The sequence below is a fragment of the Sinohyriopsis cumingii genome, chromosome 10 (assembly GCF_028554795.1).
Source record: "Sinohyriopsis cumingii isolate HCF-2022 chromosome 10, ASM2855479v2, whole genome shotgun sequence".
NCBI lineage: Eukaryota > Metazoa > Mollusca > Bivalvia > Unionida > Unionidae > Sinohyriopsis > Sinohyriopsis cumingii.
The window spans coordinates 116,887,260-116,959,348 of record NC_142970.1 but is presented as its reverse complement, the minus strand read 5'-3'; positions in this window follow the sequence as shown (position 1 = coordinate 116,959,348).

Below are 72,089 nucleotides of genomic sequence, written 5' to 3'. Positions count from 1 at the left end.
ATTGAACAAAAAGTAATATTCGTTATTGTTTTATAACTGTTATGCCCCTTAACAATGGACAGCATGTTGTAGGTCACGATCACTTTTGCATTAACTTATTGTAATTGTCATTTAATTGAATAATATGGCATTGGACACGAGTTGTCAAACTCATCTAGATTTGTTCCCAAAAGATACAAAAATGGTCCAAAGATACCATTCGTTTAACAAAGATTCGAGTGTATATGAAAAAGCAAGGTTAAATATTTCATCTACTAAAAGGCATGTAACATTTCAAAGGACAAACAGAAGATACATATACATATGTACATAGAGAGAGAGAGAGAGAGAGAGAGTACATTGCACTGATTATAGTCCCTTATTTTATATATTCGTTACTTAGAACATAATTGTAAGCACTAGAAATGTTAAATTCCGAGAATATATTTATGAACATTTGGAAATATTACATAGTTTGTTTCTTTACTTATATCGACGTCACATTCCAATAATAAATCCAGACTTAGACTAGGAGTGTACTAAAAGATAGAGCGAAATAGCTGGGATCTTTGGGTATTAAATAAGGGGCAATAGACAAACAAAGTGTTCGACAGCTTTGTTATAATAGTCATGTGCATGCGTGTAAGAGTTAACTAAATTCACCGCGTAAAGGTCGGATTGCAGGGGACTACATACATCTCTAAGTTTAGAATGCAGGATATTAAGATGACGTTTGCCAGTAGCATTATAGTGTGATGACCCGTTAGTTGAATTAGAGCAACGTTTCGTAACAATAGAAAGATTTGGAGGATTTAGGATATCGTCAGGAAGAGAGTTCCAATGACAAATTGTATATGGTTAAAAGATCGTCTGAAAATATAAAATCTGGTAGAGATTGGTGTCATACTTTGAATAAAGTAGACAATAATTAGATGCCTCATATCTCCTTTGTGGCAGAAGGTCGCTTAAATAGTTACGTACATGAGTATTTATAATCGAATAGACTATGCATGATATCTTCTTTTCCCATCGTTGTGAAAACCAATCAGTTTCCGCATAAAGAGACGAGAAGAATTAATGGGTATAGATCTGTAACGATCCATGCAGATTCCGTCATATTTTTTTTCCTTCTCTTTATTCTCATCTTTGCGGATCTTGAATAGAGCAAGTATCCAAGACTCCATAAGGTTGGACGCATGAATAGTGTATATGATTTAGTCGAAGTCAACAATGTCTTTAATTAGACGATAGTGTTTGGTCTCCTTACTTATACATCGGCATGTCACGTGCTAGCTTCCATTGTGTTGGGAACACGCTGGTTTCGAGTGATTTATTTTAAAATATTTGCAATTGAACATACATTTCTTCAACTATATTTTTACAAGTTTATAACTTATTTGATCGGTTCCAGTGGTTTTCTTATAGGTCAAGAGAAGTTATTACATCTATGATTTATTGTTTATGTATAATGATGACAGAAATAAAAATTTGATGTCTAACTTCAAAATGCGGTAACTGTTTATAATATTTTTTAAAGGCGTAACATAGCAAAATTACGAGTTCTGCAGCTCGCACTTTTCCTGATCATTTGTTGCAGAGTTAGAGGATCGGTTCGTACGTTTCAGTGGATGTATTAGGTTCAATGTTTTTGTAGAATGTATTTGCTATCTCATTATTCTCCAATAAGGTCGAGGATTTGATCCGATGGCAGGGCTTGAACCTGTATCCGTTCGGTCACAGGTCTGAGACGCTAACCACTGAGCCATGGTGGCTCCGCTTGATAGTATTATACCCATATGATATTTTCCAATATTACACCTGTTTAATAACGCCCTATAACACAGTAAAACGACGGCATGACGACATTTAATTTGAAGGTGTAATGACGAATGCATCCGAATGTAATTTAAAGTCAATTATGTAACTGTGTTTTATTATCTAATATATTAATATTTCTGTGCTGTAAAGTACCAAAGTCAACCAAATCATTTATATTAGGACCATCTCATCTGTTATTCATAGGGATCATATATCACCGAAGCATTATTGTATTTTACTAGTCAACATTTCATCATAGCATCAGTCACAACCTTGACCTTGTTCACTACTCATATGCTAAAGCCTAGTGCCATACATCCTTCTTAAGCACTTCAGTGTTATAGCTAAAAGGTCTAATAAGTGAATAGAACTGGGGTATAACTTGAAGGCACTCGTCCTACAGATGCTGAATTTTATGCCAAAGAGCATTCTCAAGCACTTCAGTGATAGAGCTGTGGAACTTAATAACAAAATGGAATGCAGGCAAACTACATATTCAAGGAAAATGACAGCCCATAAAATATATACTCTGAGCTGAAGGTCACATGTCTGTAAAATATTTCCAAGCAACTACAGTGAAAATATAGCAATAAGCAACTATGGAAGTGTAACAAATGTTTACCTCAAGATTCACCCTTTCTTAAACTTTAGCAGCAACAGGTTTAAAAGTGAAAATATTGTCAAAACAATTTGTTTAGTCTTAACACATATACCTGCTTCATTTGTCATATAAGCTATGTCACTGATTGATCATATACGCTAGGTTTCAAAATGGGAGAAAAGTGATTCCAAACTCGTCAAGAGTCTTCACAGAGACTGACACTCTACTGACAAAAAATAATTTCCAGCAATCCAAGACAAATCATTTTTTTCCATTTAACTGTGCTGGAACCATCTATGATACTCTTGTGCGATAACAAGAGTTTCAAATTTGCTGTCACAGTGGCCATATTGGAAGTAATAGCAGCACTATTTTCATTTAGGACCAGCTAGATATCATAACAAGTTTGTTAGTGAAAATCCCATGTTGATATAGCCTTCCATCCAATAGTAGCGATAATTAGATTTCAAGATGGCCACCATGGCAGCCATATTTGAGGTCAGATCTGCACATTTTCGTTTTTGACCAGCTAGACATCATACGAATTCTTCTGGTGAAACCCCATGTCCAAATGACTTTCCGTTCAGGTGAAGCAGCAATAACAATATTCTCAAAATAAGTGATGTTATGGTCATACTGGATGTCATATTTGCACCATTTTCAGCTAAGACCAACTAGACATTATACAAAGCCTTTCCATGAAATCCCATACTGATTATGTACATTCATCTAGAAGTAACATTAATACTGTTTTCATGATAATTGATGTGGTTGCCATATTGGACATCCCATCAGTACCATTTTCATTTAGGACCAACTGAACCTAGGGGTAAATGTGTGTGTAACGTTTCATGGTAATCTTCCAAGTAGTTAGGAGAAGTATTGATGACTTGTGCCAGCAGACAGACAGATGATGAACAGGCTATCCCATGAGATCTACAATATGACCAGTACAGCTAAAAACAATAACCCCTTTTGGCACTCAAATAGCTAGAAATTTAGCACAAAAAAACTCCAGAGATTGTTCGTCTCCAAAATCCTGAGCAGAGGCTGTCGAGGCAAAATGAGTCATGTACTAAGAATGTGTTCATCAGCGAAAACCCTGGGGTCATGGCTTTGTATTTCTTATCAGAGACCATAAGGGTATTACTACACTACCAGTAATTGAGCCAAGTAACTGTTGTTTGCATCATACTGTAGCCCAAAAGAAAATTATTAATATTTTTCCTTTGATTTGTCCTCGAGATTTGCTAAACAGGGAAGAATGTTAGTTGTATTCAAACAGAAAACAGCATTAAAGCCTAAACAGAAAATAAAATGTTTATTAAGTTCAGATTGTTGGCGTGTGCATAGGATGTCAATGAAAACATGTACGATTTGGCTTATTCTTGAAAGAACACTAGCACAAAAAATTTCAGTCATTAAATTCAAATGCAACTATTTCCAAAAATACGACATAACCTATTATGATTTGTTTTACATGCAGCATCTGAATAAATGCCCACCATAAGCAACGTTGTCTTGGTGCAATCCAATTTAGAACTAATGTACTGGATTTCAACAAAAATGAAGAAAAATTAAGCAAATATATAATACCTAAAATGGCTTGAACCCATAAATTACCCAAGCGTTTAATTAATACCTGGCATGATTATTTTCATATGCACATACTCTTTCAATTTGACTAAGCTTCCACGTTGCATTGTTGCAGGTGCTGTCCAATCTATTAAACTCAACCAACATTTACCGGTTAGCGCAAAATCTCTCTTATCACTCATTCAAATGTAAATATATCTTTCATATAATTGTATGTAGATATTATTGTCATCATCTAGCTTCTGTGATCGATGCAAAACCTGACAGTAATAAGCAAACCTTACACGCTTTACAGCCAACTACATGACTGGGAAATGCCAACTTTACTCAGTTAAACTCACAGATGGTGATGCTTACTTGAACTTAAATTCTGAAACTGAAGAGTTGTAACATAGATTCCCTATTGTATGATATGCCAGTCTTTTCTAATTAATTGATCATGACTTTTTACTTCAGCATTTTTTGCCATAATGATAATACAAAATACATTAAAATAAAAATGCCTTTACTTCATAAAGTGGTCATTTACTTGGATTCCAAACTGCAAATATCACACCCTTACATTTGAAGAGCACCATACAGCAACACTCAATGATATAAAGTTATGTACCTGTGGCGAACACGCATTCTTTTCATCTTGTTTATTTTTAGGCTGACTCTAAGCCGAAGAAATATAAGGAAAAAATCATAGCTAGCAAAAACATAAAGTTAAAACTAAAATGTAGATATAATTATGTATTACACGTTTATAAAAAAATACATTATAACAATCATATATTTGCAGGAGAAGGAGCCTGTGGATTCAATCCATGCAGAACAGTATGTGAACCACACTTTGTTGTAATTCTTCCAGGATGGAACCACATATAATATTTTTAGGGTATATGATCTAATAATAAATTAGACAAATTGGGTTCGTGGATATATTATTAAAACTGTGAACTCTGCATTTATCATCATTTTTCATTGGAACAAAGACCCATTTTAACCTCCTACAACCCCCCAATCCTTGACTATTGCATGCCACTCCCCTACAAACGTAGAACTTTTGTTTACATTTTATCTTTGATTGCACCTAAAAACCATATGTCAATGAGTAGAGTTATCCAAAAAAGTTCATGCAGATAAATATGGAAATGAGGAAAAAAAAAACAGAAGGGAATCGATATTTAGTTAGAAGAGCAAACACAAATATACACATGTATAAAACAGGACAGATAAAAGGACATGTAGATAATGATTTCGGAAATGTCTAGATAACGACGTTTAGGTAGAAAAAACTTAAACTTAACATAAACAGTCAAGAACAAAACCATTTGAACTTAATTTAAATCATGCTTCAATATGTCATGACATTTTTCTGTATCTACATTTTCATTTAAAGATCAATTAATCATTCAACTTTAAGTATCCATCCAGCAAGAAACCAGTTAAAACTGGGTCTCTCATTATATAGTCCAAAATAAAGAAATCCACTCTTTTTTCTGGTTAGTGTTGTCCACTCACATGTCTGATTCTACTTCCAGGTCATCAAATTTACACCTGGAATCAGCGACATGCCAACTTCGCAAAGATTTGTTTTTATCCATTTCATTATTTGCCAAACAGCAAGTATGCATCAGTGTCATATAAAACTCACATAAACAATAGATAATACATACTAGTTGTGGACTTTAGACTTCCAAGTGGCTATTCATTATAGTAGAGTGTCTTTTATTTGCAAACACAGCTTTGAAAGAAATCTTAAGAGTTATATTATTAATTTGATAAACTGACTGGTTAAAGTCAGTAATCTCGGCACTTGGAAATCACAATCTGCCCATGGCTAGGTTAGGACATTATAGTCAGAACATCTGTATACTTAAAAAAATTAAAACTGAAATATAACTGACAAGTTAAAATATCAATGTTTATTTTCTATTGTCAAACTTGCTATAAATATTAAACATCACATTATCATGTCTGCGCCAGACCTTAACATTGATTAGAAGATGGAAATGATGCACTCTGACAGTATATCGTTTGAAATAAAGGATCGATAGATAAAAGAAACTGCGGGCACTTATAATATTGAAGAATGCAGTACATGTTGCAAAAAAGGTGTTGATATATGTAATGATACTGCGGAGAGATTGCAGTGTATAAAACTACTGTTACAAAGCATTACTAATTGAACACGACCTCTCTCTTTCTAAACTTTTTTAACTTATAATCCATCCAAGTTTCAGCTAGGTTGTGGAAAATAAATACATCTAACTCCTCCATTTAGATGATATGGCTGTCAACTTTCAAAATTACAAAACCCCTTTTGACAGCTTTTCACAATTTCACTATTAGAGTGTATCATCAGCATATTTTACTATACTTGAGACAGGGTCTGCATTCAATTTTCCAGTCGAGTTCTCATTGTTGTTTTCACATGTGCTCTAACCTGTGTATATTTAATGCCTGTTATTAACATTTGTGTCGTTTTCATTGTAAGTTCATTTTCCGAAATATGAAAAAATATTTTGTTTTTTATGAGTCAAAGTACTTTTCCGCAGTCTTTAAAAGGTGCCTACGGATACTGTAGCGCCCTAATCAAATCACTGAATTAGCAGTTATTATTATAATTATTATTGTCACATATTAATGATTGGGCACTACTGTCCAACTCAAACTCAGAGAAAGCCTTGATCACTTTCATGATTTATGTATGCGTCAATACCAATTTAAACACGATTTAAATAACAAGGGGCTTCTTGCATGTGCCAAACCGTCGCATGTGCTTATATGTAAATACACATTCAATAGAACATCAATTTCTTTGAAGTCATCACGTCAGAGAAGGATTAGCTGTTGATTAATGAAAATGATTTCACGCATGTTTACCTAAGTCAAATCATTAGCTATTCTGCAGATCGCCCATGACTAACACAAATTATAAAAAGGTAAGTATTACGGTGTAAACCGAGGCACATATTGAAGATGCATTACACAGAGAAAAGGTGCGTCCTCGGAGAATTTCATGTGCATTTGATGCAGAAGGTCGCATTCCTGAAAGCCTTTAATGTGTTCCCTGGAGAGGCACATCATTCTGACTAAGAATTGTTCTGTTGCTTACAAACTTGGAATGGTGTTTTTTAAACAATAAAATGTTACTCATGAACATCATACAGGTTATGTATATGAACATGTTATTCAAAGAAAAACTGGTCTAATGTTGTTTACATGCATTTTAATAAACCTTATATATGATGTGCAGTTCAACCAATTCTCGACAGTTTTGGCTTTTTCATAGTCCTACATTTAAGACCTTGACGCTGATATTTATGTTTTGGGCGTCAGTGCCTAACTAACAGCGCTGTGTAGTATGTTTTTATGTCAATATGTTAATATGCAACTGTTAGCACAGCATGCTTTCAGTCACTGGTTTCATACTTTATTCAAGAGTCATGCACATCAACCCTTACAGAGCCTTTAATAAAAACACCACTGAAATTTGTCTAGCAATTTATTTATTATAACTGGTGACCTAACATTTTGAATTATTTGGGATTTAATTACTCTACAGTCCATTTACGTTTTTACATTTTTCTAGGTAAAGAAAAATAACAATTTATAAGACTTGTTGGTTTTCTGACTTTTATATTAGTTTTAGACCATACAGTCATTAAAAAACAAGGAAAACACAAGTTCGTAATAGTTTCAGTTCATTTCGGAAGTCTTATTTACAAACTGCTATTAGTCGCATTACATTTCTGTAGAGGTACGTTATGTTTCTTGTTATTTTTATTAAACAATAAGACATAATTGTGTTTGGTTAGTATACACCATGACATTGTTTAGACAATAAAGCTGTGTGTTCGAAATTTGTATTCATGTTTACCTATCCTCAAGGAAAACTATTGGCTATACATCTATACTTTGATTTCTACCTGGGTGTGGTCTCCAAGTATATTACTGGTCAGAAAAGTATATACACTCCCAGTAAGGAAGTAAAACCTCTATATAAGTCTAATTCAGACCAATTGGCACAAAGCTGTCTGTTGCTTAGAAGAGATAGTCTGTTCCGTGAAACTGCAAACGTAATCGTTTTTAAGGTGAGACAAATCTACTTTTTGTCTAATCTGACTATCCCTTCAACCGATTTAATAATCTGATAAATGCCATTTTGCAGCAGTTATTCTTAAACTACAAATGTTTAGCCTTTTAATGAATATAATTTAATATATACGAAGTAATCATAAAATGATGAACTCAGACACTTGTTAAGTTGCTGATAATTTACATGCGCCATTTGAAATATGAAAATTCGAGTATCGGATAATATAGTGTTAGCGATATTTTTTCATCACGACGTTTTAACTACGCAATTCAGAGACCATTTCCTTAATAATAATAATAATAATAATATTATTATTGTTAGTATTATTAATAATAATGAGGACTTTGTATAGCGCCTAATCTTTGGAAGCTCTAAGCGCTTTATAACATTAGACAACGCCTATAAGATAAAAAACATATAATGATATGATTACAAAAACAAACACCATGAAATTAGGAAACATAAAAAAAACCATGCTGAGAATATTTAAGGTAGGAAAAATTATTATTTCCTTACTATCCAATTGTTTTAGAAATCGCCACTGCTGCTTTAGAAACTGAAAACAAATTGCTGCATTAACTATTATACTTCAAAATTTGTATTTTTCTTAATTTAAGGATGAAGCACGATTGAATCATTTCACTCCATTTGTTTATGTTTGAAAATATGGTGGGATAACAGTTCTGTTAATTTAACCTTAGCGTTTTCGTTTTTCTTGAATGAAGTGAAACATGTGAAGGCAAATAGATCAATTATTTGTAACATCGCTTAACAGATTGCAAACATAATTCAAATGATATAATGAGTTGTATATTGCCCTCTTGATATTGGGAATAAAACCGTGGTATTGTGGGGAACAGAACAAAAATTGATTCAAATAAATCAACTTAACTTCTTCAAGGTATAAGCTGATCAGTCTCTTAATTGTCTATTCATCCATATGTTGCCTGCTTATCTAAGAAATGTATGACATAATTAAATCTTTTCATCGTAGATGACACGTGACTTTCTGTCCGTCTCTATTGTCCTCTTCGTCGTCCTGCTGCCATTGGTTATGTGTGGCACAATAGATGTCCAAAAAAACATCGAAGAGAAGATCGACGAGATGAACCAACTCATGAAGGAAGTCATTGAGGTATTAAAAGCACACATGTACTTTTTATGTGTTTCAATCATAACGATCACATTAGTTTGAACGCATTGTTTCATCATCGTTCTAGAATGATTGTCGCATTAAAAGATGAAAACATGTAGATTTCCACAAATATAGAATATCAAGTAATCGTTTTACTGCGTCATCACATGGCAAAGCAATATGTAAATCACTGTTAGGATCCTAACGGTGTTATCAGCACCGACAACATAATTTGTACATTGTGTCGTTGCTAATCTTAATTTTGCGTTCAGGGGACGAACAGTAGTAGATGCAGTAGTAATAATTGTTTTTGATGTTGTTGATGAAGATATATATATATATATATATTTATATATATATATATATATATATATATATATATATATATATATATATATATATATATATATATATATATGTTCAGTTTTAGAACCTGTGTTTTCCGTTGATTTGTTATTAAGCTTCCATACTATTGTAAATAACAGGAAGTTCCCTATGCAGAAGGAAGACAAATACAAGCTGAAAAGAAGTTTGCCGACGAGTGTAAGATTATTTATACATATATTATAATATTCCGCGTACTTCTAATGATAAAATGTTTCATGCATATGATAATTCTGCAGAAAATAAAGTTATCCAATTAATTATCGTAAATGTTAATTAACTGAGATTAAAAATGACGTAAATTTAGACAACATTTACGTTTTGCATTCCTAAGTCTCTAATTCAATACAATCTCTCTCTCTCTCTCTCTCTCTCTCTCTCTCTCTCTCTCTCTCTCTCTCTATATATATATATATATATATATATATATATATATATATATATATATATATATATATATATATATATATATTTGTATATATACCTGCATATATGTAAATGCACACATATAAATATATACATAAATACATACCTACATGCATATATATATATATATATATATATATATATATATATATATATATATATATATATATATATATATATATATATATATATATATATATATATATATATATATATACATACATACAATCGTCCATCTATACAAGGAAACCTACAGTCGGGCATGTATACATATACACATACATACATACATGCATGAATACATACACACATTCATACAGAATTTTGCATGAATACATGAATTCATACATAAAAGCATACACACATACGTTCATTCATGCGTACATACATACATACATACATGCAAAATAGAAAACTGAGTAGCTAGAAGTTAATTATCAGGGAAATAAGACGGCGAATGATCTAGTGACACGTCCTTGGTGACAAAACCAAGAAATTTCAGTTTGAGTTATTTTGACAATGGGTTTTGATTTTGGGGCTAAAGTAATTATCCAGAGGAAATGTACTAAATTGTGCCTGGAAGTAGCTGGATGAAGGCGAGGAAGACCGACATTATATCCCTCAAGCTATTATTTTACCTAAGAGAACAAATGAAAAATATGTTTACAATTATGACAAATATATTTTTGAATATCTTTATATTTTCATAAAATGTACATTAATTCATTGAAATGCACGAAACCATGCATAATATTAGTCACGTGTCCATCTTTCCCCTATTAACGCCTAAAAATTCATATTGCTGGTTAGTATAGAACGACCTTAATAAATGCATTGAGTCGCTGCTTCCTTATGGGAAAGGTCGGGGTCTATATTATCTGTCGAAATTGAGTCGTGGCATTTACTGTATGTATCTTGTCTCTAAATTCAAGCTTAGCAGCGTAATTTCAAATGCACTGTTATCTATCAAATATTGTACGCCTTCACCATTTAGCTGATACATGAGGGATAAAGAGTGCTAGTGCCGTTATAATTGTAAGAGGCACATCTTTTTTAATTTTCATTCCTATGCAGCAAACTTATATCCAAGAATATCCTATGTTAATAATGTCAATGTAAATTTATACGTGGAGTTTGTTTAAATTTCAAATCAACGAATTCATATCTGACATGCATAGTGATGATACTATATTGCCATGATACCGTATCAATGTTACTTTATTTTCTGTCACAGACGCAGCTGAGAAAAAGGAACTAGAGAAAGAAGGAAAGTGGTGTTGCTGGTAGTGAAAATATGGCAGACAGAGAAGGTATATGTTACCTTCGTGCAAGTTGATGACAACATTGACTCCCTGTTTTGACAACGAATACTCCCGAGAAACATATCTATTGATATATAATATATGAGAAACACATTGCTATAAAGACCATGATAAAAAATGTTCTCTCTTACGTCTTTCATTTATTTATGGTTGTCAAATGTAAGCAGATTTTATATGCAACTGCAACTATCGATCTATCTATCTATCAGTCTGTCAATCAATATATGTATGTATCTATCAGTCTTTTTATAGATCTCTCTCTATCTTTCTATCTATATATCTATGTATCTGTTATTCTATATTTATAGCTACCTATCTTCCATCTTATGTTTGTCTAATATCTACCTCTAGACACACACATATTCAGAGATACGAAGGGACACAGCATGAAGTAACAGTAGAAGAATAATTTGCTTGTAGTTGCAACCCAAATTATCAGACTGGTGTTTAAAATTAAAGACACTAAAACAAACATATGTACCTGTCTAGATGATTTAGATAACGATCGAAGACACAGGAAAACCGAATTTACAAGTAAGATGTCATGTGAATGTAGCAATGTTGGTTATGATTGCTATGAGAAATTCCTCTAATCTTCTTCAAGATGCAAACACAAATGTTAGCTATCTACAACAATTTTTAATGGCGAAAATAACGACGTCCCATGCTACATTATAGTACAGTATGGTTGGCAAAGTACTTGAAAACAGAAAACGATAAACGATATCCTTGCAGATGAAATTCGTTCTGCTGGTGCAATCACTTTTGACCTCTCATTGCATGAAATGGTGACATTTCGGACTACGGGGAGCTCCAGGCATATTCTGCCGTTATGTTTTTTTTTTTTTTCGGCTCTCAGTGAAATATTGCAAGGTAAAAGGAGTTGACGATCAAGCATAAAGCAAGTTACCACCCTTTGGAAAAGTAATGACTTTAGTTATTTTAATTATTTCTTTCGACCCTACTATTTCTTACTATAAAGATAATTTCACGTCAAAACAGTTCCATCATTTCTTTAGACATATTTTTACTATATAAACAAAAAAATGCGTGCATCCCAAACATTTTAATAATATGCATTAATGTGTTTATATCTAAAACACTATTAAAAATATGTGTTGCCCATGGCAGTGATCTTCAACCACAATAGTTCCTGTCCGCTATATACATAGTTGGCAATTTAGGAATCATATGAATGTATGTGTGCATGTAGATATGAAGATATGTATGTATATATGTATGCATATATGTATGTATGTATGTATGTATGTATGTATGTATGTATGTATGTATGTATGTATGTATGTATGTATGTAGTTGTTGTTGTTCTAGGGTTTAACGCCATTTTTCAGCACAAGATAGGCTATACATGGCGGGCAGTATAACTGGCGGAGGAAGAACACTGGAATACCCAGGAAAGAACCACCGACCCACGAGAAGCTACTGGCAGGCTTTCTCACGTACCCACGCTAGCCGAGCCTTGGACTCGAACCCACGCAGACAGAGGTGAGATGGCAGTGATCCGTAACGGTGAGCGCTTTAGACCACTCGGCCACTCGGGGCCCCTGTATGTATGTATGTATGTATGTATGTATGTTTGCAGGTATGTATGTATGTATGAATGTATGTATGTATGTATGTATGTATGTATGCATGTATGGATGTATGGATGTAAGTATGAATGTTTGTAGGTATGTATGTATGTATGAATGTGTGTATGTTCATTGGAATGGATGTATTAACATCAAGGGGGGATTTTTAAATGTTAATTGTACTACAATATATTTCTTTTTAGGGCAGCGTTCACACAGAAACGAGAGCCAAGAATGATCTTAACATAATACTTTGTGAGGGGTCTCTCGTCTTAGATTAGTTATATCATTGGCTGTATCTTGTTATATGATGTCTAGACAATTTAATCTCTCGTCGGTGTGGTTTGACTACACGTAATCACTGCACGAAAAACAATTTATACGTATTGTTTATCTTACTTTATATATATATATATATATATATATATATATATATATATATATATATATATATATATATATATATATATATATATATATATATATATATATATATATATATATATATATATATATATATATATATATATATATATATATAGTAGGAAATAATTTTTCAGTACAAGTAACAAGATTGAAAATTCCTTTAAATTGTGTTAAGAGTAAGTTTTGATTAAATTGTATTAGAAGTAAATTGATAAATCATATTGGAAGTAATCTTCTACTAAAATATATTGAGATTTAATCCATTTATTCGTATCCTACTATTCAACAATTATTGCGCTATTATGATCAAGTACGAACCGTCTATACATACATTTCCCTTGTATCCTAAAGTCGGCACACAAAGAAAAACTACATGTAAAGTACCGCATTGCGGAAACCTAGAAAAATCATAAGCTATTACTAATCGCGCTGACGTTGTAGAATTGTCTGTCTAATGACGTACATAGATCTAGACAATAATCTGTAAGAGACTACGAAGCCTCACTTGAGATTCTGGCCTTCGCAAGGAGCTAGGAGCGCGCCATATTTGGCGTTGTCTTCAGAAACTGGTATAAAAACCCCAGTCGCGGGTCGACACCAGTTTTGCTAGCCAGAAACTCAAGCAGGCTCTGTCTTTTGCAGGTAAGATAACAGTCCATGAACAGTTTTCATAGTATAAGACTTTTTAGTGTTATAAGAATTTTTAGTGTCATAAGAATTTTTAGTGTTATAAGAAATTTTAGTGTTAAGATGTTAACCTAACATCAGTATGTTTAAACATTAGATTATTTAAATATATAAATATTTTCTTGCTATTCCTTAATATAATGTATCGGAAAGTTTAATTGTTTGAAGAACTCATATTTACTTATAACTATATTATTGATTTTAGTAAAAGCAACGTTCGCTACCAACTTTAGAAATAAAATACTCTTTATATAATAGAATTTAATATGTTGACTTTTTAGAATAAATTCAGTAAAATATATTTTAATTACGGTATTAGTCTGAAATATTGAATTTTAGATTGTTTTGCTATCGTGAATTTACTCGATATTTAATTATCTGTATTAGATTCTAAACGGCAGATATTATACAAGTATGATGTTGGTAAGTGAAAGAATATCGTAGTTTTATATGTATTTCTTATATTCGAAAATTGAGCTTGTTGTAGTTTGATATTGAAATGTAAGTTTATATGTTGAGTATTTCAATAAAGTTTTGCTAGCCAGAAACTCAAGCAGGCTTTGTCTTTTGCAGCTCGATCCCGAGTACCTTCAATTCCCCAAGAATGTAGTCACGTCTTCATCATCGAGTGACACTACATTAAATGACTTGAACTTCCTTCCTTTCTTCTCTCTCTCTCTCTCTCTCTCTCGGAATTGAGTAACGGATTGACTTAGAGTTTACGAAGTAAAACTCTTCGTAAAATATATATATATATATATATATATATATATATATATATATATATATATATATATATATATTCAATGATATCAGCTTTGTCATTCTGATATAGTTAGGTGAACCTGCTGATGATGACACTGTCAACATATTTTTCAATATTTGGTTTGATTTTAGGTTTTGCCTAACAGTGTAATTCTATATGTAGTTTTTTTTTCTTCATATGACGCATGTATTTATGCATATATATACTTGTTTGCGCGTATGCGTGCGTGCGTGCATTTATCTATGACTGACTGTCTAAATGACTTAGTTACCTCTACAACAAAGAGTATATCAGGTTGCTAAGATACATATTATACATATCATAGGATTATGAGACACATCATAGACAAGAACGCAAGCGTGATATATAAATCGTCAACTAATGCATTTACAAAATGAGATATATAAATACAGAAAACCATATAGAAATCTCTTGGAAATAAACATAAACAAATACATAAACAAATACATGTATGTATGTATGTATGTATGTATGTATGTATTATAGAGAAGCAATCACCGTAAATGCGTATACCTAAAAAGGTAGATGATATTCTTGTTATTTGTGCAAAATATTTGCATCTAGTAAAGGTCAAGAAGCCTTAAGGCTTCCTATGTGTAGAGGCTGAATAAATGCACACAATATACATAGGTCTATATCGGGTAGTAAACAAAGTGGATTGCTCTCGCACAACACTTAACATTTATGTTTATGGACTCTAACATTGAATCGTTTTTACCATATCTCGGTTGACCGTCCGATTACAGCTTTGGGATACTCTAAATCAATATGGGGCTCAAAATGGAATGCCGCCGTGAATGAAAAACAAAAGTGGTTTGCCTTCATCCAGTATAATGGACATTAGCACTGGTTGATCCAGACACATTATACTTGCTGACCTTAAAAAGTAACCGTTTTCAAGATGATAACCGAAATGGATAAACCAAGGCAATATAAATATAATGTGTGAGTCATGGAAACATACATTTTACAAGATGCAGTTTCATTCACGAGGGTGAGTCCAAAGATAACGTTAGGTTATTTTGTGATAAAACGTATGTATTTGATATAAATGTAACATTAGGGCAGGCATGAAATGTGTCCACTGCACACAAATTGTTTGTTGCCTGTATTGCTACTCAACGTATATTAAGTCGTAGTTGAAACGAATGGTGCAATTAGGATTGATGTGTGGTAACATTGAAGATGATTGATATACAAACTGTGAAGACCTCAAATGTGAACAGTGTGTGAAATGAAGTAGAATTGAAATGTCCTTTTAATATTAGGGCTGTGTGGTTGGTACAAGACGGCAAAGTAGAACAGTAACTGCTTTAGATATGTGAGAAAGAGGCATTAGAATATTGTAAACCAACTTGGTACGTGCTAAGATACATAAGAATTGACGAAAATAAAATAATGTCGTTACTGTCTAACATAAGTCTAACATAAGTATTTTTTTTTACAACGCATGTGAAATACATCTGAGCGATAAAGAACACCGACTTTTCATTATCTGGCAATCCGCTGTGGAACATAAGAACGAACATTTAATCACAAATCCGTGTCATACAGCCTAAAACATTTGTTTTGTATTATCTGGGTGATTTTGCTTATAACATTTCTGAACGATGCAGCATAATAATAATGATAATAATAACAATTAACAATAATAATAATAATAATAATAATAAGAATAACAATAACAATAAAATATATAAATAATAATGATAATAATAATAATAATAATAATAATAATAATAATAATAATATTAATAATAATAATAAACACTGCAGAAAGAGGGACGTAGTACATTGGAGTATTTAATTCCATAAAAGTTACCGTGAAAGTTATATATGGTCTTATCTGTATACAATGGTAATTATAGTTACACACACCATTATATCTCTCTCTCTCTTTGTTTTGTATTATCTGGGTGATTTTGCTTATAACATTTCTGAACGATGCGTCATAATAATAATGATAGTAATAACAATTGATAATAATAATAATAATAATAATAATAATACTAATTTATAGTTATACACACCATTATCTCTCTCTCTTTATATATATATATATATATATATATATATATATATATATATATATATATATATATATATATATATATATATATATATATATATATATATGTATATATACTATGTTAGGTTATGGGCAGAATCGTTGTTCTCACACTCACGTTGTGGGCAGATTAAAATATAGTGGGCAGATTGAAATCTGCCCGCAACCAACGTCATCTTTATCTCCACTATTATCCCAAATTTCAAGAAAATAAACATACATTCTCGTTTCTAGATCTTAAATCTCCTACAAACACGTATCTACGACAAAAGTGATTGCCTTTTTCATGTTTAATTACGATTTCTAGTGTATTTAATTGAACTGAATTATGTATATGAATTACTTCCCAATGTGAACTAAGGCTTAACAGTTATCGGGAAAGATTGACCCGCAAGTAATTCCTTTCATATTGTCTGCCCGTTCTCATGTGACGGATCTCAACTGCCCAGAACGTAAGCGGCAGGATGAAAAATCTGCCTATTAGTCACCAGCAGCCACCATACATATATATATATATATATATATATATATATATATATATATATATATATATATATATATATATATATATATATATATAGGCAATACTTATTATTATAGGAGAAGTATTCAGCAGTTGTAACTCTTAACGTAACGCATTTTGAGTGATATCTTTTAAAATATCGTAATAACTTGCCTCTAGCCACGACTGTTTCGTTTTTATTGTATAATAATTATTTTATTATAAAAGGAAATAATATGTTCACTCCATGTAATATCGACTGCACTCACCAAATAACACTATTTCTATGGGATTTAGAGTACCAGGCAGGTACAGATACAGTACAGTGAATGGCTCCAATACTCGGAGTTGTGGGTGGGGCGCAGGGAAGAGGAAATCGTGCAAACGTCTTGAAAAGGCCAATAGGAAACCAAGTATTGGTGGTGGTAAATAACCTAATACCCACATTTGTTTTCCTTAGTTATGTATATGAACATCGCTTTTAGGTAATAAACTTGACACCTGAATAACATCAATCAATTTGCAAAGTAATTACTTTGAAATGCTACTGTATTGATAGGACTACACAACATTTATGTAAGTAAAGGAAAAACAATTGATGTATTGCATCAAAGTTGGACAGCACGGGTTGTTACAATTGCATCACATATGCTATAATATTGCTACCTACTGGGACAACCCATGCAATTGGAAATTAATATATTAACTGTCCAGTATTTTGGTGCCAGATTCCATTCAAAATCTTCATATACCATAACAATTTTGCCGAATAGACGTATCCAAATTGTGATCATCTTATTTAAATATACTAAAATGTTAGGTATGTACAGTTTGTTTTCAAACTGAATTATACTTAACATAATTAACAAATGCCAGTATAAGCTTACTTTAGACAAGTTTCAAAATGACACTATTCCCTCCCTGTTACTTGGGAGGTAACTCAATGGTTAGTATGCTGGATGCATGATCGTTGGGTCGCCAGTTTGAATCCTGCACCGATTAATTGGGTTGGCTGTTGTGGGTCTGAGACGGGTTTTAACATGACACCATTCCCGCCCAGTTAATTGGGTAGTGACTCAGTAGTTAGTATGCTGGATTCATGATCATTGGGTCGCCAGTTTGAATCATGCCTCGATTGACTGGGTTGGCTGCTGTGGGCTTCTGAGCAAAGAACTTGACTCCCCCAGCCTTAGCACTGAATAGTCAAAATGTGATGATGTGCCTTTAAGCACTATTGCCAGCCAATCAATTTGGGTAATTTAGGCTCTTAAGTCATGGCAGCTAAAGAAGGATTAATATCAGTAGTATTGGTAAGAAAAAGGTCTGACAAATAAACTAATAGATTTTGCCGAGTCATTAGATCAAGAAAGACTGATTTTTCTTTTTATCTTGATTCTTGTTCTTGTGTATATAACTTCTAAAGATCTTATGATACTTGTTTTTATAACACGTAGAGTTGCCAGATTGCAAATGCTGTTGTTTTTTTATTTTTTAATGTTTTATCAGAACTTTATATTGACAGAGCAACCATGCCAACACCACATACTTTCTTTATTTGGCACACCTGTTTTTATGATCAGGGGCCCTCTTGGTACATCATGTAATTTAATTATCTGTTCCATTAGTTAAGATTACCAGACAATCACTATTTTAATAAAGCAACCTAGCACTTTACCAATTTCATCTTCTTCTAATAATTTACTGTTTTATCAAAAGATCAAAACTTTGGTACCAATGAATAACATCACATACTTCCCTAGTCTTGGTCACCATGATATTTGCTTTGTGTCTTCCTGACTGTATCTTTGGTCAAGGTATATAACTCTCATTGCCTAAACACAATATAACCTTCATATGTTGATATGTCACACAACAACAATCAAATCCGATACATTTGCCTGCAATTACTATAGACTGATGATGACCATTTTCCATCATCAAAACTATGCTTTTAAGTGCAGCTCGAATGTTGTTGACTTTGTTTGTTTGTAATATTTATCCAAGTGTACTTATATTTAAAGTAAAATCTATTCACAATCCAAGTAACAGTCTCAGTGCGTTTATCAGTAATTGAACAAGTTAAATTTATCTTAATCAGTCATGAATAAGTATAAAATTTTCTCAGAAAATACTTCTGCTTACTTAGCAAGAAATATTAAATGTAATCATGAACTTACCAATAACTAATTATGTGACAGTGATCATGGAAGATATGCTGTGTTCTTTTTTGGTTTGACTGCTATTTTTGTGCCACGTGACAGTGTCTCTGTGTAAAAATGAGATGCGGTATGCATGATTCAATATGTGTATGATAGTGAATGCATACCACTGCCAAAAATATTTCAGTAGATGTATGATCATGTTTAACTGTATTTTTTTTGTCAAAATGTATTGGAAGGGTATTTATGAGAATTTCCTTTTTTAATTGCTTGATTCATTTTACACAAGTGTGAATGGTTTTCAGTGTAGACATCATTATACAAGAGACAAACAGGAATATCAGTACTTTAATTAGCAGCCATGAACCCCTATTTTATATCATCAAACAACATATAAAATTATAAAATTAAAAGGAATCTTGAAACAAAAGATTCAGCCCCTAATGCAATTTGTTTTATGTTTTCTATAGAACCAGCATATCACGTGGTCACACTGCATCGAATACAGTTACGATAATGCCAATATTATGGTCGGCAACAACAGCTCAGTTCTGACCAGAACTCGCTCAGAGAATCCAACAGGAACTTTGAATAACAGTACCATCCAGTCTCAAATGAGTGCAAAGACAAACACAAATAATATTTATATTTGCAAAGCCCCAACTGAACTACTGATTGACAGCATTTAATTAAGACATAAACTTTGAGCATTTTTAAATGTCTGTGTGTTTGTGATTCTGTGAGTGTACACGTGTGTTTGATTGGTGATGATATTTGAAAATGCTAAGTGAACCAACTATATGTTGTTTGTAGGCGTATTAAATGATATAAAGAAAACACGTGTTATTCTCTTGTATTTCCAGTAATTTTCTATAGGTTTATATGAAAAGAGTTTATTCTGAATTGGACGATCTTGCTTTGGGGTGGTAGTGAGCGCACTGCCACCCACCCCAAAAACACATTTTTTAGTCTCAATAACCATCTGGAAATATGGCAAGTATGCCATTGTAAGGCCCTGCTTCATCTGTCGCCATTTGCTTCTTACCATCCTGGAGTCCATATTTTTATCCAATTTCAGTCAAACATGGAATATAGGTTTATATCATCAAAATCTCCGAAAATTTCAATAATAAGTAAGATGCATGCATATCAATGAGTTGATCTTGCATCCGATTTCCTAAACTTGTTACCACTATTTGTATCTGATTTCGATCAAACTTGGAATATATTATTAAACCATTAAGATCTCTGACAAGATTTTTATTGACCAAGATCCAAGCATGCTAATAAGGTGAACTTGCATTTGATTGGTTGAGCTTGTTACCACCTATGGAAGCCATATTTTGTTTCTTTTTTAATCCGAATTGCAATAAGAGCTTATATCATTAAGATCTTGGATGGAAGAACAAGAGCTACATATATTAATATTAATCAGATAATCTTGCATCTGATTGTCTTAGATTGTTACCACTCTGAAGGCCACATTTCCAGTCCGATTTTCGTCAGGTTTGGACTATATGCTTAGATCATTAAGATCTTGGTCAACAGTGGCAGATCCAGGAATATGGTTGTGGAGTGTAAACAAGTAGGCATAGGGTCAGTAGGATGGACACTATGGTGGTGGCCCAGGAGGCAAAGGCCCTGGAAGGTCCTGCATTATAAGTGTTTCCAGGACATACTTTTAACCATCTATACATTAAAAAATTGCTCTTGGAAATGTTGCAGTTGTTCATGCTCATGATTGAGGGGGTGGGATTGCATGTCATTAAAAGTCAAGTTCAAATTAACAACGAGTGAGATCCACCCATATTAATATGGTAATCTTGCATTAAATTGGCTGATCTTGTTACCTCTCTGGAATCCGTTTTTCTGATTAGATATTTATCTGACAAGCAATAAGGCTTTTTATCAAGATCTTAACAGATTTGGTATTGAGTAAAATCCACACAATGAGATAATCCGTTGCATCTGATTGGCTGACCTTGTTGCCACTCTTAAGGCCTGATTTCTGATCTGATTTTGATCAAACTTGGAATATACGCATATATCATCCAGATCTCAGATGGATTTGATAGTGAATGAGATCAACGCATATTCATAAGGTGATCTTGCACCTGTTTGGCTGAACTTGTTACCATGCTGGATATCATATTTCTGATCTGATTTTGATCAGACTTAGAATACCTACATATATCAATAAGCTCTTGCATAGTTTTGATAATGAGTGAGATGAACACATATTGATGAGTACTGTCTACTCTGGAAAAATTAATGTTCCCTATTTTAATAACTGCTAAAGCTACCGGTAGTGTATTTTGGACTATTTCAACTTCATTTCACGAGCAAGTGGGAACAGCCATTTTAATCAACTGTTTTCGTTAGGCAGCCTGTTTCTTCCCTAATGCAACATATTAAGAAATTTTAGTCACAGTAAATGAAAGTTACATACAGGTATGTCAACATTTTCTCCACTGAACTTGTTACAAATGCACGCAACCTTACGTTATTCCAGTCCCGGTCTCAGAAGTATTTAATAACCAGAGCAGAACGTTAAAGATAAAACAAGTGTTATTATTTGTACAATTTAATTTTGGTGGTATAGGTGAAATATTGAAATACTGAGCATCTAAACAGTTCTTTTGAATAACTATTATGCATTTCTTCCACAGGGCATTATTTGTTGGTCACAAAGTCGGACACAAGCCCCCACACCCCAGCCCGTGAGGAAAAGTGAGCTATTTTAAACTTGCATATTGTATTTTCTCAACATAGCAACCAATATGATGCTAAAGCCAGGAGCACAAGACTTACCACAATTATTCATGAAATGTCATTGATACATTTTACAGGTTGAATAGAGACAGAACATATCAGGTTCATAGAGGTCAAAGGGTACAAAATTTGCTTCTTCCAACTCTTAGATATAATTTTTTTAATTGCTCTTTATCTATGCATATTTATTGGAGATTTCAACTTTCACTTTGACTGTCCTGGACACTCATACGCATCAAAACTCCTAGATTCCATTCCAACCTCAAACAGCCAGTTAGCCAACCCACCCATAAACATGGTCACATTTTAGACTGGCTTCTTCATATACCTGATGCTAATATTCTACAGTCTTCCCTGGCGTCCCATGAACTTGCATCAGATCACCTTGCGTCATATGCCACCTCGATGCATCCGTCACTAACCATCCACCTTTATTTGCTTCTAAGAGAAACTTCCGTATGATAAATAGAACCCAACAAATGCATGACATCCAAGCAAACCTAACAACTTTGTTACCTTCTACAGCAGAACAATTTGATAACTGCCTGCATTCATTACTTGACAAACATGCCCAGCACCAAGTGCAGAGTATCAATTCAACAGTGTTCTCCGTGGTATAGCAGTATGAGGGACAAACTTCGCACTGTTAAAGTACCGTAAGTCTGAGAGGATTAGGCTTTCCACTAGACTCACTATTCATAAGCAAATATATGAAGCCGCTAAAAAGAATGTCACAAACATAGCCCATGCAGCGAAATCAGCCCACTACAGTAATAAGATCGCTGAGAGTTCCTGCAACAAAGAGCTCTTCAAGATTACTAACAAGCTAATGTCAAGGAACAAATAAATGTACACCACTTCCAACTACCTTCTCTCCAGCCCATCTTCCGGACCTGTTTGAAATATTCTTCCGTGACAAAGTTCCTTACTACTTTCAAGATTGGATTACTGTAATTCAGTTATATCCGGTTCCTCTTAGTATCTGCCAGAAACTTCAAGACGTTCAAAGCACAGTAGCTCGGATCATCTTTAGAGTACCATAAACCGAGCACATACACACCCTGCTCTGTACCCGACACTGGCTACCCATTCGATCCAGAATCAAACACAAAACTTGTTCTCTGTGCTACGTTTTGTTGACTGGCTCCAGTCCAACACACCAAATCACCACACCCATGTATACACACCAGCAAGATACTTAAGCCCATCTTCCAACCCCTGTATTCTCATTATTCCCATATCAAAATGAAGTCATATGGACGACGTTCTTTTGCTTACCAGGGCCCAACAACGTGGAACGAATTGCCCACTGAACTTAGACACAAACGTAATGTGATCTCATTAAAGAGTGCGCTTAAAACTCATCTAAGCTGACTTAAAAACAATGTTTCCTTACCATAATTATTTTCAGCATGTTTTTGTTTTCTAATTTCATGGTGTTTGTTTTCGTAACCATATTATTATATATGCTTTTAGGTGTAATCTAATGTTGTAAAGCATTTACAGATTTACAGATTAGGTGCTATACAAAGTCTTCATCATTTTTATTATTATTATAAACTAAAACCAGAGAATGATATATTTATTTGATTGCATATGAAAGGAAAGATCAAACTACAGAATCAGAGATCTGTAGTTGTATATGCGTAAATGTTATTAACACGTTTCCTTCTGTATTTATTAACCATGATGATTGTATATTGAGTATATTTGATAAAAGTGTGTATTCATTAGGTATATGAACTTGAAATAAAAGTGTGTACATAAACTAAAACAAGAGGATGCTACATTTATTTAAATGCATATGAAGGAAAAGATCAAACTGCAGCATGAGAGATCTGTAGTTTTAAACGTATGTATGTAAGAGTAAATGTATATATATTCTTTTCCCCATCATACCATTTATATCTGAACACCGTAATTTTGTATTTATTGATACCAATGCTTGTCAACACTGAAAGCAACATACCTTATATGTACCATATTTTAGATGTGCCATATGTATTACGTTCGTTAAGTTTAAGGTCTTACGTTGTGTAACAGTATATCTTAGTGGGCACTAACTGTACCTTGAAGTATATGACGTGCTTCAATACACAACATCGTTGTCAAATATTATGGCTGACATTGCTAGTTAAAGGGCTGTTCGAATATAGTGGGCATATGTATTGTTTACAACATTTTTAGTTCGTTTCGTTTATACATCTTAGTCCAAACCTATCCTAAGTTTATCCCTGCAGTGACCGCATTGAATGTAATTACATTGAATCACAAGTTGGTAAGGTGACTAATAAATCATGCATATGTGAGTTTGGGAGTCTATTCTCGGTTTACGTCTCGCAAACTACTCCACGTAAGGTCGCCAACTATTATATCACTTGATCAATTTGTGCGAAATATAATCATAGTGGAAAGAGGCCTGTGTGACGTAGAATGTAATGCTTCGATAAACGACTTTTAAATTTGTTCCAATATGATTTGAAAACACTATTTGCACTGCACTCTGTGAATGTGTATTCTTGCAAGCTATATTGCTATTAAATACGTAGCTATATGTTTGCTGTATGTAATTCATCACAGGCTCATCCTATCACTACTACTATCAATGAAAAATGAAATCATTTTTAAAGTACGATTTGCTATTGTCTCCTTAATTGCAATATCTTATCAAATCAAACGACTAGAAAAAGATTGGACATGCCCATGTAAATACCCTCTTCCATGCATATTCCAGTGTTTCGGTTAGTGTATATAAGCAAATAAATCTAAGATCATTGAACGTTATCCATCTTATTGGAGGACGGCACTGTAGTCTGCATTTAATGCTTAAGTGAGTAATGTTTACATTTGACTTCCATATAACCCTAATCACTGTTTTAACAAAACTCCCTGAACTTCGTCTATAGCAAGATCTATTGAAGTGGAATGATATTATTCCAAACGTAGCTATGTGTGTCCTATACTTTATAATTCGGTCACTCCTTCATTCCATTCAAGCACTAAGAAATATACCCCAAATTTATGCTCCTACCCGTTCTCAAGTGCGAATTGATCTTCTTAACCTTAAGGGGAATATTTTATCGTGGCAACAGACTATAAATATAATACTTTTGTTGAAAATACAAATAATTTTTCAGGCATTCTAGAACTAGCGATATGTACCGAATGTAACGTCATTACGTTGTATCGTATATGCCCGCGTCATTCATAGTACACGGTGTTATATGTATTTTCAGCTGCTCGGAGTCGACATGGTACCAGCTGTAGAGCTAACCATAGCAGTTGACCATGGTAGCTGCAAAACTGAACATAGCAGCCGTAGAGTAGAGTGATCTGGTTTGCTGGTCAAATAGGAGGTGATCGTGCGATGATGGCCGATTGGTGGGCGCTTATTGCTTGATTGACCAAGGAATTAAATGGTGGCCGGTGACTACCTGGAATACTGAATGCCTGATTGACCAGTGTGACTGGAAGCCAACTGTGCTGGTGACGGAGTGTGTAACTCCATATATGTAATCTTTTAGCCGTGAGCTAATGTTGGGTTTGTAATACGCAGTATCTTTGCAATTGTAAAGATATTTGTTATGATATCTCTCCCTTTGCTTTCATCATTTTACTATTTGAGTAAAATATCTCATATTTCATTTTGAGTGAATTCATTTTTACCATTTAAGTAAAATGCATCATTCTGTTCGTCGCGTGAAATTGATTTGAATCATTCACCTTTGTCCTTCTACAGTGTAAGGTAGTTCATTTGTATTTTCATTTGTTGCACTATTAGGTTCGTGCGGATTATGTTAATTTGTCCAATAGTTAGATCTTATACACGCACGTACTAAAATTAAGTATTTCTTCATTCAAGTCATTCGTCATTAAACATTGTATTTGTATTACCATCAAAAGCGTTCTGCTGTAAATCCGAAATCCAACCCGGTTATCTTGTTACAAATTGTGTCAGAAACGGAATCATTTCGGATTTAACGGAGCACTGAAATTATCGTTTAATTATTCTTGTATGATCTTGTGTGTGCTTCAGTCGTTCTTGACAAGACGAAACATATAACATTACCTTATTTTATGTACACGTTTCATATTTTTCTTCACTTCCCAGAAGGAAAATACGATTTGTTTGTTGAATTATAGTAATTACGCGTTTTTGCATAATAGTAAACTTTAAGTTCGTCATACAAGATTTTTGGAATGTAATCAATGAAAAAACTTAAGGAACTGATGAAATTGTTTCGCTACGAGATGGAGTCTGTTATACATTTATTTCGTGAAAAAGAGGCTAGGGAAAGGGATCAGAGGGTAAAGGCAATGGAACTATAATGAGAGAGACTGGAGATGGAATGGGAAGCCAAGAGGGAGTTGATAGAATTAGAAGATAATGCCGAAATGGAGAAACTAGAGATGAAAAGGGAAACCTAATAAAGACAAATGGCATTTAAAGAAGAGACGATATAATTAGAAGAGCAGTCCAAGAAGAAGATAGAATTATAGAAGGATAAGATAGAGTTAGAAAAACAGGCCGCAAATGAAAGGATAGGATGGCGAAGGGAAGCAGAAATGGATAAGATAGAACTACATAAATAAGTAGAGGATAGGGAGTTACAAAGGGAAAACAAGCGAGGTTATAAGATTTGAAGATAGAAGATAGAAATAGAGAGCGAGAGCACCAATAAACATGTATGAGCTATTTCAAACCAAAGGAAAGAGTAACATGATTCTAAACTGAGAGGTTCTAAATTTCCCCCATTTGAAGACGACATAGATAACATATATATTTTTTTATAAACAGATTCGAAATGTACGCAAATCTACAAAAATGGAAAAAAGACGATTGGTCGCTTCATCTTAACGCGTTGTTGAAGGGTAAAGCATAAGACGGGTATTCTCGTTTACCCTAGGCCGATTTGCAAAGTTACCTTGGGTTGAAAGAAACTATTCTGAAGAAATACGAGCTAACCGAGCAAAGATTTCCCAAGATGATTAAGTATATCAAACACGAGAGGCGAAACATTCACTCAGTTTGTCCGTAGGACGTGCAATTACTTGCAGCGATGGGTGGAATGTGATAAAGTCGTTAAGACATTTGAGAGTCTTATTGATTTCTTGTTTCGGGAACAACTGTTGACAACTTTTGGCAAGAAGTTATATTTATTCTTCAATAGCGATGTAGCGCGATTTTATCAATCGTGTGTTGTTTGCCAGAAAACGGTCTCTACGGGAAGGATAACTAGAGTACCGTTAGGTCAGAGAGAAGGATGGGACAAACCATTATTGCTAGACCCACCAACTGTAGTATAGGATACTTTAACCTAGAATGATTGGGCCATCTTTTAGTTGAGCTATGACAGTTGAAACCTCACCCAGACAAGATAAGAGCAATCAGAGATGCACGTAGACCAGAAACAAAGAAACAAGTAAGACCTTTCCAAGGTTCGATTGGGTTTTACAGGAAATGTGTTCCCACTGTTGCGTCTATTGCCAGCCCATTAACAGACTTGATGAGGAAAGGGCAACCGAATAAAATTCAATGGCGTGTATGAAAGGAAAAAGCGTCTAACGCTTTCAAACAGAAACTGGTAAGGACACCAATCATAAAGTTCCCAGAATTTAACAAAACGTTTGTGCTGAGGACTGATGCGTCCGATTCGGGACCTGGGGCTGTTTTGCTACAGGAGCAAGAAAAGATGAACTTGCCCATTGCTTATGTAAGTAGGAAATGGCTCTCTAGGGAGCAAAACTGCTGCGTGATTGAGTGTGTGTGATTTTGGATTTGTATCGTAGCTTTAACAATTTTTCTGTGATATCGACACGATGTATGCAGTCTGGTAGTTTATGGTGATGTCTAGCAATGCGGTATAATGCCGCAGATATGTAGCATGATGTTCTACCCATTGACATTATCCTGATATCAGGCATATCAGTCCTAACTTTAACCTCTTAATTCTGAGCGGAAAGCGAGGCAGCTGTTAGTACCATTTTTGTAAGTGTTTGGTATGACTCAGTCGACGATCAAACCCACGACCATCCGCATCGGAGGCGGACGCTCTAACTACTAGGTCAACGGAGCGGTCCTCCGTGATTGAGAAGTATTGCCTAGCCTTACCATGGGAGATAGAAAAATTATATACATATCTTTTTGGGAGGGAGTTTACCTTACAAACAGGGGCCCCGAGTGGCCGAGTGGTCTAAAGCACTCACCGTTACGGATCACTGCCATCTCACCTCTGTCTGCGTCGGTTCGAGTCTCGGATTCGGCTAATGTGGTTATGTAAGAAAGCTTGCCAGTAGCTTCTCGTGGGTCGGTGGTTCTTTCCGGGTTTTTTCCGGGTTCTTCCTCCACCATTAATACTGGCCGCCATGTATAACCTATCTTGTGCTGAAAAATGGCGTTAAACCCTACAACAACAACCTTACAAACGGACTATCATCCCTCTTATACATGATTGATGCGTTGGGCATTATTTTTGTAATTGTATAGTTTCTGAATCGAGGAGATTAGAGGGTCGGAAAATGCGGGTGTTAATGTTATATTTTGGGTGTAATTAGCAGATCATTTTCCTTCAGTATGCAAAATTGAATGTTTGAATAATTGTTTATGTTCACATTTCGTGACTTTTTTAAGAGTATTACAGCTATTTATTAAGGAGGTAGGTATTGTCTTGTAATTGTATAATTCCCTTTATTTATTAAAAACATGTACTCGGGTTTCGTTTTATGTGTACAACAATATCCGAGGGGATTGTGTACAACAATATTCGAGGGTGATTTATGTATATTGGATACTATTTCAAACAGTGAGTTCGGTTCATCCTATAAACACATGCTATGCCGAAGTGCTTTCAGTGTGAAAAACCGAATACTTCCAGCGCATATAGTTATTTATGACTGCATCGTCTGTGTATAAATGCCTCACCGTAAGACTAAATCTTCACATTAATGAACGTATTGTCAGTGAGCGCTCTACTTTAGGACTTGCACTTCTTCAATTGTAGAGGTATGTTATTTATTTATCAACTTCTTGTGTGTAAGTAATACCGATTGTACTACCACGTTTATTTTTGTATATTTTCTACGTAGCTGCTGGTTACGTAGTATAATGCCAATATTTTATATTATTCTTTGTGAATTAGCAATAGATTTATATCAGCAATATAAAGATGAATTTTAAGAAACGTTTAGTATAGTTGAATTCTTATCGGCCACTGGTAGGTTAATTTCTGAACCTTTCAATTGTTTTTTAATTATTCTGCAGATAATGTCTTCTGTTTAGCTTACCGTATATAACATCATTTAACTGAAAAATAAATTGTCATTATAAATTAAACATTAGACCACTTACTGCTATTCAGTATCATGTACCTACACCGTATGAAAGTACTCTAAGACAAATTCCTTGAATGGATACTCTTGATCAGATAAATAGATGGGGCATAAACCAAGTTTTTGAATAATAATAAAAAGTTTAAATGTTATGACATTTTAGTATCGACTTAGTAGATGTGAAAGGCAATACAAAAGGTTTATGCTAACTGATTATAGAGTTATGGGATATATTGTACTTACTAAAAAGCAAATGCAAGAGAACATCCTCTTTAATAAACTGTGCTTATTTGAGTCAATGCAAATTGCAAGGTATTTTCAGGTGTGCTGATGATTTTGCAGTGGAAATGAACATTATTTATTGCAGTCGAAGGTCAAATAGTATTTAAAGTGCTAATTACTATGTTTACATCCCCGTGAATCACTTCTAGAACGTTTTGTATGTGAGAAAAAAATGAAATTCCACCGGAAACAGATATGAAGTATTCGAACATTCTGCGATCACATAATATTGATATTTGATACATGTTAGTCAAGTAGCTCCGATATAGTCTACTTCCTTCTACTACATACGGGGGCCCCGAGTGGCCGAGTGGTCTAAAGCGCTCTCCGTTACAGATCACTGCCATCTCACCTCTGTCTGCGTGGGTTCGAGTCTAGGATTCGGCCAATGTGGGTATGTGAGAAAGCTTGCCAGTAGCTTCTCGTGGGTCGGTGGTTCTTCCCGGGGTTTTCCAGGGTTCTTCCTCCACCATTAATACTGGCCGCCATACATAGCCTATCATGTGCTGAAAAATGGCGTTAAACACCACCACAACAAAAAAATCTACTACATACATGCTAGAAACTACGCAATACAACTATCAATTGTTTGATTACAAAGATGTGAGTTAAACGTTAATGTTCTTGTAGTAGGTTTAATGCCATTTTCAGCACAAGATAGCCTATACATGGCGGCCAGTATTAGTGGTGGTGGAAGAACAATGGAAAACCCCAGAAGAACCACCGACCCATGAGAAGCTCCTGGCAAGTTCTCTTACGTACCCACGTTAGCCGAGCCTAATACACGAACCCACGCAAACAGAGGTGAGATGGCAGTGATCCGGAACGGTGAGTTCTTTGAACCATTCGACCACTCGGTGCCTCGGTCAAAATTTGAATTATTGTAATCTGTATAAAAATGGGCATTGCATAGTAAGCAAAAGGAGATGAATAATCAGAGCGGAACAATGTCGAAGATCATCAGAAAAACACAGCTGATATTGACGAAGATAGCCCCGTGTTTATTATTGCCCAATGTCTTCACATAAAATCTAAACGCATATTGTTATTTTGTGCTGAACTTTTTCTTTCGTAGTGTGTCCCTTGCTTGTCTGCATAATATCTATATATGATCATCTCCAAGCTCAGCAAATATTCATTTTAATATTTTGTTCCCAATAAACTTTATATTGTCTTATGAAGGAAAGCAGTTTATTTCATATTTTGTTTAGAAATATTTTGCTTACATACTTAAGGAAGACGTTTTCTAACTAATTATGTATTGCCTTTATCTTTGCGACTGTCACTTGATGTATTTCTATTTCTGCCTTTATTATTCTCTGACTCCACATTTTAAAAAAGACTACTTTCGTCAAATATACAGTATACACTTTCAATTCTACAACGCGTGGTGTATATATATATATATATATATATATATATATATATATATATATATATATATATATATATATATATATATATATATATATATATATATATATATAAATAGATGTATATGTATATAAGGGAGCTGCATACAAGCACTTTCTGTCTCTGACTCGCTGTCTATGTGCCATCACCTGACTCACTTTTCTTGCGTCTACAAGGGCGATTAGCTCTCAAATTTGCTTGAGTGCAACGCACGTGAAACTGGTATTATTAGCATACGCTCTCAACTGCACAGTGCAATTCACTGCATCCAGTTTAGTGCTACACCACATCGGTATTTCGATTATTACGTCCGTGAGTGTGCTTTCTCCTTGACTGATATCTTACCTTCGCGACGCACTGAATCGTGACTCTTTCAGATTACTCCATAGTCCCGGTTGACAGACATATCAAAAGTTTGTTTGGTGCCACCTGTTCATCGCACTGCTGAAGGCGGCGTTTTAAAAGAGCAACCGATATTGAAAGGCCCCTCAATGTTCTTGTTAGTGATTCAACCTGGTCGGCTGATGTGATGATACTATTCGTGTGACAAAATTACTAGTGTCGTGGATACGTTCCTGGTTCCACTTGTTAAATGTAGAATGCAACATCCTGTATTCCTACGAAATAACATTTCATATTGCACCTAAATTACCTGAGAGCAACTCTCTGCCTTATTTTGCTTACAAAGCGTACATCATATGAATTATGGATAGTAAATGGTCCACACAAGGACTTCTGCCTACAAGAGAACTAAGCGCATACGCTGGTCCCGTGGGCCCGATTGCTATTTTAAGGGCAACATTATATCTGGCGAATCGAGTCCAAGAGATGTTTATTTGGGATATTTAACGCCCTCTATCTCTAGTCTCATCAGAAAGTACAGACCGCTTGATCTTCCAAAATGATATTTCTTGTTTCATTATGGTACTTTTCTCATTAAGGTACTTTTCTCAGTAAGGTACTTGGTAATATAAGCAGATATTCAATGCATTTGAAAAGGAGGAATAATAGATGGGATTCATGGTGAGCTTGCTGATAGGCATTTGGTCAAATTCTTATTATTTCCACATCCGGACATATCAAGGTCACTGAAATGTTTGTTCAGTAGACAACGACGATGAACTGGAAATTCATGCCTGGGTATCAAGTACAAATTATCATATGATTTTTCTTATATAGGAATTATATTGAGCCTATATCTAAAGAAATCCCAAAATCCAAAACTAATATAGTATATAAAAGATTCCTGAACAACAGCACGCTAAATATTTATATAAAAGTGGCAATTTTGGATAATAAACACGTTGGATTTCGTTGAGACAACACTTATCAGCTCTGTATATAGTCTCTGGTATGGAATACTGTCGACCATCATCCGGGCTTCTCTTCGCACAATACCTTAAAATTACAATTTTGGGCTGTTTTCTTATGTTATACAATTTGTCACATGGGTACCCACCTACATAAGCCGAGAATAAACTCAACACCACTTCAGACGACATAACCAAGGCGTTTCGGGCATAACAGTGCCTGACAAAGAGTTATATCTTCAATAATAACAACAAGTGCACGACCATAACTAATGAAATACTAGTAACGACATTCAGATGGTATCGAAGAGGTGGCAAGACATGAATTGATGGCTACCGATAAAGACAAGAACCACAACATGGCATGCAAGATCCCGCCGGGAACTCCGCAAAAGTATTCAGGGAGTATCAGGGGCAATTAAGCAACAATTTCTTAAAGGAAGTCATCATATGTCGTTTTGAAGCTTGGGGTTTTGCTGTCACTTTATAAAGTATCTAATTTGCTGTCAAATATTCTACCAATTTTCAATTAATTAAGAAAGTGGCAATACATATGTTGGTATTACTGCCTCTAATCATCATTGGTGACATGACAAATTGCCAAAACTTGAGTATTATATACACCCTTAAGCTTAGCTCATTTACACAGCACGTATTCAAACCTCTATGTAACATAGCATTTGCCTTATCTGAATTTGATTAACTCTGGCGTTAATATATAAAGAAATTGCGGTTGGTTGTGCGTCTCTTTGAACATCTATCAGTCATGCCTATATATTTTAATATGATGTTCATCCTCTCTGACTTCAAGATACTGCCCCAGAAATTAAACAAAAAAACTATTAGAGATCCAGGGTTATATTTTTTCCCCAAAATATTTTTTATAAAAAAATCGTACACTATCACTGGAAATATGAATTTCATCCAGCTTGGATAAAACGTTAACATTATTTCCATCAGTTTTTTAGAATATGATTTGCACAGGAGGAATCAGGAAATTTTGTATAAATATGTGAATGAGAAAATTAGCTTCTGTTCTGGTATATTGAATTATCAGGCTAAATAGTACTTTTTTAAATTATTTGATTCGATTGAGATAATAACAGAGCAATGGAAATGCCTCTACAATCATGTGCTGACAAATTGTGTAAAACCCCACAATGCATAAAGTCTACTTCTAGTATTTCGTTATTTAATTGTATTAAGTCAGACTAACATTTCATTTGCACAAGCCATGCTTTCAGCTAAATCATCATGTTTTTCACATCAAATAATACGCCTGAATAAGATTATATGGTTGAAGTAAAGTCAAGTCCTAAATTAGTTCCACGTCTCGAATGACTATGATTCTGGAATCCGAGGCGGACGCTCTAACCACAAGACCAGCTTAGTGGTGATAGTAGCATGAAAAACAAAGAGCGAATGAAGTATAGAATAAAGGACACACATGGCTACCTTTCGTATAATAATATTTAATTTCAAGAGATCAGGCAGTTAAATGAGTTCAGATAATACAGGTCAACGAGCATTACAAATATTGAAAGCAAAGGTAAACGCGATTCACTGAAAAGTTAATTGCAGGTCACACTGGCATACTTCTAGTTTGATTGGATTTTGCACAGGTAGACTCAGACAAATATTATGCTTGAAGATCTTAAATGTAGCATTTCGATACGTGGTCCCAATGGGTAAACCAAAGTCACAGAAGGATTATTTGTAACCACGGTAATCTACTTTTAACACGATGCGATAGCAGTCACAAAGATCAAAGTCAGGTAGGCTAGGACAATGATATCTGAACGAAAAGGTTAGAACAACGACATCTGAAATAAGCGAGCCAAAAAATAAAGGAAATTAGAAATATATCTGATAGACACGAATAGCTCTGAGGCTATGCACGTTGGTCATAACGTATTAAGTTTTTGTTATGAAGATTTTTGACGAATGTGCATCTCAAAACCAAGCTTCAAGAATATACGAAAATTATCAAATTAAACTATTGTTTGCAATGACGTGAGTTCGGGGCTCGCATTATGCAATGAAATGCGAGAGGAATACGTTTAGGTTTGTAAGATTGATGTATTACGAAATAACAAAACAACCACGTATCGGCCGCAATAGTAATTTAGCTTTACAAGTTATAAAAAAGCAGATAAAACTTCCTTATATCAGGGACCTTACGCAAAAATTTAAGAGATCAATAAGAATAATATTATTATGTTTAGCATTCTTGTATTTGTCAATATTCTCTAATGTAAATAATTATCGTAATACGGTTGAAGGACAATTTGAGCGACATAAAATAAACTGTTTTTTACGGTTAATTGCATTTTTACTATGAACTTTGACATTGTTTTCTTCCACCGAAATGTATATGTTACATCGTAAGATTATTATCTCTTCTTTTTACAAGCGACTTAACACATATCACTGAAATCAAATATCCCATTATGTCATTCATATATATATATATATTATATGGATATAAATTGTGAAGTGTCGTTATAAATTAGATCATATATCTATATATCCATTGATATACATACATACATACATACACACACACACACACACACACACACACATATATATATCTATATATATCTATATATATATATATATATATATATATATATATATATATATATATATATATATATATATATATATATATATATATATATATATATATATATATATATATGTATATAGTATGTACGATGTACAAATGATATACCACGAGAGATATACTTTTTTTATTAAAGGGAAACGGGACTTGCCGTGTTTGCTTTTAATGAAACATGTATACAAGAGTGGTATATCATTGATAGAACTTACATACTATACATATATTCTATTTATGTCACATGCAAATAATTATAGATGCCTTTGAACGGATTTAGGATTTACTACAGGCAGCTGTGAATTGACCGAGTGAATGAACTTCTCACATCTCCGAGTGTGTCCGCTACAAAATGCAGTTCGATCATTTATTTGCCTATTCAGAATCACCTTTGCATATTGAAAAGATGATTGTTTTTCTTTTAAATTTTCTGGGGTTTTTTTGTTTTTTTTTACGGCGATTAAATCAATATAATTCACACTAAGTATTAAAACTAGCTATATCACCTAAAATTCAGACTTCGAAGCACAAAGCAATAAGAATGTCAAAATTGTGTATATTCCCATTGCTCACAACGGGCGTGTACTGGTAGGACTCATTCCATAGACCTTCACTAAACGTATCGAAATTGAATGAAAGTAATTTGGCCACATGTTCGTGTGTGATTTTCTTTGTGAAATAGTCTCCGCATTTAACTGAATAGGTAGGTAATCAAGTAATCGAGCCATAAACCGCCCGTCCTAAGCGCTAAAGTAACTTTTACGTTTATACTGAATTTGAAGATAAGCATGCTGAACAAACCTTACAATCATTTTGCAGCAGTCGGACCACAGTATGAGCCAGCATAAGGGTTGCTACACGTTTTAATGTCAAGGTCAGTGGATAGCATAAAACAACGAGGTAAGAAAAGGCAATGATTCTTGTATGTAGCATACAGTCTAAACAAAGTTACAAAAGAGCTGAGGGGGTATATTGTCCAACTCTTTCGGCAGAGGAAATATTACTTTAAAAAAAATATTTTACCGATTTGCCTTGTAATTTATTTTAATCTTATCACAATCGTCATGATTTAACCATTCACTACTTGTCTAAAACTATTGCTTTCATCATGGCTTTCGGATTATCTTAGAGACAAATAAAGCGATACATCTACTGAGAAGTACAGAAAACAAGCAAACCAACTTTCCATCAGACGGGGGGCTTAACCAGGCAAAATCAACATGAGCGAAGAAAGGAAAAAAGGAAAACCTACAAAGGATAGTAAGAGAGACAAAGAGAGACTCACTCAATCCACCATTCCCAAATCCGTTTTGTCCTCCTAAAAAGACAGAGGCAGGCGTTTGAACTCCTTTGGGTACATATCCATTGCCGGTGGGAACGTTGAACCCGCCAAAACCGCTCCCATAGCTGTATCCACCGTCCCATCCACCTATCCAAAGCCCGGGTGATGGATAGGAGAGGCCTGGAAAATAGCTACCGAAACCAAAATTATTGGCAGTCACGTGACTTACTACAACGGCCATCAGCGACACGATGAACGCCAGCATTTTCGTCTTGCAGGTTACTTGTTCCTGTAACAAGCATTAACAACAATCGTTTGAAACACATATTCTACACTGCATCGATGCAAATGACGAAGAGTTACTTTTGAATTGCGAGCATTTTCTTTACACCATCAAACCTAGTTGCTGGGCACCAGATTAAAATGGACCCAAGATGCGATGGTGGAGCAAAGGATAGTAATACATGTAATTAGGGAAGATTCATTATTCAGCCAGTTGTGAGTGTATCCATACTACGTTATTTTTGTTATATGCCGAATCCAACGAACCAGAAAACGGAACTTGAATTTGCTTGCTCTTTCGAAGTGATCATTAGCTCTGTTTTATCCCTAAGGTCCTTGTACATAATGGTAGGTGAAATTCTTCTGGAACAATATATTTGTTTTCAGATTTTATATCGCAAACAGCATGTTACGATTTACCATTGTGACCGCTCCAATGACCTAGTGGTTTGAACGTTCTAACATCTGCTGAGTCACACCAAAGCTTTAACAAAATGGTATTAACAGCTGCCTCGCTATGCGCTCAGCATTAAGATGTTTGTGTCATGACTGATCGGCCTGGTGTCAGGATAATATGACTTGTTGGGACATGATGCTGCATGTCTGGGCAATTAGGCCCGAGCGCTAGATATCACTATAAACCGCCACGCTGCAGGCATCGTAGCGATATGACTGAAACATGTTAAAAATTACGTTAAAAATCCAAATCACACTCACACACACCATTAAAAGTTTAAGACTTCTGAAGGTTGATTACAAGCAATTCTACGATTTCGCCATTTGAGAATTGTAGGATTAGTGCACGATAAATCCTGTGTAATCCGAAAGTTTTCACCTACCAGAAAAAGATCAAAAGCATACTTTGATAGGCATACATGAGTCACCATTTGTAGGGCTAGTGTGCATTGCAATATCAGGCTTGACAAGGAACTGACGTAGGATATCACAGTTATACCTATGTCTGTCGTTGTAGGGCTAGTGTGCAATGCAATATCAGGCTTGACAAGGAACTGACGTAGGATATCACAGTTATACCTATGTCTGTCGTTGTAGGGCTAGTGTGCAATGCAATATCAGGCTTGACAAGGAACTGACGTAGGATACCACAGTTGATGAAAGCGTAAAATCACGTCGATTTCTGAATAAAGTTAAAGACCGGAATATGGAGCCCTTACTACGACAAACGTTATTAAAGTGAGGAATGCGGATGGTCTGTAACACAATAATCTGTAAATGGTGACAATGTGACAGCGTTACTTATATTGTGTGTAAGCTGCGATAGTATTTATTGGTAACTATATTTGGTTCACATGTTGTATCGAATGAGCTTTATCTATAAAAAATAAAATATACATATTCCCGATACATTTAGTCGTTACATCTCTAATCAACAGCCGGTTGCATTTATATGAAAGGACCGTTTTCTATTTACTTTCCAAGAAAACAGATCTAGGATTTGATGGATACGTGTACGAGTTAAAAAGGAAAGCCTGTCAAGGTGTACAAATTAATAAATTCTTCGAAAACTTTCCCTGAAATGATTACAGAATTCAACGTATTACCATCCGTTGCCCGAATATTTTTAGCAGACTAGCTTATGATCTTGGGGTTTTTTTCCTTTCTCTACCCCACATCAAGAGAAATAAAATCACCCTTTAAGATCTTTACATGCTGCCTGAAATTGTGTACTTCATACTCAGCATAAGGAAAATAATTGCAGTCTGTTTCAACATTTAAATTTTGGCACATTTTACAGAACAAAAACAAGAGAACAATTAAATCCAATTAAAACAAATTGCACAAATTACTAGAAATCTACACAAGTGTAATTAGGCAGCACATGCACACAGTTGAACTTCGTCATTTTGTCGAAAAATTCAAAGGTGTGATCACCCGACAGGTGCACAAACGTGGCCTAAAACTTACCTAGCAGCACGACAGGAGATGTATCCTCAGCCTAAACGGAAGCGTATTGGTAAACCACAGGAACCATTTTATATCCCACATTATAAGTCACGTGACAGCCTGACATCAATGAATAGAGATATAATGCAGTAAATCAACTGCATGAATGTCATCTGATCCACGAGGTATTTGATTGATACTAGGAACATTATGTTAAATTCAGTAACAAATTGCTCATTAAACTTTCGAAGTCGTGTGCGACTTGAGACATTATTACTATGGCCTCATTTTATTTGATGACGTGAAGCTTAGCACGAGACTGACCCACATTTTCGGGTACAGATATATAATATATAATTATACTATATCATATATGAAAAGTAGGAAACATTCAACACATCAGTCCATGACCCTGTCATTTTCAAATTTTTATTTTCGTGTCCAAAATGTATAAAAACGGGTTTGTGTAACAATGTATGATGAGTGACTTTAGGTACGACCATGTTGTATTTCTAAAGGAAACTGCAGGATAAGAAGATACGTTTCTGTTTACTGGGGTAGATGAAAGCGACGATGAGTGTCGCTATAGTGACGATGTACTGAAAGATTTCATAAAACAAGAGCTGCAGATTGATATGACAAACATTGATAAACGATTGAACTAGATTAATTAGTGGTAACAAAGATAAAATGTTTATCATATGTGCTCTCTCTCTCATACAATTATATTTGCATTTATGTCGATCTACGAAGAACACATTAATTTTGGCCAGAGAACAATTAATTAGATTTATGGGTACAGGTGCTTGTTAAATCGCTATACTTCAATGATTTATAATGTCTGTGTCGGGAGAGGAAGTGATTCTTAATTAATCCTTCGTTTACTTAACCGTTAGACGACTAGAAAAGGGAAGGTTAACTTCGATTTTATATCGGAGCTGTCAGAAGCTGAGTTTTTCCAGATCTGCTGTTTGGAATTCTATAAGTCATGGTGGCCGCAATATAAAAGGCGGTACATATATTTAATCCTGATCGGTTACGCGAGATGAGGGGCTTGGTTTCCACACGAAAAGTCTCGGGGTTAGATTGCTTTCATCGAAAAAATCTAGTCAGTCTGCAATTTTACTGCAAGAGTAAATATATAAGGGACTCCGAAAGTGAATTTTCAAGAAATTCTCTCGTAAAACATTGGTCAAAGGGACAGGATGTCTGGAAAGTCAACGGACACAATTTGGAAGGTAGAAGCGAACGAAGCTTGAAAGCACAAGGTATTTGCGTCAATTTCATGTAGTTCGTTGTTAACAATATAATGATTTGCTTGAATTTAATTGTTTATATTTGCGTGAATTTATTTGTTTAAATCCGTAGATCAATGTTCTCGATATGAGTATAACTGTGAGTCAATCTATCTTAATTCATACAATAATCTTCTTTATAGAAGTTTTACGAATTGTTTGAATTTGTCGTATTGATTGTTATAGGAATTTTAGGAATTTCATGCATTACTTTAGTTGATATTAGTTACGAGAATCCGTTTGATTTCACCGGTCTTAGATGATTGCATGTATGCTAAAGACTCGAATGTGTGTATTTGCTGAAAATAACGTAGTTAAACCATATAATTAATTCATTCATTTATGTAAGTGAGGCGAGAACGTAACTGTTATGTCTCGTGTAATGTTAATGGGAATCAGTGATGAAATAGCCATTATGAAGTACAATAATCTTATGAAACTAGGTGTATTTATGGTCTGCCACGTTTAGCTTGACCAGATAGCCTTTGGTCTGTTTGAATTCCGATAGGACGATATCTGACATAACGAAACGGGAGTAATGATCTGTTCCTAGAAGGACAACTGACAGAAGATTTAGTTTGCTTCATTGTTTATTTTGGAAGAGGAATCAGCTCCACGGACGTATCCACTGACGTATCCACGTATCAACTTATCCAAGTATCAACGTACTTTCATATCCATCAACCCACACAAAATTTGAGGGTCGAAAAGAAGCGAGACAGTAGGGAGGTTGAAAAAGGGAAAAAAGCGAAAGGACCAAGAGGAACCACCATAGTGAAGTCGGAGAGGACCGGAATACGCAGTTTACGAAGTTGTAAATGATGTGTATCTTCCTAATGTAATGTATTATCACAGTTGTTTATGTAACTGATTAAATTTTTGTTTTTCCATATACGGGGGCTCGTGCCATTCTGTTCTATATATCTGTTCAGATCTCTATTTATTCCATCTATAATTTCTCACTTTATTTTAAAATTTACTCGATCCGGGCAACAATTCATAAGGCGATCACCCTCTAGATAACGATAGCCAAATAAAGCGGACACCGCTACAATGTGTGATTATTCCTATGACAATAAATGGATACTAGAAGTAATATATATATATTAGATAATGTTGAGTCTAGTTATGTATCGAGATATCAAAGCTTTATGTTCGTTAAATGGTTAACAAAATCTGTAGACCTGCGACTAAAGAACCAATACATATAAGACGTGCATGCTTCCTCTGAAATCTGGTAGACTGGCTAGTGTTTCATGTGACAAAGATATTGTATAATCTGTTAGCTTGTCTTACTCTCATTCTCATGATGAAAGACAAAAACTTTACCTCATTCATACGCTTCCAGGACTAACGTCTATAAATATATCCAATCAATTAATCAATATAGCCGACAAACAAACATTGAAATATATATGTAGTTTCTTAGATTCTCTATTCTTAATTTTGAAATATATGTGTAGGTTCTTAGAGTGTGTGTTCTTAATTTTCTAATCCCTGTTAAGCATAATATAATGATATCACATACTATGTTCATATTCACATATACACCAAATGCTGTAAGCCTTCCAACCTGAGTGTAAATAAAACAGTCTTATCTTTCCTTGTGACAGTAAAAGTTCGGTGTTTTGGTGCCATTAATATAACACCCGCCTGTAAGCACGCGCCACTTCCATTCTTTATTCTCCGGAGTTTAGGGCATTCTTGTTCTCGAAATGCTCTTCACAACTGAAGGTTTAAATTGTTTGTCTCGCACTGCCGTACTGATGAAAGCCAAGCATGCAGAAGAAGACAGTCCTGACAGGGATGAAACAACCTCGACTCTGTTTGCATAAGAGATACTAATTTACTTGGATCTTCCATGGTAAATTTATCAGTATATCGAGTAGATCGGTGTAAAGACTTGTCCCATTTGAGAGGAGAAATCAGACTTATTTTGTAATTCTGACTGATTAACTTTGGTATCAGAACTGTAGGAGGGGAGACAAGAAACCTTAACCCCTCATACAGCGTATCCACAGCCCAAGCTTCTGGGTCTCGAACTCAAGAAATAAAGGTGGTCATCTATTGAGGACACCTGTTTGCATAAAGGTCGATCATCGGGCCGCCCTAAAGTGCGTATTGCCGAGTGAGGCTGATGGGTTGAGATATCATTCAGAAAGAAGGACTTACCAATTTCCTGGAATGTGTCGACGTATATGTTGATAATGGGATTGACGCACCAACGTAGAAACAGAAAAATCAGGACACACAGGTAGGGTGATTTGGTGGTCAAATTTTTGAGGCGATTGTCTGCTAGTACCAAGTTGTCTGACATAATGAGAACCGTTTTACCCGAGAGTCGATCATATCAGAAGTGAAAAGCCTTGATAAAAGTTTAAATTTCGAGGTAGTTGACCTACAGAGGCCGCTACCCTGGCACAGACGTGCCCCCGACTGTAGTGAAGTTCGGCATCAGGTGGAAACCACCAACAGTTGCACTGGTAAATACCTTGACACTTGGGACTTCTCTGATCGGATTCACATTGTTGCGCCACTGACGCAGAACACTTCGAGTTTCGTGCATGAGCAGGTTAGCTTGATCAAAATAAGTGTAAAAGTATATGAGCAAACGAATGCAATCTGCAAGGAGCGCATACAAAAACGGCCGAGCCGGATCAGGTCAGCTGTAACGTTGAATAAACCGAGGTCTTACAATAACACTCTCTCTGCAATCCATGTCTTGTTCTAAATAGACTTGACGAGTTCGAGAATTGTGGTGAGGTGTACAAGAGGACGGCGCACAAGATTCCGGTTGGCTAAGATCTAAATACCCAGAGCAAGTGCTGGATTGGAAGGATTTCTGATGTTTCCCAGGAGAAAAGAGCTAGAAGATCGATCCTTCCTTGGAGTAGGATATACCTTAACATGTGTATATGGAGGATGTTGACCAGAAACGCTACCGTCGATGTAAATGACGTCGACCATAACTTGGACTCGACGTATTCCATAACTTGAGTGAAAGCCTAGGGGATAATCTTGAGGTTAAAGGGAAGAAATGTGAATTGATAAATGGTGTCGCGGTAAGCGAAACGAAGAAACGTTAGTGAGACGGGGAGGATAGGGACTTCAAAATATATGTCTGTCATATCGAGACTGACGACTTATACGTTCAGTTTGACAGAAAAGCATATTCACCACTCCTTCTCCAACTTGATCTTTGGAGGTACTGTATCTTCTGTTGAAGGAAAGCATCCTTCTCCCGATCGACTGAGACTAACTTGACGATGGGAGAGGTGAAGTGGGGAGGAGATTGAGTGAACGATATCCAAAACCCCTCTGAAATGACCAGGATTACCCGATCAACAAGTGTACCAAAAGAGGGTGATCCAGTGGGCAAGAAAATGCAGGAAAATGCCTCCCACATGTCGGTTCTCTGGAGGCAGAGTGGGTGGATAGGGTGTTATGTCAATGTTTACGGTTTGGATACAAGAAGGAGGATAAAGTTTGTTTGTTCCCACCCTTGTAAGAAAGTAACCTATATTGGTTATGCCCTGGATTCCTGACATTAGTTTGGGATCGGTATTGGGTACTTCATTTTGGAAAAAATATTTTTTGGTCAAGTGAACATCTGACCTACATGGCGGGGGCTGAGAAGGTCCAAACTCGTGCGCGGGATCAACCGCAATTTAGAAGAGCAGTTCATGAGATGTCTCCCTCGAAAAAGCAGCTGAGACCCAAACGTGTATGTCCGTAAAGCAATAGTGTTGTGCTGTTAAAGCGACGCCTACCGCTGACATGCATCCCGTCGAATTAGATCGAGATTGGCCGTAGCCGTCAAGACACTGGCTATAGTATTTTGAGCTGCTCAGTTTTATGGACCTAGCCGTTTCATCCAAGTTGGATTAACCGGCTAGTAGGAAGAATTCCAATGAGGCCAAATCTAACACGGAAGGCATTCTCAGGCATACAGCGGGTTCTTATTCCTCATTAGCTGCCTAATATTTGGGAACATTCCCCTTAATTGGTTACTAGAAGCAAGTGATCTGATGTGGGGCAAAATGTTCGCAGATGTGAGGAGTTGCGTCAACTTTTCAGCAGCAGAAAACGCATCTGATCCAACGACGGCTGGTACCTTCCTGTATTGTCTCCGTCCCCTGAAGTACTTTTGATTGGGGATTGCTCCGGATACACTGTGGAAAGAGACCGCAGCGTCTCCCACAAGGATTGCCACGGAAGCAGATTAGGGGTAAAAACAGAGGACGTCGGTGCTGTCCTTTCCTGAACTTTACCTATTTTAATGTTCCCTTGCTGCTTTCTGCGGTATCGCTGCCCACGTATTCTCAGCCCGGCATATACTGCAATGTGATTCTGACTTGCATTTCATGAAACAATGCAAGGGTAATGAATGTCCTCACTGGTTTTGAATTCATTCCATTTCTGACACATTGAAGATATTCCATTGAAACTACACAAAAACAGAATAAATATTATCATTCGCCTATAGCGTCAATGGGTTCATGTGCAATGCCCAGTAATAATTCAGCTCGAAACTATCAAAACAGCGTGACATATGGAAAAACCAAGCATATTTATGAATCAGTTCTAAAGTAATGTTCTTTATACAGACAACGTAGTTAAATGGGCAAGCGAGAAAGGTCAAAAACAGCCTGACAGAACATGATTTTTATAAGAACCGTTTTACAAGTCTTTGGTTTGCCTATCGCTGTCTCTCCATACACTAAAGTCATTATGCATTGTAAGTTAGTTCGACCGCTCCTGTGGCCTAGGGGTCAGGGCGTCCCACTCGGATGCTGCAGGTCGCGAGTTCGAACCTCGCCCGAGTCGAACCAAAGACTTGTACAACATGGTACGAGCAGCTGTTTCTATATGCTAAATTGCTATTGTTAGGATATGTAAGTCTGGTGTCCGTATAATTGTAATGGGCTGGACATCATGCTGCATGTCTGTGCCATGGTGCCCCAGTGCTAGACATCACTAGAAAGTGTCACACTACAGACATCGTAGCGATGTGACTGAACTGATCAATGCTTGAAGCTACATTAAAAATCTAAATCTCAAATCATACCTTAGAAGTTAGATTTAATAATATGAATATGCAGACTTACATTTCCGCTCACAAAACATTTGTGTAGTATGTTGACAATAATCAATGTCCAATAATTGACATTGCAAGTCATTATTGAAATTTTATAATGAACACATGACTTTTTTTCTTCCGTAAAAGAAACAGATGGTCTAAATCTTCCGTCGAATCCGGCAACCGTAATGATTGACAGTTTTTCTTTTGTCCTGACATTAATTTTGCATATATCGTTTCTTTAATTTCAAATGTGCCAGGTGAAAAACATTTCCTTGGCTGTATAGTCTGCACTTGTATAGTTTCACCGTTATCTTTGTTCTGAACGAATAAAGGCTGCTAGTGACTAGATATATTTAGATTGGCTGTGTAGTCTGCACTTGTATAGTTTCACCGTTATCTTTGTTCTGAACGAATAAAGGCTGCTAGTGACTAGATATATTTAGATAAGCATATAATATAAGCATATGACTGAAAATGTTATTACAATGCAATACAATTATTTCCATGTTCGGATCTGGTGACGGTTATGTGTATATACTAGTTGATTCAAAATTACCAATGATCTCTCCGCTGGAGAAAAGGAAAGTATTATAGTCGTATTTGTTATATAATTTGTTGGGAAAGTTACAAATAGTTCAACTCATGATCAGAATCAAAATGGGACAATATCTTAACAATATCATGTCTAAATCAAGAAGTGAATTAATTGGTCCTAGGAGGTCGAAATGAAATCATTAAGAAAATCTGTATTATACTATAAAACACACAATTTTTCAAACCGAAAATTCCACTATATTGCATCTACATATCCACCCACCCATTTCAAACCGTAGCGAGGTAATCACTGAGATTTGTTTATAAAAACGATTGAGTAGATTAAAAATTGACGTTGATTCCCACATTCGAAATAAAGACGTCATCTTGCCGTTCGTTTGTATGGAGACCGTGTCATTGACAGTCCAACATGCGCATTTGGTCATCCTTATGATGAAAATATCCATTACGTTCCAAAATGTAAAACTTTGTCAAGGAAACTAAAACGATGTATATATGCCTTTGGTTTTATTGGTTTTACATACAGTAGACTCCTCCTAGCAATCCATTTGGATGTTTACATAAACCAGATGATAAATTGTTCAAAACAGCATATGAATTTATCAAAAAAATTTAAATTTGCACCAAAGCATCGTTCAGCGCTATTTAAAATATTAAATATAACTTAGGAGGAGACAGAAAAATACAAGGTCCGTTCTACTGTTTTTTCGAAACGTTTGTTCTAAAGATGCTCAGGTAAGTTGCATAATAAAAGGGAAAACTAATATATGCTAATATAATGTGCAAATTATAAATTATATAAGTTATATAAACGACAAAATCTTCTTTCTGCATTCGTGTTTGTCATGTCCACCAAACAAGCACCTCTAATGCAGGCTTGTATTGTATAATGAATTATAGTTTTCACACAGCCATTCCCGTGTGCTTCCAAAATGACACTTGAATAGTTTGATGTTTTAGAAACATTAACTGGAAACTGCGTCTTAGTCCATTTGTAACTAATATGATATGAACTTGTATTATTTTAGAAAACATTTTGTTCAGTCTTATCTTTATCAAAACGTAATGTCCTTGCGCTGTATGGAATAATACATTAATTGAAGAAAATATTGTTACATATCTGTATCTGTATCGCGTCATGGTCTGCTGCTTGGCACGATTTGATTAAGAATCTTTGTTGCTGAATATACAATCCATTGGATATAGGACAGCTTGCAGGCACTTGGAAGGCAATACATTTTTCTCAAGTACGTTAATTCCGATAAAATATAGAACTATTCTTTAAAACGTGGGTTCACTGTGTCATGCACACTTGAAGGTACATAGTATTTATGCAAGAGAAAGATCTCTCTCTCTTTCTCTCTCTCTTTCTCTCTCTCTCTCCCTATCTATCTATCTATCTATATATATATATATATATATATATATATATATATATATATATATATATATATATATATAGGTTTAAATCGAAGAGGAACACAATAAAATTTGTAGATTCATTGTTTATTGCAAAAATATCCATGCAAAGAATTTGCAGAAGAGTTACACATGTACACTCTCGTTAAATTGATTACCAACCTTCTCTTGAAAATTTAATCTACTTTTCCTTGTGATATTTAGCGATTGAATATCAAGTTTGATTCATACTAGGAACATATAAAAATATTGAAGAGGATATGGTTGTAAAGTTCTAACTTGTTTACTTTGTAAAGTATAATTATATGAACTCGGTGCCCTAAACTAACTGCGCATATGCTTCGAGGCTGATGTTATTGTACTCAACACTAAAATTGTACTTATTTCAATACAGCGAAGAAGATCAAATTTCAATAATGATTGGAACAATTTTCAATAAAGACGAGATATCTATAACTGGAAGAATACACTTGTAAATCGTCTATCACCATTCACTGTCTTCAAATATGGCAGTAAGAAAAGGAACTATATCCAATTACTACCTTTTCAGAACGGGGTTATGTGACCTCACGAGAAAGGATAGGGACATATATTTTAATAGTTCCAGATTGCCATATAAATATTAATTTTGCAGATTAAATGTCAGTCCACAAAATGAAAACATAGCAAACCTGACATGTCAACCAAAAAATTAATTCACTCAAATAATTGGCAATTCATGCGACGCGAACTAATTGTATGATTATTCAATTTATATCCTATCTACTTAAAAGCAAACTTATGTAATAAAAAAAATGGAAACAATATTACGACCAACACTTACCTTCTGAGAAAACGTTTCAAAATGACGTATGCCATGAAGGCTATATTCTGCACCTCTTATTCACACCGAGCATTCAAGTCCTTGTTTCTGACTAACATGCGTTGTGGTCTTTATGCTAACATTTTACAGTCACAACTTGGAAGTTTCTAATTCACAAAATAAACACATGATGAATGTTGTTATACATTGATTTATCAAGTTACATTGATATCATTTAGACATAAAATTAAATTGAACATCCACATCCCATTTCAATTAAATATCCTGATAAAACATTCCCATTAATGGAATATGTTAATATTGGTAACTTTCATTAATTATGTGATATATGCACTTCATTCAATATACACAGTTACTGTCTAAATACAATCCATACGAAAGTGTTCTAAGGTAAACAATATAAACCAACTAGGTGATACGTTTCATCCGTATGTCATCATTAATATGTTCACAAACGTCGTAATCTATCGACTAATTGTAGACTAAAGTCTGTACTATTTTTACAAAAACGTATTTAATTTATAGCTCGCAAGTGTCAACGTTAGATACGGATTTTTTTTAAAATTAGTTCTGTAACAAGTTTAAAGTATACAATTTGCTTTATACCTCTTGTCAGAAACATGACGGAGTATATCTGTGTCGACTGTAAGAAACACTCTGTTGCCAAATAGTCTTTGGGGATTTGCAGACAGTTTATCTTCAATCATTTGTTTGTTTTTCACAAGAGCATAATATGCAGTTGAATTCGAAAATCTACCCTAAACTACCATATAATCCACATAGTCTAAATTTATTCAAATGAGGCACATTACGATAATTCAGTGGATTTTTTGAATGGGCACTATAAACAACCTCACAAAACATATTGTAAACCTCACTGCTCCTTTATTGCACCATAAGCTTGTTTACTTGAATATGATATTTATTTACCAAAAGATGACTTGCAATATTTATATTTATATTTTAGCAACATTTTTAAATTTAGAATCAATATATGAAACTTGAATATGCATAAATAATTATGATAGCACCAGTCAAATACAATCGTTATTGAAAACAAACTTGCTAAAATGAATGTATTCTCAACAAAATATGCACACTAGCATTCCAGCAGAGAAAGCGTGCAACAGTTTCCCCATATCAGACCCTTCACTGCCAAGCAACGTCAAACTTGTAAATCACAAATCAATCAAAAATGTATAATCGTCAAGAAAATTCCGCTAGAAGGGTAAAATAGTTGATCATTCAAATGTACACCGTACTTAGTTACGTTATCATATCCTCGAGGAGACTTTTAATCTGCTTCTTTGCGAAGAATTTAAACCCCATGTCTCATGCATAAGGTGAATCGGACAATATTTTTGTCGACATATATTTTTGCATGGTTTAACATATTTGAGTGTTAACAGTTGCCATTCAGATCCTATTGCTCACTTTATGGACAGTAGGTTGCGCATTTACAATTGTACACTGAGTGGATATTGACTCTCTAAAAACGCACATATATGTAATAGTGAATCTGTGGAGGGGAAGGGATGTGTAGGAGATAATGCCGTATAACATTAGGTAGCATATATGCTTTATATATATATACATACATACATATATATATATATATATATATATATATATATATATATATATATATATATATATATATATATATATATATATATATATATATAGATATAGATATCACTCTCAGATAAAATAAACTACTTTTATTTACTTCATAACTCTCTTTAAAAATGATTATTATTACTTTTTTATTTAATAGTAATTGTAATATTTTTAGTATTAGTATTATTGTTATTAACTATAATGAAGTTTGAATAAAATAGATATAACAAAGCACCTGGCTAATGCGAAAATATACCGTCACGTGTCAAGCACCTGGACAAGTATTTGTGAATAATTGTTTCTTTCTTCTGTTTTGTAGCAGTAGGGACAGTACGATAAGACTAGATGATATTAGATTTCAATGACATGAGCTAAGCGAGGATGAAATAGAGGAAATAATCAGTTTCTGATGTATCACAAACTATGAGTTGAGAAGATAACAATGATTTGTACGTTGAGCTTAAGAATGGATGTATTGTAGAGATAATGTCACGTGCGTGTGGTTGATCTTTCAAATGTTATCTTCATAGATCGCATCAAGATGACTTAACCTAAGACAATAATGACATACACATGAATGCTAGAACAACATATTTGCTTTCCGTCAGATGTCATCTATTTTGTTATGTACGTGCCTTGTAATAAGGAATATGTATATCAATGCCAGCGGAAGCTTGTTTTGCTATCTTAAATCTAAACTGCTATAGCCGCCGATAAACAGTTGTATCTTAATGCTTATATCTTACATGTTTAAATATTTTACTCTCGCACAGTACAGCCTCATGCCAACTCCGCTCTTCCTAACATAAAAAACATATTGTAGTTTTTTCCATATTGCGCACATTCTTCAAGTTCAGGGTTGTGCGGGGAATCATCTTCGTGTGTACTACACCTCTTTTGTACTACATATCCATAGCCATACTTATTAAGTCAATATCTTTAAAAAGTTAGTATTACTCTCGTCCAAATATTGTTGTTGTTAATGCATTATTTATACGTATTGTAATTATTATAATTATTATAATTTTTTGTTATTATTATTATTATTATTATTATTATTATTATTATTATTATTATTATTATTATTATTATTGAAGTTGGGTTAAAAATGCAAAAAATCATATCAACAAAACCACCGAGATAATAAATCATGTCTGAAACACCGTAGCAAGCATTTTTTAAATAATTGTTCCTTTTTGTTTTGTAGTTGTAACAAAATTGCAATGGAACCATAAGATATTTGATTTCAGTGATACGAGCTAAACAGTGATGAAAGAGAGGAGACGATCATTTTCAACAATAGCGTATACGATGCGTTGAGAAGATAATAGTCTAAAATCCAGCTATTTGCCAAATAAAGTGTGTGTTGTTTCACAATCAGATAAGAGATGATCATGTTAAGATGTAACTTGTACGATGAGTTGACAAGATCACAATGTAAAGGTTGAGCTTTCCGATGCGGATATTATCTGGATCATGACAACGTTTATCGGTCACATTTTTTTCTCAAAATCTGCATCTAGAATATATAAGTTAAGCAATAACGACATGCACAGGGATGATAGAAAAACTCAATATTTTCTTCCCGTCGCGTCTCGACTCTTGTTTTGTACTTGGCTACGAATACCGAAAATGTATATCTATAAAATGTTAAGCTTCAATTTTATTTTTAAATTTGAAATTGAAATTGCCGCCTATACGTAGTTGCCTTGCGTCTGTCTTACATATCTAAGTCAGTTACACTCGCCCATCATGTTTCGTAACAACTGATACCAAGGCCTGCCATCATTGAAAGCAACATACTTTATATTTACCATATTTATGTTTACAATATTTCTTACATTCTTTAAGTTTAAAGTCTCGAAACTTTGTGTAAGGATGCATATTTATGGGCAGTATATGTGATGTGTTTGTTTCGTTTGTATGTCTTTGCCCTAACCTTTCCTAGGTTATTCTCTGGACGGACCGTATTGAATCTAATTACACTGTATCACAAGTTGGTCCACGTCTAGCAAACTGCTACTCCTAAAGTCACTAAACATTATGTTACTGGATCAACGTGTGCGAGAGATAATCAGAGTGAAAATAGCTCAGTGTGACGTAGAATTTAATCCTTCAGTAAAATAATTTTACCTTTGGTTAAAGATGATTTTAAAATACTAGTTGTATGCATTCTGTAAACGTGTTTTCTTGCACCCTATATTGCTGTTAAATACGTAGCTATATGTGTCCTATATATAATATATCAATGACTCATTTGATTCATACCACTATCTGTGACAAATTAAATCCTTTTTTAAGTACGATTTGTTGTTGTTTCTTTAAGCACAATATGTTATCATATCAAGCAACTAGAAGCAGATTGTACATGTCAATGTAAACAGCCTTTTCCATGCATATTCCTGGGTTTCGGTTCGTTTCTATAAGCAAATAAATCTAAGGTCAATGAACGTTATACATCATACTGGAAAACTGCCACTGTAATCAACATTTAATGCTTAAGTAAGTAATGTTTAGATTTGACATTCAGATGACCCTTCTTGTTCTTGGCATCCGTCCGCCTACGGGAGACGATGGTGTAGCTCCAGAGTAAGCTTTTGTTTATCCTTCTTTCTAGCTCTCTTTTCAGCTTGTTTTATTTTTCTGTCTTCCTCGGCTTTTTGAACTCCCTGCCTGACAGCTAGACGCCAGGTGGAACGGTAGTTAGCTCATCACTCCCAGTCGTTGACATTGATGTTGGCTGTCTTCATGTCCTTCTTTCAAACATCTTTGTAGCGCAGACATGGTCATCCAGTCAGTAGCACACCTTCTGCTGACTCCCCATATAACAGGTCCTTGGTGATGCGGCCTGGTCCATTCTCTTGACATGGCCGAGCCAGCTTTGGCGCGTTCTAGAACCTCTGTGTAGGGTACTTTGTCCTGCCACTGGATGTGTAGAACGTGCCGCAGTTATCTCAGGTGGAAGCTGTTCAGTTTCCTCTTGTGCCTCGCAAAGGTGGTCCATCTGTCAATGCTGTAGACGAGTCAGCTGAGCACAACAGGCTTGGTAGACACGCAGTTTGGTCTTCTCGGTGAGGTTGGGGTTGTTCCAGACCATCTGGTTAAGTCTGATCATCACTGCTGCTGCCTTTCCAATCCTGCCGTTCACCTCAGAATGAATGAAGAGTGAGCTGGAGATGGTGGACCCAATGTATGTGAAGTTCTCGACAACTTCCATGTTGTACCCATCGATGGTGACAGATGGAGGGGAATCTGCGTCCTGCGCCATGACGTTCGTTTTCTTCAAACTGATAGTCAGTCCAAATTCCTTACAGGCGTGGGAGAGGCGTCATACCAGCTGCTTAAGTCCATCTTCCGTGTGATGTCAAGGCTGCAATTCACGGATGAGTACCTCTGTGACTTTAGTATTAGCACGGAGACGGGCGATGTCGAACAGCTTGCCGTCAGCCCTGGTATGGATGTACACTCCCTTGCTGAAGTCCTTGAAGGCGTACTGGAGAAGCATGGATAAGAAGATGCCGAAGCGCTTTGGCGCAAGGACACAGCCTTGTGTGACTCCGTTGATGAATGGGAAGGCCTCCGATGTTGCGCCATTGAAGCACACTGTGTTGTGCATGTTCTCGTGGAACGAAATGAGGACAGCAAGCAGACGTGTGTGGGGGGGGGGGGCGCAGCTTATCTTCTTCAGGAGTATGAAGAGTCCACACCTACTGATCAGTTCAACCGCCTTCATCAGGCCTATGAAGGCAATGAAGAGGAGCATCTGCTGCTCATCACACTTCCCCTGCAGATGGCTTAGTGAGACGATCGTGTCTACAGTTGACCTGCCGGCTCAAAATACACACTGGGACTCTGGGTAGACGCGGGATGCTAGGATCTGCAAGCGCACCAAGGCAACACGAGCGAGAGCCTTTCAGACGGTTCTGAGGAAGGAGATGTACCGGTAGTTTTTGCAGTCGCTATAGTCTCCTTTGTTCTTGTTCAAGGTAACGATGTTGGCGTCACGTATGTCCTGTGGGATGTATCCCTGTTTCCAGCAGAGGCAGAGGAGTATGTGTAAGGGCTGGATCAGTGTTGGTTTCCCGCTCTTGAGGACTTCAGGCGGAATGCCGACGCTTCCAGGAGCCTTCCCACAGGCAAGACAATCGATAGCTTTTCCGAGCTCTTCCAGGGTGGGCTGTGTGTCTAGTTCCTCCATGACAGGCGGGTCTGGAATGACGTCTAGGGCAGTTTCAGTGACGTTGTTTGAGGTTGCATATAGCTCGAGATAGTGCCCAACCCATCACTGCAGTTGTTTCCCTGGTCTGTTATGATTTACCCCGTCTTGGACTTGAGTGGTGCGGTCTTGGAGATGTGGGTGGGGGGAGCCATCGCCCTCATGATACCCTCATGCATTCCTCTTGCATCCCAGGTATCAGCAGCTGTCTGTATACTGGTGCAAAGATTCAGCCAGTAGGTGTTGGCACAGAGGCGGACGGTCTTCTGGCCGTTTTTTCTTGCAGTCCTGAGGGCTTGTAGTGTTATGGGGTTATGTGGAGCCTTGTATGCCAGGTGGACATTCCTTTTCAGCTCAGTCACGGGCTCCATATCTTCCCAGTTTGCCTCGTACCAGTCGACATTTATTCGCTCCCTCTTCCTGTAAGCTGTGATGGCTGAAATGTATACAGAGTCATGGAGGTGGGGCCACTTGGAATCAATGGTGTCATCAGGTGTCATCAGGTGTCACTTTGGTGAGAGCTTCCTGCAGTTTGCTGTTCTCTGGGTTGCAAGCACAGCTGGTTCTGATGCGTGGGTGAATCTTCTTCTTATCGTGGTGCAGCTTCTTGGGTAATATTCGCACCTTGCTGCTGCAGTCGGCAGTGTGGTAGCTGTGGGTGAGGAGGACACTTGCTAGTTCCGCATGCCTGGTGATGACTAGGTCTAGCTGGTGCCAGTGGCGTGAACGTGGGTGTCTCCATGACACCTGGTGGATATCCTTGCATTTGAAGAAAGTGTTTGTCACACATGGGCTGTGGTATCAGCACATCTCCAACAGTCGCTGACTATTCTCGTTGATCTTGCCCCTTCCGTAAAAGCCTAGACAGGTGGAACAGGCCTCATGGTCAGCTCCCACTCTAGCATTGAAGTCTCCTAGTAAGTAACGGCCTTCGTTGTTGGGGATTCTGGATATTGCCTGATCCAGAGCCTCATATAACCTATCTTTCTTCTCGTGGGTGGATCAAAGGGTTGGGGCGTACACGCTGATAATGTTGACCGGGCCTAAGGATGTTGACAGCCGGATGGCAATGATTCTCTCAGTACCTGATGACGGAGGTTCAATGAAGGCGACTAGCGTGTTCTTTACGGCAAAGCCTACTGCGTGCTGCCTAGGTTCATCCAAGGGCTTCCACTGCCAAAATAATCTGTAATTGGCTTCCCTGATGTTGCCGCTGTTAGCCAGTCGGATCTCAAGGAGGCAGGCAATCTCGATGTTGAGATGGGAGAGTTCTCTATCAATGACATCAGTCTTCCGTACATCGTCGATCTGCTGTAGGTCAGCGTTCAATCCAGGACACATGGTCCTGATGTTTCAGGTTGCAAAACGAAGAGCTGGAGTCTTCTTAGTTCTTCTTTGAGTCTTCCCTGGTGCGGAGTTTGTGGCCCTCTTGTCGAGATGGTTCTCTAAGGTCCACGCACCCAGTGAAGCAGGCAGGCCATGGCGGGCAGCTCCTTACTGACTGGGGACTGCCCAGCTTGAGGCGTGCAGTAGCTGTCCAGTGAGACCTGGTGATCTCTCCCATCATCAGACGTAAACCCTGGCACCAAGCTCTAATCCAATCGAGCTTTGACTTAGAACCGGTAAACTGCTACTTCTCGTGTCGTGCCGACACCATTCAACGACGCTGGAGTGTCCTCTCCAGTGGAGCTACGAAGCCTAGGCAGGGTGGTATGGATAATCAGCTGTTGTCAATGCAGCAGATCTCCCCTCTCCAGGCAACCGGTGGGCCCAAAGGAACGACGAATGATTATACAGCTTGATACCAACGGTGACGCAGGAGTTGCCGGAATGACGTTGATTTTCTGTCTGGGTTTACTCTCTTAGGATTTCCCATGAGTGGATAGAGCCGCAAGGCAGCAAAGGTTTGGAATAGAAGTTTTCCTTCCCCTAGATGAGCTACCATCCAAGGTTTACGAGTCCCGTCTACCCAAAATAACTGGTTTTAAGGCGCCAGTGGCCCGCCTTAACCCCTTCTCCTGTTAGTGGAAAATGTGGTCCGCCGGACTTCAAATCTAATCCACTTGTGAAGGCCAGGAGCTGCATTTTAGTTGACAGAGGCAATCAGAGACGCAAGCCGTATGGGGCATTTCTGGAGGAGTGGGGCGTTTGTCTACCACTCCCACCCCGGCAATGTCAACCTTAGACCACAATGACCCTAATCACTGTTTTTTCTATTAGTCTTTGAACTTCGAATTTAGCAAGACCTACTGAAGTGGAATCACATTGTTCCAAGCGTAACTATGTGTGTCCTGAATTTTATAATTTTAATTCAAGCGTACTATTTAACAGAAGGAACATACTGAGCATTTTGTTCGGGAACGATCATTGAGGTCAGATAATAATCTGATTGTAATACAGCTAAATAACCAAACACCGGTTTTATGTTTGTGGCGTTTGTGAATGTGTGTCAGCACTCAGATTCCTAAATAAATTCCTTTTTAGGATAGTACATATATTGAATATAAGAATTTGAAGTGATTGTTAGTTAACCAATTATTCAGTAGCAATGACCAGAAATATATTTTACTCATATATATTTTATACCCTGGCACCACTATGCACTTCATGAAGCCTGTTGTATATATATATATATATATATATATATATATATATATATATATATATATATATATATATATATATATATATATATATATATATATATATATATCTATATCTATATTTATATATATGTGTGTGTGTGTGTGTATCCTCAACCAGTATTACTGGTCGCCATGTATATCCTTTACTGTGCTGAGAAATGGTGTGAACAAGTTAAACCATACAACAGCAACAACCATCTCCACCACCCCATGTTCAAACCACTCCACCACCCAAAGCTCAACTACCACCAACAAAAGTTAAAACCAGCATGGTGGAAAATTTACCGAGGAAGGTATTGACACTTTCATGGATGAAACAAAAATACTTCATACTGCCTCGTTTTGCTTGGATGAAAGGAAAAATTATGAAACTTGAGCATATTAATTGCCTGAAAGTCGTAATGATGGGCTTTAACATACATATCTCATTTTTTCCGTTGATAAAATGACCAAAACCAATGATGACATTTTAAACAATTTTATCCAGCTATTATATGCGCATGCTGGTAAAGCAAATGAAGAAATAAGAAGAAGAAAAAAAAAACGAAGAAAAAGATGAGAGTAAGTCTGAAAGAGAGAGAGAGAAGAAAGAAAAATATCAAAAAGAGAAAGGGAAAATCTGTGTCTGAGACATCCTAGCAACGCTCTTAAGATCCGCAAGACAAATCACCGGAAGGACAAACTGGAAGTGGCCATGCCACCCGCGATTGACGTGGCAAACCCGACCTTGCCGGTTATCTATGATTAAGTTTGTCCACATAAACTCCTCGCTGGTGTTGATCGACTGTAAGTTTTGATTCATGGAAGACAAGCCTGCAGTAATTTCCACAAAATCATCAATGAAGCATCTGATGTTTGTCAGCATATATTTACCGGTGGCGTCAAGGACAGCAGCTTATATCGTGCACTAATCGATGGAATTAGCGACGATTACTACAGTGATTCACCAAAAAGATCGGCGATAACAAAAGACGTGAGTATTAACAATTCCCGACCTGGACCTGACAGCGTCATGGTGTTAAAGTAATGATTACCATTGTATAGCTGGATCTAGGGGGATGGACTCGGCGATGTTATTCAGGGTTTATTCAGAGGGATGGCCTAAAAACATATCCCTATTGAGAAACAATTCGGCATTAAAGCCATACAAGTTGTTTGTGATAAGCGTATTGGCACGATTGGTGAGGCTTCTGGTAAAGCTTTCTAGGGGATAAAAGACAGACCCAAGCGATTAGTACAGACACCACCAGAGGTCCGACGACATGCAGTAAAACTGATGAGCACCGATGTGATGGCAGCAAGTTACGGTAAAAAAAAAATTAAGGCACAAATTAACGGTTGAAAGAATTAGCTGGTGGGCCATCACTGACAAAACAAGCCGGCACCAAGATGCGAAAAATATAAACTAAGAGCGGGTATTGATCTGGCTGGTCGTCGTCGATATTATTGATCGGCGTTAGAACATCGCTCTAAACAGCAGCGAATATAATTAAAATGCTGAAGGGTGTGTCTGATCCCACATGTTACATGGATGCACAAATACTGAAAAATGAGTCGATACGCGATTATCAGTATTATTATTATGAAGCACAAATACGAAGCTAACGTGTGCGAATCGAACTACAAATCCAAGATACGGCCTGGTATTGCCTACACGTCGATGCATTCATTGAAGCTCAAGGTAGACATCGTAAATTGGATGGTTATCCATATGGTGCTCAACAACTTGGAATTTTTTAAAACCAGATTTGTGACATTATTTAACAATGCACGATATATTATCGAAGGCCGATAAATTGAAGTATGCTATGATAACTTTGTCGTTGCCGTGACGATATTGGGTTTGGCAAGATATGAAAATGATTATTCACGGTAATCTGGCCCGTTGATTATGTTTGCAAAAGATTCCGTTCGTCACGCTGATAGTTAACCGGAAACGTCTCGCAAACTAAGAAACAACGGTAATACAGCCGTCGCTGACATTGAAACTTTATAGCTTTCAAACGCGGTTTTTAATCTGAGATTCGCATCACTTAGAAATCTAATTGATACTTAAGGAAGATTTAGCTGCGCAATACCGCTTTCACATATATTTGTGTTTTGAAGAAATGTTTGAAACGATATCTTCGGGCACAAACACACAGTTGTACTTGTGCGAAAAGCCACGGATGATGATGTATCGGGCACTCCAAAGGAGGTGATCCAGCTGTCTCCAGAGACCGGAGATTCGATTACAAGCTCAAAACGGTTGGTACATTTGCATGGCAGATCAAATCACAAGATCGAGTTTCAGCACCACGACATGTATTTGTAGCTTTTCAGGATATCAGACGACATAATTCTCGAATACGAAAGTATATGGCATTTGACCCACTTGGGACTAGGGAAGTCTCTCTGACCATAATGAGATATCAATAACAATCTGAATAAGTGATGCCGCGTTTTGAAAATATTCATGCTGCATATACGTATCATTGTTTGATAACATGTACACGGTGCGATCAGAATGTTGATTTCAGGTTGCAGATCTCTTTCTGAGATTTGTCAACGTTATATCTGATCTGCTATTTCTCGTTGGAACACCTAGATTTGTTTTAGGCAATATAGCCACCATATCAATTATCGTCTACATTTTCTTAGGTGCGGGGGCACCAGACAGATGCCCTCCCAACCACTTTGCCAAAAGAAATAAAAGTGTTTTAATGTGCTTGTATTCCCCGTAGTTGTGTATGTCTGTATTGTTTATAAACATAATTTCGCATTAAAGTTTATTTGAGAGAATTGTGTGGGGTATTTATGCCCTAGTGTTATCTAAAGGGTAGTTCCTCTGATCTAGGTTGTATTCCTAGTCAGGGCCATCTACCCTTGTTTGTATTAGTGAACATTGAAAAGGGTCTCCTATGTGCTATGTGTGCTGTCTGTGTCTATGCTATGTTGTATGTGTGCTATATATTTGTGTGTAAGGACGGCATGTTCGCTCAAAATATACCCCCACTTGTCCTGTCATAATATTATATAAGGACTCTTTACATTGTCCAGCTTGATTTGATTTATTTGCCAATTTTGAATCTGGCTGAGAAAAGGTGTGTTGTATAAAAGTTAAAATAAATCCTTAGTGTTTTAAGTGTGTGATCATGCGTGTCGTTTCTCATTCAATTTTAGAATTGAAATGTTCGGTGGCCTCATCTTGAGTAAGGAGCCGCATTTTCTTTCTTAAAATATTCTTCTCTTGCCACAAGATTTTACCCTTTCCTTATTTTAATTATTATCGCCAAAGATAAATGTTCCAGATGGGTTTATTTAAAAAGAAGAAAAAAGAAGAGAAAAAAAGAGGTAGACGGAAGTGAAAGGGTAATTTTCTATTATTGAAGGGAAGGTTGAGAATATTAGTTAGATTCATATCCCCGTGTTTATGTATTATCTGTTCATATTCTGCATGTAAGTTTTTCTGGGAAACTTTCCCAGACCTGTTCACTTCCCGTAGCGCCCTGTGACATAGCCCCGGGATGCATGTGCCCCATACTTTGCTGACATGCAGGTTCCCTGTTCCCTCTTTATAGAAAAAAGGGGGAGTGGGATTGTTTGTTAATGATTCCAAGTGGTTGTTTAATTTTGAGGCACCGGAGGGGTTAGCCTAACTCTGTACGATCCTTTTTTTTTCTTCCTCCATGAGGTGTGAGATGAGGTCAATGATCAAGCCCGGGCTTGACGGTACACTACCCTATGCGGAAGGTAAACCGTATCTCCGTCCCCCCATATCCCCCGGGCCCTTTTACAGATTAACGATAAAAGCTACACGAAGATTTCATAGAGTATTAGTATGTTTATATAGGAATTTTAGTTTTCCTTATACGTATAACCTGTCCACAGGCCATCATGATTTTTATAACATAATCTGTAATTTTGATAGGTAGGTTGAAGAGTATGTTGTTCCTTCGGTACTTTTCCCTCCTACTTATTTCCATAATCAATCTTAACCTCTCTTTTTTATTTTCATTTTATAGCACTATGCGATGACATGGTTTTCTGTAAAGTTCGCATTTTGCATAACGGGCATTGCTATTATCGTGTGACTTCTTATAGCCACTTCTCCCGTTAACCAAACATTGTGTAGATACTTAAAAATCAAACGTTGCATTTTTAATGATTTTGGACCAGTGTCATCATGTTCTCTCACAGTTTATCCCCCAGTTTTCTTGCTCTGATTTGCACCTTATGCCATTCGTTACTTCCTCCCTTATCCAATTATACGTCCCACCTTTTGGTTTTCCCATAACTCTTTTTTATCTCTATATTTTACCAGTATGTCTTTTATGGATTTGAATTTTCTAGGTGCTTCTAGATTTTTAGTTAGTAGGTTGTTCTTGTATATGTCAGGTTTATTTATAATTGTAAAACCGAACCAATATATACAAAGAGCCTCCCAAGGTATTTTTGGCTCTGAATTTAAAGTCTTAATTCAATTAATTATATTAGAACATTTTAGAAGTAATGGGCTAGGCATTGCTAGTCATTCCGTTGTATTGGTTCTATACAAAGTTTCTTTTACTACATAATGCGTTTTAAAACCCCAAATATAATCTATAATCTCCTTGTTGAGTTGGTTTAGCCTTGTATTATCCATATCTATTGATTTTAGTACATAATTAATATTCGAATATAGATAAGTTTATGCCACTTGGACACTCTCCATAATATAAAGTGGCGTTAGTGCCCAGATGCGACATTATCTTTGAGTTTTTTAATCATGCTTTTATAGTTTTCTATCTCATAACCTTTCCAAAATAAATCCCTAGCGCTTTGACCCTATCGTTCACTAGGTGTGGTGAGAGTCCCGGGTAATTCTCTCGCCAGTTTCCAGTCTTTAATATCTCTGTTTTTTCATGATTAATTTGGGATCCGGATACGTTTCCAAAAATGGTTAATTATTTCTCCTGATGCTTAAAAGATCCTGCATATTTTATAAAGTGTATACAATCATCGGCAATTTGGATGATTTTAATTTCTTGCTTTAAGTTGGGGATTTTTATCCCCTCTATGTTGTGGTTGTTTCTTATCTTATGACTTAAGGTTCCGATTGTTATTACATATAATAACATAGATAGTGGGCACCCTTGCCTCAGTGATCTCTGTATTTCAAACTCTTTCGTGCACGCACCATTTACCTGTACTCTCGAAGATATTATTCTTATACAAGAGTTCGGTCCAGCTGCGGAAATTACTTCCAAAGCCAACTGTTTCTAATACTTTCTGTATATAGCTGTGTTCTAATCTATCAAATGCTTTTTCTTGGTCGAAAAGTACCATAGCACCTTTCGGACTTGTTTCATTTATAAAGTCAATTACTGGTCTTATGTTTAATATATTGCTCTGAATGTCCCTCCCTTTGCCCGCGCAAGTTTGAATTACGTTTATTATTGATCCAATTCCATTTTTAACCCCATTAAATAACATTCTGCTCAGTATCATGTAATAAATATTGAGGAGGGAGATGGGTGTCCATTTTTTTATACCTATTCCCTATCCCTCTTCCCTTTATATAGTAATGAGATTATTCCCTCCCGCATTGATCTCGGCATAGTTTCGTTTTTTAATAAAATGTTATTGTATAATAACTCACGGAGCGGCGCTATCTACCGCTGAACTTTTTATAGAATTCAGCTCATCTCTGCCTGGCGATTTCTCTTTGGCTAACCGTTTAATAGTTATTTTAATTTCATCTGTCGGAATGAAATCGTCACATATGTTCCTATGTTCTGCCGATATCATCTCGCACTTTACATCCACTAATTATCGATTTATGCTATTCTCTTCTATTCTTTGAGATGTATATAATTCTTTGTAAAAGTCGAAAATACACTACATGATTTATTGTTTCTCTATTAGTTCCTTATTTGTATCGCTTATTTTGTTCAATATCTTGTTTCCTTATTTCCTAATCTCCTCCCTTTTGTATAGGCCTTCAGCTTTTGCATGCAGTTCAGTAAATTTCCCGCTCTCATCTGTCTTCCCTTTAATTCATCTTCCTTTATTTGGCTTAAACTTTTCTTTATTTCCTCCCTTCTTTCTTCTGTACTTTCTTTTTCAAGTTGCTGTATTAATGCCTCTTTTTCCAGTTTTTGTAATTCTTTAATCCTCCTAGAGTAACTGATCGCCTTTTTTATTTTATTTTTAAAAATATCCAATTCCTTTATAATGTTCCTATTCTCATCGTTAAATTTCAAAAATTCTCTTTTTATCATATCTGTAAACTGCGATTACTACATCATCCTGTTATTCAATTTTCATTTTCCTGTGCCCCATTTATTTACAATTTTTATATTTATTTCTATATTTATCAAGTTAAGGTCTGAAAATTTTAACGTCGGTTATTTTTGCGTTTTTACACAGGTTATTTTCATAATTAGTCACATAGAACTTGTCCAGTCTACTGGCCTGTTTGTCCTTGTACTCGTATGTAAAACCAGCTCTTAGCATATTTAATTTTATATATGTCGACTAATTTATTTTTTGTTAGAACGTTTTCCATCTCATGTTTGGCAGCTTTATCACTGGGTGTTAGCTCCATTGTTCTGTCTACGTTATCTCCCACCCAGTTAAAGTCCCCGCCTATTAATAAGTTTTCCATTGAAGAGTTAAGTACTTATTCAGGTTTTCTATTTAACAAAATTCTTATCTCTATTAGATGGGATGTATATATTTATAAAATGATATTTTTTAACTAATATAGGAATCATTATCCCCTTAAATAATTCTCCTTCTTCATTCCTCTCCCAAACTATACCTCTCCTATTTCTAATTATCAATGCAAATCCCCTTTATATCATTTTTAACATAATCATTGGTTATCACAATTACGTTAAGTTTCATTTCTATCCTATCGTGCATTTATCCTGTTAATTTATTGTGTGTCTCCTGTATGAAGATTATGTCATAATTAGATTCTTCTTTAATTTTGTCTGCTTTCTCCTTATCAAACCCAGTTGTTTACTGAGGCTACACGGAAGTTTAATAATTCCATTTCTCCTATCATGCCAGGTTAACGCATCTCTTGAAAAGGAATTATATACACTTTATAGTGTTGTTATTATTTTCTTGCTTATGGTGTTTTAATTTATTTTAGACTAAGTATTATGTAGGTTCAGTCATATCCTTAAATTTAAGTTTGGGGGCACTGGCCCCTTTTATGGTCATGTTCATCAGATGTTTCACTTGAAAGGTTATTAATGTGTTGCGGGTCTGATTTATTTCATTTTCTTCTTCTTCGTCCTGTTCCAAACTTGTGTCCGTATCATTTTCAAGGTCAGTGTCCATGTCTGTGTCTGCATCCGTGTCCATTTGTGTGTTGTCGGTTTGGGGTTCTTCACCGTTTTTCTTCTCTTTACCTATTGCATGTACCTATCAGGTGTCCCTACTATCTGGGTAATTTGGTTCTTACCTGACGGAGAAGTCATCCGCAAATGAGGGGCTCGATCCTGATAGTGTCTGTTTTCTTTTCTTTGTCCTTGGTTTGGAAATAGGTCCACCGTGCCCTCTGCAGTCTGGGATGGATCTTTCCTCTCCAGATAATTTTCATCTTCCCCATGCAGACTGTTTGAAAGGGATATTTTTTCTTTCATTCTAGAATGTTCCCCTCATTCCCTTCATTTATTGCACTCTATGATCTGCCAGCTTTATGTGAGCTCGGAAAGTTCTGCCAGTCTAAGTTTCTTGCTGCAGTTTCGTCCATGGTTGTTACATATGTTGCGCTCAAGGTTAGATTTTTTTCCTCAGTATTGTTTTTCTCTAGATTTGTGGCAACTGTACCTTGCTCTTGTACCTCTTTTTGGATTGCATTTTCTTCGTTTTGAGAGTGTTGGGGGTCTTGGGGTATGCGTCGTTTGATTTGCTCTAGGAGCTTACTAATTTCTTTTTGCATCCCTTCACTCTCTCCCTCTTCTAGGTTTATGATATTATTTGCAGTTTTGGCTGCGTCATTTGTGCCTGTCGCTGTCGCTAACAGTTGATTTGTGGAATCTTTAGAGGCGTGACCCACCTGTTTACAACGGGGGCAAATTCTGTCCATTTCACACCCCTGTACCAGGTCTTTAGGAGGAAACCCATCACGTAAAAGTACGTTGGGATTTTTTAGGCCTCCTCCTTCAAGACGGTCACAATCCGGACCCCGGATATGACATTTTTAAAGTCCCATACCGTTGCCAGTCTACTGTGCTTAGCATGGGTTTTTAATTTGTTGTCTATCTTGTATGTAATTTCATTAGTCTCAATTTCCAGAGGAAGCCTTGAGACAAAGATGTCCACTAGCTTGGCTTCTACCTCTCTTACATATGGGGGTACTACTGTCACCCTGGCGTTAATGCCTTTATCTTCCAACTGTTGGAAGTTTAGCAGTGGATTGTCATACTTCTTTGGGTATATTATGTATTTGTTGCCCCCCCCCCCCCCAATTTTGCAGCCCGTCAATTGTATTTACAGATATCCCCTTCACTTTCAATGCCATCACAATTTCTGATTGTCTCGGGCATGTAGTGGTATCACCAAAATTAATAATTTGGCACCGCGAGAGGCGATAGGCTACAAGCATTTGGTGATCCACAAGCCCTTCTATTTGGGTCTTGAAGTAAGCACTAAGCTTAGTTCCACTTGGCTGAACTGTGTTTGTCCCAATCTGATCCATTGCCTTGGTGTGAGTAGTTCTCAGTTTGAAAAGGAATTTGAAAACCGAGTAGTACACACGTTCTTATTTCTGATCCCCTTCGAGGACCTAAAACTATGCTAAATTCAAACAACATGCAAAAATTCAAAATTCAAAACTTGGCTAAGTAAACCTGAAAGGTTCTACACACTTGCAAACGTGTACACACCAGTCTACATGAAATGAAAAAATCAAACAAAAAGGAAAAATAAAGGAAAATTATTTGTATGTTTAAGCTAATCCAAGTTGACAGGTGTGGGGATGTAACTACACTCCACCACTATCAGTGTATATAATGTATGTAAATGTACAAATAATTACCAAGACTCTTCACTGGATCGCTGTGGACTTTCGCTGTTTGCTTTGTACGTGCCATGTCCTATGAAGACTTTACTTCTCCTTACATCAACCGTGTGGAAACATTTTCAGTATTTTTAAAACTACAACGGCAATTTAAGGCAAACTTTATCTTTTTAAAAGTTGTATCACTTTATTTCTTAAAAAGTTGTATCTTTGTGGGGGGCTTTGATATTCTTTCAAACCAGAATTATTATTTTTAAACCTAGAGATAATTTTTTCCAACTAATATAACAGATGTAACAAGCTCTTGTTGTTTACAAATGAGGTTAAGATTACTTTTTAAAGCTATTTGTGTCCCAGAATTTCAATTTTAAAAGATCACACCTGCCGTCCATTAAATGGCCGATCCCCGAGCTCAATGCAACATGTACAAAAATCTCTTAACCTAGTTTACATGCAAATTGTCTTTATTTTCTTACTTTTATTTGAATATAAGCTTAGTGAGCCATCTCAGGCCCACTTGGACCTCTTATAATTGATTATGTTAAATGCATGTTTCATTAATCATGATGCAAATCACTTACTTCTTTTTAAAGGAGACAATGCTTGATAACAGCTGTCATTCAAGACTTGTGGCCAGTTCAAAATATTTTTTTTATATACTTTCCTATCAACAAGTGGTCAGTACATGGAATTTACTTTGTCTATCTGTGTGTCCATCTTTCTGTCTTCTTTGTCCATGCTGTAACTCCTATACTGCTTCACTTGTTATTATTGAACTTGTTGGACTATGGATGGACTTTGGATGAGCATGGGTTGTGCACCAAAGACTTTCCAGGGTTTATTGAGAAGAAAAAAATAATGGTTAAAAATTGTGTCTGAACTGTAAACACAATACCTCCTATCCTATTGCCATCAAGTTGGACTAAAGGATGGATGTGTATTGCTTACCAGAGTGATGTTGTTGTGATCTAGTTTCCAAGACATATTAAAATTGCTTAATAAATTAATTCATCTTTTCTGCTGGACTGTAACTTCTATCTGCTAAAACATATTTACATAGCACTTGCACTGTGTGTGCATATTGGAATGAACATACACACAAAAACTTGATGACTGTACTCTGTAACAAGATTGAAACCGAACAGGTACTAATTAAGTGAAAACACTGAACACAATGTGTGTGAATAAATGTTCATTATAATAAAGTATGATAGTCTCTATACACCCTCACCAAAAATATTAATACAACAACCAAATGGAAACAAAAAGCACGAACACCCTAACAAGACTTAAAATCAGACACTATGTTTATCGCTTTACACGTAGCGTTAGTGTTCCTGCAGAGATTTAATTACACAGGATCATTATGCATAAACAAGATACTGACACCAAAACTGGAGCTAGACACTCACTTAAATTATAAAAAATTCACCTGATGATATGTTATATGATACTGGTGTTATCATATATCAACATTCTAGCATTGCATCATCATAATGTGAAAATTCTTTTAATAAAAATGTCTGTAGTTCATATAACCAGATGTTTTGTTCAAAATTTAAAAATTTACAGTTCAAAGTTCAACATTCACATTCTTTGAAAATATTTATCCAGGGGTTGTTCCACCCTCCTTCTGAGCTCGACGGTTCCTTGGAGTTTCATTAACTTCTATATTAAATGCCGATATTTTTCTCTCAAAATGTCAGCTTATGTGAAATGATGTATAATATGATATACGATACCAGATTTCCTATTGTTAGAATAACAAGCATTACTAATTAAATTCCTGTTGAAGTTTTTGCCAAGGAGAAGGCACGCTTACTGATCCGAAGTTTTGCATGTCATGGCTGTAAGAATAATGATCCTCCTGTCCCATTACTGAAAAATGTGTTAAATGTAACTCATTTAAAGGTACATTCAATCGATAGCAAGTGTTATACACCCACTTTGAAGGTAATCCTCCCACTTTTGAAAGTGCTTCATATGGACATAAATGTTCATGTTACTTTTAATTTTTTTTCCCTTTTTTCTGTCCGATTCAAGATGTCAACCAATTGTGAAACTAAGATAGTGTTCAGTGTAAAAGGGAGGTCAAGCTTTGACATATGTAGTGATTTCCATGTTTAAAAACAGAGCAAGATTTCAAGTAATATGGTCACATGACACCTCAATGTGTAGTTTGATATGCAAATAGCAGATAGACTAAGAATGCCTTGGCGTTCATTTCAATGGTAATAGAACACCATTTACTGATGTCGCCAATATGATGAAATATTGATGAGTTACCAAGCTGGACTGAATCATAGCTTAATTTTGTCAATGATAACAGTAGAAAGGTATGTATGTATGCAAAAATTCATTGGAGTCTGAATCACCAAAATGAAGTTGGAAATCGCTAACATTGAATCCAAATCACCAAAATAATGTTATTAAACATTGAAACAGTCTGAATCACTTGAACGAACTTTAGAATTATATAAATGGAGATAGAACTACCAAAACATAATCCAAATGGATTTATAGAAATGCATAATTAGTGTCTGAATCACTGAAAACCAATATTGGAGTCGGAAATCACCAAAACGGATATTGAATTCAGCAAAATCGAATTTAAATCAACCAATAAAATGTATGGATCTCCAAAACACGCTACAGAAAAACCTTACAGCATTTTGTATATTACTGAATCTGAGTCTTAAATTATCAAAACATATTATGACAAAGTGTGGGGCCAGTTAGTCAATACTGGACGCTCATTGCGAAATGATGGTGAACTAAAGCCTAGCTCTTGCCATCGAGGAAGCCGCCCCACGTGAAGAGCCACAAGTGATGAAGATTTACAAGAATCATGCTAAATATTAACAAATCAAATAATGAACAAAAGTCAAAATGATAAAACAAGCACTGTACATTACACTAAGATTGATGACTGTCAAAACTACAGTGTAGAGAATGTGTTATGTTGCAGAAGAAAAAAAATACATACATACATACATACATACATACATACATACATGCATACATATAAAACTTACAGGCAGTCAAATAAATATGGCATCCTCAGATTCTAGTTTGTACACATTTCCATTTAAAGTCCATATACCAAACAACTATACATTATTATCAAATATTCACAATATACAATCATCATGGTTAATAAATACAAATTACAGTGTTTAGACATAAATGGAATGGTGAGTAAAAGAACATATATACATTTGTTCTTACACACATACATGTAAAACTACAGATCTCTCATGCTGTAGTTGATCTTTCCCTTCATATGCAAGTAAATAAATATAGCATCCTCTTGCTTTAGTTTATGTACACACTTATATTTCAAGTTCATATACATAATGAATAAACAATTTTATCAAACATTCTCAATATACAATCATCATGGTTAATGCATACAGAAGGAAACGTGTTAATCACATTTATACATATAAAACTACATATCTCTCATGCAGTAGTTTGATCTTTCCTTTCATATGCAATCAAATAAATATAGTATCATCTGGGTTTAGTTTATAATAATAATAATAATAATAATGAGGACTTTGTATAGCACCTAATCTTTATAAGCTGTAAATGCTTTACAACATTAGATAACACCTAAAAACATATATAACGATACGGTTACGAAAACAAACACCTTGAAATTAGAAAACAAAAACATGCTAAAATAATTATGGTAAGGAAACATTGTTTTTAAGTTTGTTTTGATGAGTTTTAAGAGCACTCTTGAATGAGATCACAGTGTTTTTGTGTATAACTTAAGTGGACAATTCGTTCCACGTTGCTAGGCCCTGGTAAGTAAAAGAACGTCGTCCATATGACTTCATTTTGATATGGGAATAATGAGAATACAGGTGTTGGAAGATGAGCTTAAGTATCTTGCTGGCGTGTACACATGGGTGAGGTGATTTGGTATGTTGGACTGGATTCAGTCAATCAAACGTAGCACAAATAACAAGTTTTGTTTTTGATTCTGGATCGAATGCGTAGCCAGGATGGGCTACGGAGCAGGGTATGTGTGTGCTCGGTTTATGGTTCTCTAAAGATGATCCGAGCTGTTGTGTTTTGAACTTCTTGAAGTTTCTGGTAGGTACATATATGAACCGGATAGAACTGAATTACAGTAGTCCAGTCATGAAAGTAATAAGGAACACACACGTGTTTTAGTGGCATCAACTACAAGAAAATTGTGAATGGAGCTGACTCATCTTAGCTCCATATATACATCCTTGCATATGTTTTTGACATGTTGGTGCAATGAAGGAGTACTTTCGAGAGTAACACCTAGTTTTCTTACTGAGAGTGTGAAATCAATGTTGGTGTTGCTGATACTTATTGCTTGAGGTAAAGAATGTAAATGAGAACCTATTTATGTTGTAATCAGAATGGCTTCAGTTTCATCATCATTCATATGCAGCTTGTTACATGTCATCCATGATTTCATATCTGAAATGCACCTCTCTACGCCTTGGATAGTATCATCAATATCAGTTGGGTGTCTAGAGTTGTATATTTGGGTGTAATCAGTGTACAAATGTGACGCACTGGATGACGATATATGACACTTGATAGCAGATGAGTTTATAGAATGAAGAGAACAGGTCCAAGAACAGCTGTGGAACACCAAAACATGTATCAACTGGGCTGGAGTGTTTTCCATTTGTGGACACAACTTGTGTTATGTTGACCAAGAATGACTTGAACCATATTAAGGCTATATCATGAATTCCCAAATACATGCTGTATACAGTCAAGTAATATATCATAGTCTATTGTGTCAAATGCTGCAGACAAATCACGGAGGGCGATGACTGTAATCGTTTCACTATCCAAAGCAGAGATGAGGTCATTAACTACTTTCAGAAGAGTATTAATAACAACAGTTAGTGGAGACAATATTGGGTCTAAGCACTCAAACAGCAGTGACGTCGGAATCGGCTTAAGTTCAAATGACTTTGGGGCAATCATCATCATGATTGCATATGCAAAGCCCATAGAGACAGGTCCAAATGCTACTAAATGTTGCCGCTAAAATTCTGTATCGCAACTGTATGGCGATGATGAGTCAATTGAAGTTGTGTTGTCATGTTTATCTCTATTGGTTTGTACTTTGTCACGGAAGAATATTTCAAACAGGTCCGGAAGACTGGCTGGAGAGAAGGTTGTTGGAAGTTGTGTACATTTGTTCCTTGACATTAGCTTGTTAGTAATCTTGAAGAGCTCTTTGTGTCTGGAACTCTCAGTGATCTTAGTACTGTAATGGGCTGATTATGCTGCATGGACTATGTTTATGACATTCTGTTTAGCGGCTTCATAGATTTGCTTATGAATTGTGAGTCTGGTAGATATCCAAAGCCTCTCAGCCTTACGGTAGTCTCTTTTAGTAGTGCGAAGCTGGTCCCTCATACTGCTATACCACGGAGAACACTGCTGAATTGATACTCTGCACTTGGTGCTGGGCATGTTTGTCAAGTAATTAATGCAGGCAGTTATCAATTTATTCTGCTGTAGAAGGCAACAAAGTTCATAGGTTTTCTTGCATGTCATACATTAGTTGGTTTCTATTCATCATACGGAGGTTTCTCTTAGTAGCAGATAAAGGTGGAGGGTTATGGACTGATACGTCGAGATGGCATATGATACAGAGGTGATCTGATGCAAGTTCATGGGACTGTTGAATATTATCATCCGGCCTATGAAGAATCCAGTCTAAAATGTGACCTTGCTTATGGGTGGGTTTGCTAACTTACTGTTTGTGGTTGAAAACTTGAATGGAATCTAAGAGTTTTTATGTGTATGGGTGTCCAGGACAGGCAAAGTGAAAGTCGAAATCTCCACCTATCGAATTTCCGTACTCCAGGAGAATTGGAAACTGCTCCAAAAAGAGAGATTTAGACACCTTCTTTTTTCTACTAGGCGGGCGGCGGTTGAAGATCGAAAAAATGGACTGACCTTTATTCCAGTGTGAGTGTGGTTTGGATTAGTTGAAACGATGTGTGTTAGAAAATGAAGTGTAGTGTGGTTAAGATGGTTGATCAAGGAGTTCTCTGCAATGACAGCAATTCCACATACGCTGGAGTGGTGGGGGAACGATTTGATGGAGGAACCAGGGGATGTTATATCCGCGCTCTTGGGTTCATCGCCTGGTACTTTAGCCATGTTTCTGTCATTTTTATGTACACACAATTATTTAAAGGCCATCTACCAAATGAATATAGATTTTTATCAAATATGCACATTACACAGTATACAGTCATCATGGTTAATAAATACAAGAGGAAATATGATAGTAACATTTATAGTTTCAGCACCTTATTTCATTCTGTTATTCAAAATGTTGTTGTATAATGTTAAAAAACCCTTCATCACGTGTCCTATTTTCAGATAAAAGTGGTTCTCAGTATTAAACAACAGAGCCTGATTTATATGAAAACAGGAAAACAAAAAACAAAAGATGGGTCAGGCATTTAATGTCCGAAAAGAATTTCCAAGAATTCAAGACAATGTCTTATTTTAATCTGAAGAGTGTTGAAACCATCTCTGATATTCATCAGCGATAAGATTTTCAAAAATTTTATTGAATAGAATATCAACCATAATTTTAAAAACTTAAATAGCTTTTTGTAGGTTTGTATTTGTAGACTCAACCC